The sequence below is a fragment of the Musca domestica genome, unplaced genomic scaffold (assembly GCF_030504385.1).
Source record: "Musca domestica strain aabys unplaced genomic scaffold, Musca_domestica.polishedcontigs.V.1.1 5, whole genome shotgun sequence".
Classification (NCBI taxonomy): domain Eukaryota; kingdom Metazoa; phylum Arthropoda; class Insecta; order Diptera; family Muscidae; genus Musca; species Musca domestica.
This window is the reverse complement of record NW_026712346.1, coordinates 13355011-13427099: the sequence shown is the minus strand read 5'-3', so window position 1 is coordinate 13427099 and position 72089 is coordinate 13355011. Positions and strand designations below refer to the sequence as shown.

Sequence of the window (72089 nt, the reverse complement as noted above, 5' to 3'; positions counted from 1 at the left end):
GGCCATTTTTTGCACAATAATCCGGAAATCGGATTAAGGATATATATATATATATCCAAATCTTAGACGTTCTCGATAAAATTTAGCAAGGGTATTTCCGAGCTTTATAAAATATCTGGTACCAAATATCATTGTTGTCGAATGCATATTACGAATGTGAAGGACTAAAACACCAAATTGGATGAAACATATATATAGGAGTATAGCCATATCTGAACCGATTTTCCCCAAATTTGATGTACTTGCTTCTTGACTGAATTAGTCCGGATGTACCAAAGATTGAAGATGTATATGTGACCTATATCCAAATCTGAACCGATCTTGATAAAATTTGGCAAAGGTATTGCTCTCATGTATCTGATATCTGGTACCAAAGATCATTGTTGTGGAATGCATACTGCGCTTGTGAGGGATTAAAACACCAAATCGGATGAAACATATATATGGGAACTATAGCTAAATCTGAAATTTCACCAAAAATATATTTAAAGAATAGCGTAGTTCAAAAAATGTATGACTTGAGAGTGGCAAGTTTAAAACAATTTTATAAAATATTATATAAAGAAATATATCTATCGTGATACATGGCTTGCGCTCTCTTTAGGCCAATTTTAATGATCTAATGATCAATAACAATCACCGGCAGATTGGAAAATTTCAAATTTACTTTTCGATCACAATGTATCGCATACGATAATTGCAATTGTATAGTGCTTCATGCTATGATTCATCCTGGGGACAGGAGAGAATACTCAGACACTCAAACACCCACAATGGAACCGGAAAAGCAATCCGTGGATCGATCCTTACGTTTATCTACATAGTAATAAACATCGTAATAACTAACAACGTTATGGTGTGACGTCAATCACCCGTATAACTGGTTATATCTGTTTGTAGAACTAATCAACAATTTATTGCAACCATTGTCGAGCACATTTATCTTCTATTCCCTTATTTTTTTTTTCGCACTTTTACAGGATAACGATAAGAAGGTAGGCGGTCTCAATTTGGACCGTTATCAGGAACTCTACGCCGAATTCTTGGGCAACACTGCCGACAACCATCCAGCTGTCTATCTCTTTGGCCCCCTCTAAACAGGCTTAGGCCGTTTGTAGTCAGCGGCGATCGTAGTTCGCCGATGCATCATGGAGAACCAAATAGCAAAAATGTAAAATCAACCAACTATTTTTTTAGAAAATGTAAATGTCTTCGCTGTTGTTTGAATTATAACAACATTATGTAATGCCCCAGATAAGTTATTAATTATTTGATATATACAACTATTTTTAATGAGTTACTTTTACAAAACAACAACAAAAACACAACATATTTGTTTTTTATTATTTTCCGTTTTTTTTTATTTGTTTTTATTTTTAACAAAAACACTTGAAAACCCCAAAAAATGGTATCGGAATGTATCTAATGTGTAAAATCAACAACAACAAATACACCACCACCACTTATAAACAACAACAACAACACAAAACAATCATCTTCATCTCTGTTGTAGAATCGTCTGAAAGAAAGATAAAATCAATAAAATCAAAGAAGCCTAGTTTGTTAACGAAAACATTAACACAACAAAAATAAAGAGAAAGAATCTTAACAGAAACACCAACGAAATCTGCTCTCCCACAAAAATAAAATTGTTTTTTTTTTTAACTCAAAAGTCTCTCTCAAACTCTCTTTTATTTGTAACACTCTTTGTGACAAAAACAACAACATTTAATGTTTTTCAAAAAACGATTTGTAACACCACGAAAGAAAAAAAAAACAATTCTATTTAAAAAGAAAATATAATTACCAATTTATAGTAAATTAAATTTTACTACAGTTTATAATCATTTAATATTTTTATCGTTATTAATATTGTAATGGAAATAATTCTAATTAATTATCCATAATATGTTGCAATTTTCATTTGTTCCGTTTGATTTCATACGAAAAAAAAAACAAAAAAAAATATATATATATTTATACAACAAAATAAAAAGTGTTAATTGTTATATTGAATTCAACAAGTGTTAATGTTTCTTTTTCTTTTTTGTAATTTTATTCACAACAACAACTATTATATTTATATTTATACGAAATACAATACCTACACTATATATACTTACGAATATATACATATATATTTATAAACATATACATATCTATTTATTCTTAAATTAAAAAAATACACTTTACTAAATGTTTGTATCAGTAACGGTAATGAATAAAAAATAAAAAACCAACTTGAAAACAGCCAAAATCGCTTCCAATGTTTTTACTTATTTCTTTCAATTGGGATGGTATTATAGCACGGAAGGGGTCAAATATCCATAGCATCAACACAAGGTGTACAAAATACTTTGTACATACTTTTGAGTGCGCTTGAGACGCTGGGAAAATCTAACAATAGATAGTAAATATTTTAAAATTACACATTTCTCAGCCGCCATAAAATATCACATGTGAACATTTCGGTGATCTTGTGCGCTGACGCATACGATAATGTGTGAGATAATAAAGGTTACAAGACCACTCGAATGAAATGACAAGCAGCCCTGCAATGTTCTCCATTCAATATTAGAATAGATAACAATAATTGTGTGGCTGCTATTAGCATAGACAAATAGAGGTATAGACTAAAAAGTTTCAAAATTTACCCCTTCCGGCAGATGTCACTATGGTTGATCTTGGGCCAGTAAAGTCACTTAAGGCCAGTGAAGTCACTCGACTTTGAAAACAATTTATTCATTTCTTAGCTTTTTAAGTCCTATATTTTTATATTTTACGACATTGTTGTGTAATGTAAATGTAAACAAAGTCACTGTTTAATTTTCAATTGATAAATAATAATAAATCATAAAAATTTTCAATATTTTGTATTTTGAGGAAATTGAGTGAATGGTCTTAAGCTCTCTCACAGCATGAACGCCATCTATTGAAGCACTTTTTTCGAAGATAACAGATGAGACAACTTTTTAGTCTATACATTTATTTGTCTATGCTATTAGGCTAAGTTAGATTAGTTTAAGCAGTAGAACTAGAACTGAAATGACACCCTAACCATAGACAAATGAAAATATAGACAACGAAATGCTCTCACCGTTTATCTTCGAAAAAAATCGAATCAGCAGATGTCGTCTATATCGTTTCAGGGGTTTGAGTGGGAATATTGAAGTCACTCAATTCTAAAACGTTAAAAATAACAAAAACTATAGGATATTTGTCAGTTGGAAATTGTTCCATAATAAAATAAATGTGAAAATTACGAGATGACATCAAAAAATTCCGGAATAATCAAGTGAAATTCTTGAAAAATGATGAAATGTGTTTTCGAAGTCGAGTGGCTTGAACGCGTAAATGAGCATGTTGACTATGCAAAACATGATGAGAGCCACCTGGAAAAAAAGACCAAACTAACTTTTCGTTGTCTATATCTTAATTTGTCTATGCCCTAACCACTGAATTGTGTTTCTCTTCTCATTTACATTGGTCCTTCGAGCCGGATCGAGAATTGAAACTACATCCAAAGAATAAGGTTGTTCTTTCTTTTCTCACATTTTATATTTGGTACTTCGAGCCAAATACAAAGAATAGTATTGGCAATAGAAGAGTGAGGTTGGATTCTCTTCTCATTAACACAAGGTTTGAGTCACTTGAGCTTACTTTTTTGTAAGATGTAATAATAGACTAGCAAGTGTCCGCTACCCAAAAGTAACTTATTATTTCTTGGACAACATTTCCAAACAACACTTCATACATCGTACTAACAGTTTGGTTTAGGGTGAACGGATGAAGCTGGAATTGGGGAAATTTCCCTGTTGGTAGTGGTTTGTTATAAAGAGGTGGTTTTGGAAATGTATGCCACGAGTGTATCGAAAGTACTAAAAAGTACTATATTTGGTACAATTTGCTATTTGGGTGAACATATTGTGTTTGATATCTGAAATTTGGCATTGGGGTCGCTGCTCATGTGTAGCCTGGACATATGGAAGTGGTTTCGGAAGTGAAAATATTAAACGAAAAATACTAAATGGTACTACATTTGGTATTGGATGAAGGTATAGGCCTGGAATCCTCAAATTTGATATTGAGATATGGAGGTGGTTTGGAAATGTGTAATATAATTGTACGAAATTTAGCATACTATAAGAGTAATAGATCACGTCAATATAATGGAAAGGTTAGTATAGACATAATGTTAGAATCACATGTATTGCTACATTTCCCATTTTTATGTTAAGCTTTTTTATAACATACTAGCTGGCCCGGATCGCGTTGCCAGCCCGGGGTTATGGGTTTAATTTGAGAGTTAGAAATTCATATGAGCTGTAATTTGGAATTTGCATTGTTTGCATTGTCCCTTTGTCCGCCAATCGGTAAACATCACTATCGATGGACCTGGGAGGTACTGTTTTATGAAGACTATACCAAAATATGTACATCTATTGAATTTTTTTCTGTAAGATGGTTCTTTACTCCCAAAGTAGTCTAAATACACGTTTTTAGCCAAATCGATTGGGAAATATGGTCGAGACCCTCGAAATAGGTAAAATCAGGAGGTACCTTTATATGGGTGCTACTTGGAAATCTTTCGAAAAATGTTCTGCGCGGAAGCCAAATAAGGGTAAAGTCAATTGAAAAAATGCAACCAAGACCCCGGAAATAACTGAAATCATGGGATACCTTCATATGAGGGTTATATCAAAACGTGGACCCATACTTATAAGTTTTCGAAAAGACGTTTTCTTCTCCTAAAATTAGAAGTTTGAAAAATATGGCTTGGATATAAAAAATACTTGAAATCGTGGTATACCCTTACATGTGGGCTATATCGTAAACCGACATGACCCATATTTTGTACAAATGATTCTACATGTAACTCCTAAGACTGCATCAAATTTAAAACTTTATCGCAAATTTTGCAAAGTTTAGAGTAAAATATTTGAGGCCAATTTGTATGGTTAGGGCTATATATAATGAACTCGAAAAAAGTTTGGCCTGCGAACCCAAAGCCCTTTTGGGTTTTGATCTACTAGCCAAATACTATTCACTTAAAATTTCCCAACCCCCAGAGTGGATGTTACACAATGTCATTATTACTCACTATTGCGCACAGGCCTCCATATAATGGATATGAATTATCTTCTTACTAAATGTTTAATTCGATCTACCATTATGTGTATTCCTTAATACTCCGTTTTTTTACTGATTGATAAAATAAATTACTAAGCAATACATTTGAATTTCGAATTCTTATTGGGCGTATTACAGCCAAATGAAAGGAGTAGATCCGCGTTTTGCTATGACCCCTATACAGCTGTATCGGTAATTTTTTGTTTGCTTGGAAAGATCACAATTTAACATCGTAGTGGGATAATCTCATTTTCTTTATCTTACATTCAGATTTCAAAAAAAAAAAAAAAAAAAAAAAAAAAAAAAAAAAAAAAAAACACAACAACGACTAACAAAGTATTTTGACTTCTGCCATGAATTTTTAAACTCTTGACCCTCTATGGAGTGGGTTTGGAGAGAATGGGTCAATATTGTCCATTTCGTATCGGACCTAAATAAATATGATATAAATCTTCTATTTATATAAAAATCAATTGTTGTTCATTGGTAATGGAATCAGTTGAGAACGGCTGGAACGATTTGCATAATTTTTTGTACAAACGTTCGTCATACCCCGAGTTAGGTTTGAAAATATTGACCACGCCTACCTTTACGCCCATCCATCCTTATATTTGCCAAAATAATGAAGATATAGGTTTGAAAATTATTACACGAGATACTATTGACTTTCCATCCAACCCTAAGTATTAATTTGGGGCTGAGGAACTGACCACGCCTACTTTTTAATCTATATCTATTGACATATATAAAAGAAAGTTGTGCCAGTTACTACGCTTATAACTCAAGAACCGCTGATCTGATTTTAATGATTTGGACAAATTCGGAATTGCCTCTTAGCAGATAAGGATAAAACCCAAAAAATCACGTAAAATCTGAAATTTGAACATTTTCATTTTGACTTTTGAAATGTACAATAGCAATGTTTTATTTTGCATGATTTTTTTCCATTTTGACTTCCTATTTTCGAAGTACATTTATAGTGTTTTTTTTAATTTTTATATGTTGTTTAGTCTGTTTGGAGAGTATAAATCGACAAAGTATAAATATGTTATTTATAGATTTCATGTATTTATTGGGTAAGTGGAACTATACGACTATATATATATATATATATATATATATATATATATATATATATATATATATATATATATATATATATATATATATATATATACATCATTTCAGAAGAGGATATACTATGAACACAAAAATCAATGTTTTACCGTGTACGAACGTTTTTTCAGTTTGATTAACTTTATCGATTTCTTGAGAACTGCAATTGAAGGCTGGTTACATTGAAGTGTAGTACCGATTTATGTGGTGGCGAAACTGAATAGATGATGTCGAAATAATTTAACGCGGTCACACTAAAGTCAAAGGATTATTAATTTTTTAAAATGGCTAAAATTTTACGAGACCTCATTGCAAAAATTCTAAAATCGGAAAAAAATCGAGAAATTTTTTTCAATGAAATCGAATTTTAAAATAATAGTACATTCTATTGAAAAACTTCGTAAGGACCTTTAACATTTGTTGTAAAAAAAACAAGTGAATAAGTTGATTTTTTTTTAATTTGATTTTCATTTATGTCAATTTTAGATAATGTACGATTTATTTTTAATTTGGGTTATCATATACAATCCAATTGTTTTTTGTGAAAAAATAAACAATTATTTCACCATATAAAAGAATGTTATGTCAGTTACTACGCTTATAACTCAAGAACGGCTTGACGGATTTGGTCATACAATTTTGGAATGGAATCGCGTGAATATGAAAATGTGAATGAAAAAATCGTTTTTTTTTTTTTTTTTTTTTTCATTCGACGTACTATATTGATGTGTAATTTTTTATTGCTTTAAATTCTGAATGAAATATATCAAAAATGAAATCAGTGCGCAATACGATATTAAATAGGGATCTTCATATCTAAAATTGGTACCTAGCTTTCAACTAGCGAACACATTAAAATAAACACAAATAAATGTAAAAAGCGTTATGGGCCTCATTTCAAAATGTTGACCTACTTCTTTCACATTATAACAATCCATCCAATGAGAACTCAAAATGCAAAAATCATTGGGACTGCAATGAGTGAAATACCGAAAGGGTTGCTCCCTTTATAGTAGAGCGAATTGGACATTAGGAAACGATTTCTTCTTTAAATTTTAAGATATCTTAAATCGCTTTTCAGGTCACGATATGGGTCATAACCCCCGGATAAGGGTACAACCCGATCTCAAGTATATTTTACATTTTAGCCATATTTTTCATACTAATTTCGGCAAATGTTGGTAATTTAAGATGCAACAATTCCTGCAAAAACTATTCACGTTTTGGTATAACCATCATATGATTTAATCTATTTTCGGAGTCTTGGCCCCTTTTTCATTTATTGGTGATTATTTGGCAACTTTGTTTCTCACGAGGGTACAAAAACTCTTCGCATACAATTTTCAATTTTCGGAGTAAGACTCATCTTGGCTATTCTGGGTAGAGAACCATCTTACAGTTAATTGTCCACATAGGCATTTACTAAGGCATAGTCCCCACATTATGTGTACCCCAAAGTCCACTTTCCTAACCAAACCAATGTGTGGTCAGAAGAGAAAATTTGTATTCTATTGAATTTGTAACCCTCAAGAGAATATTGACTAAGAACGTAGATTTGGGATGTACGTCTATAAGAAAAAACTCCGAAATATTAAATTGGGACTCATTCAGTCCGAAATGGTGGCAGAAACATGAAAAAAAATAACGAATATTAAAAAGTAACACGGGACCGAACATTTAATCGTCATTGAATTATACTATGATGAAAAATATGGTATTTATGGGGTCTTCAACGTAGAATTTAAATGACAACAAATTAATTCAATTTTTTCAGTAGTGGGTGTAAAAGACTTTGACTATTCTGAAATAATTCTGCCCTGAATTATAACGTGGACAAAACTAAATACCACGCAGTACGGTATTCTAAACGTTGGATATAAATATTCAAATTATAGCTCATTTGAATGGAAAATTCTGCTAATGAGCTGAGTTTTCACATGGGGCTATTATAGATGTTGTATATCATATAGGTTTTTAACACTCAAAGTAAAGCATATAGCTGAAAAATAAGACCAGGCTATTCAAAATATCAAAAACCGAGGGTAGGTGAACATCTGTTATAGTTTTTGCCACGAATATTTATTTCCATTTAGAAATTACTATGGAGTCATTACTTACAATGAAAATATGCATTAAAGACTAAAAGTATGGGTATTAGAAATATATAAGAAAATCGAACATTTATATCCAATTTATGGGAAAACATAAATTCCATATTCATCTCAGGATTCTGGATGAGAGACATATATTTAGATATAGCAAGTTGTAAAGAATCGCTCAGTTGTTTCGCAATTTATGACAGATAAAAGTATTGAAAATTTTGTCCCTATGTGGGTGAGGTACCAGAAGGTGTTCGCAGATATATAGCATAGCATATGTTTGTGTGTATGAAATTTGAAGAGAGTTGGATGCTTATTTCGCTTTCTTTGAGCGTTATGTTTTCCAAAATTGTAAACCCTATGTGGGACAGATAGCAAAAGAAATGGTCCGATCTCCACCATCTCTATAACAGATCTTGTGTTGATGGAAATATTGAGATGTACCATTTCTGGAATGGAATCGGATGTTGATTTCGCTTTTTATGAACTTCATGGATATTCGACATTTTGAGCGTTTGTGGGGGAAGTACCAGAAGGATTGGACCGATATACTCCACATTACCACCAGACGTTGGGCTAATAAAATTATTGTGGATGTGTGAAGACAATCGGACTCTTACATCACATTTTATGAGAGTTGTAATTATTCAAAATTTTGGCCATTTGTGGGGGAGGTACCTGGAGTAAACCTGACCTAGCACTGACGCAAATAAAAATTAAAATTTAGAATAATTACAACTCTTATAAAATGTAACGTAAGAGTCCGATTGTCTTCAAATTTCACACATCCCAATATTTTTGTCAACCCAATGTCTGGTGTTAAGATGGAATATATCGGTCCACTCCTTCCCCCCACAAAACGTTGACATTTTCAAAAAAAATCTGCAAAGAAAGAGAAGCAATAATCCGATTTTTCTCCAACTTTGCAAATCCTAATATTTGCGTCAGTGCTATGTCAGATGCAAAAATGGACAATATCGCTCCACTCTTTCTGGTACCTCCCCCACAAAGGCTCAAAATTTTGAGTATCCATGAAGCTCACAAAGCGCTAAATTAACATCGGATTCCTGCTACAAAGATGGTAGAAATCTCACCATTTATTTTGCTACCTGCCCACATAGGGTTCAAGATTTTGAATAACACAACACTCAAAGAAAACCAAAACACTCTCTTTAAATTTCACACATACAGACATTGTTTCTAATACAATATCGGTTGTTGCTAATACAGTATCTGTGATTCCCTTCTGGTACCTCACCCACAAAGGATCACAATTTTCAATACTTTTATCTGTAATAACTTGCGAAATAAGTCAGCGATTCTTCACAACTTGCTCTATCTTTTAATATTTTTCTCAACCAGAAACTTGAGATGAATATGGAATTTATTATTTTGCATAAATTGGATATAAATGCTTGATTTTCTTGTAATTATGGCCATACCAATATTTATATTTAAAGCATTAAAGTGGAATACTTCGGTCGGCTATACCTGATACCTCACGCATATGTTAAAATATCACATGTGTCAGGTAAAGTGAAGGAAGTTACCAATCCCATCAATCCCACGGCAGCCAATCCCATCAATCCCACAACAAGATCCCAGTTTCGGCCAGCGGCTGCCAAACCAGTATGTACATGTTTGTTTTGTTTATTTTTCTGCATTGGGAGCAGCATATCCCGGAATGCTTGCTCCGGATTTTATTGGTCCGTGCCGGGATTATTGAAAACCCCGGACCTTGGTACTGCTCGGTTAGTCAGAACGTCATCCACCACAGATCTGTTTCGGTGCGATGTAATGGATGCAGAGAATGGGTGCACTTTAAGAACTGTTCCGGACTAAGGCGTTTGCGAGACTACAGCGAAAGGGATTATGTTGCGATTTGCTGCAGTAACGTAGTCCCCAGCGAGTCCACTTCTTCGTCGTCCTCATCAGAGACGTCGTCGGAGTATGGCACTCCACCGCAGTCTCCAGAACAGCAACCAACACCGCAGCACCTAACGCCACATGTTGCTGTTCCAACTCCGGATTGTGCATCATTCTTGCAATTCAATTGCAACGGACTTCGAGGCAAAATAGATGAGATAGTGGAATTTATGAGTCGGAGGAATTTTAAGATGGCAGCGGTGCAGGAAACCAAGCTGAATGAAAATTGCAGCCTACAACATTGTTATGGTTACAACGTACTAAGGAAGGATCGCACCAGAGGTGGAGGTATGGGATTAGCGTTCCTGTTACACCACTCTGTTCAGTACAGACCTATCTCGCTTGAGCTAGTCTCTAGTGACCCATACATGGAATGTATGGGGGTAGCAGTCAAGTGTGGAAATGCCGAGGTAGAGGTGCTTAATGTATATATCCCGCCGATTAATAGCTGTGAACCGCGTTATATGCCTGATATTAGCCCATTATTGGTAGGCAATAACCGCCTGGTACTAGGGGATTTTAATGCCCACGATGAGTTGTGGCATTCCGTCCTAGGTAATGACCAGAGGGGATCAGTGCTGGCAAAGCAGATTGACTGCTCCACATTCTGCACGGTTAACGAGGATGCCCCACCCGAATAAGAGGAGAGTGTCACAGTTCGCCAGACTTAACCATAGTGTCACCCGGTCTGATAAATGACGTGACGGGTTGCCATTTCTCTTGGCTCAGACCATCTCCCGATAATCGTCTCCATAAGCAGGTCGCCCGATTTCATAACCTCTGAGCGCCGCACTTTCCTTAACCATGGGAAAGCACACTGGCCAGAGTTCAGAGAATTCACCAACCGCCGCTTCCGAGAACTGCCCAACCCTTCTAATGTTCGGTAGCAGAAAGGATTTTCCGAAACATCATCAAAGCTGCAGCCGCTCGCTATATACCTGCTGGTCGAATACCCGAGATAAGACCAAACTTCCCAGCAGAGGCAGCGGGATTAGCAAACGAGCGTGATGATCTCCGTCGTACTAACCCTACTGATCCTTGAATCAGTGATTTGACAGTGGAAGTCAACCGGTTGGTACAGGAGCATAAGAGGAAAAAGTGGCTAGACCATCTGAAGTGCTGCAACATTGCAACCGATATAAGTAAGCTGTGGGTAACGGTTAAGTCGCTCTCGAACCCTGGGAAAAAAGGATGATAGGACCTCAGTCACTTTTAACGACGTAACGGTGACTGATCCGAAGAGGTGAGCGGAATATTTTAACCGATATTTGTGGAGCACCCCGAGAGCGATAGGGCGAAGAGTACTACGTAGTATCAGATCTCTTCCCGCCGAGGAGGAACCACCACAGTTTACGATGGGTGATGTTGCAAATGTCATCCGTAACGCTAAGTCATCCAAAGCGTTGGGCCCAGACGGAATCTCAATGGTAATGTTGAAGCAGCTGGATACGCCGGGAGTCGAGTACTTAACTAAAGTTCTCAATTTTTCGCTAGCCACCCACATAGTGCCCGAAACCTGGAAAATGGGCCGGGTGGTCCCGCTACTGAAGCCAGGCAAGGATGCCAGTAAAGGCGAATCGTACAGGCCGATTTCGCTTTTGTCACCAGTAGCAAAGACTCTTGAGGCTTTACTTCTCCCCAGCATTATAGGAAGCTATACAGTTGCCAACCACCAGCACGGATTCCGTCCACAACATAGCACCACAACAGCATTACACGCCATTTCCACACATATTAGTAGAGGACTGAACCAGAACAGGCCGTGTGACAGAACAGTGTTGGTAGCCCTTGACCTATCAAAGGCATTTGATACGGTCAATCATGCCACACTGTTTGAGGACGTGCAGAGAACTACCCTCCGGCCAAGCTTGAAACGTTGGATAATCAACTATATGTGTGGACGTCAGTCGTACGTGGAATTCCGGAACAAGAAGTCCATAGCCCGTAGAGTGAAACAGGGAGTTCCGCAAGGTGGGGTGATATCTTCGGAACTGTTTAACCTCTACCTTTCCGGAATTCCTCGCCCTACAAACGGCATTGAGATCGTAATGTATGAGGATGATTGTACGATCATGGCCTCGGGTCCAGTGGTCGATGACATATGCGAAAGGTTGAACCCCTATCTCACGGAGCTTGCCGCATACTTCTACGCGAGGAATATGAAAATATCCGCCACGAAATCAACGGCCACACTCTTTACCACATGGTCTGCGGAGATGAGAACACAGCTGAATGTTCAGGTCGAGGGGAATCTAATAGCGGCCACAAACTACCCCAAGATTCTTGGGGTCACGTTCGACAGCATGTTCAAGTCGTCCGCGCAAGCCACAGCTATCTGCGACAAGATGAAAAGTAGGAACAAGGTCCTCAAGGCGCTAGCCGGCAGCTCTTGGGGTGCGGACAAAGAAACCTTGTTGACCTCTTATAACGCGATAGGTCGATCTGTGGTCAGCTATGCGGCTCCAGTGTGGTCTGCGAATACTAGTGCTACGCAGTGGAAGCATATCCAGACCTGCCTGAACGCTGCCCTGAGAACTGCGACAGGATGCCTCCTCATGACACCAGTGGACCATCTACATGAGGAGGCGAATGTCCTTCCCTTACGTCAGCATAATCATATGCTTTCGTTGCAGTACCTGCTTGGATGTTACCGTGAGAGTCATCCCAACCATTATATGGTGGATAAATCTCCCCCACCCAGGCATGTCAGGAAGAACATACATGATCTAGAGAGGGAGGTCCAGCGCTATAAGAGAGAACCTCTAGATCAAGAAGCCTATCAGGCATGTCTGAGTGGCATTCACACCGATGCAGTCGCGGATGCTATTAGCAGTTATAAAGTGAATGCCGTCCTCGGTGTCCACCCCCGATCCATTGCAGCTGAAGAACGTCACAAACCAGGGTAGTTTTGGCGCAATTACGTTCAGGATGGTATAGTAGTCTCAATTCGTATTGGGCACGAATTGATGAAGATGTGCGTGACGCCTGCCCGGCGGGCGATAAAGGCCCGCACAATACGCTACACCTTTTTAATTGCTCAGCCAAACATACCCAACTCACTCCAGAAGATGGCTACAGCCCGTTAAAGTAGCCGAATTTCTAAACCTGGAGCTGGAACCAGATTAGCAGAACGCAAACACATACATGTACTACTGCTACAACAACAACAACCAATCCCATATTTATATCTATTTATTTAGGTCCGATATGAAATGCCCAATTTTTACCCATTCCATCGGGACCTACTCCATAGAGGGTCAATAATTTCAATAATCATAACAGAAGTCAAAATATATTCAAATAATCGAACAATGGCTGAAGGCATTAGTCTGTCGGCAAAGCCGACTGATACCTTTTAACTTGTTATACCCTACACCACATAGTGGTAAGGGCATTATGTCTTTGAGCATTTGTTTGTAACATGGAGAAGGAAGCGAGATAGACCCATAGTTACTTTTGAGGATCTCCATAGAATCACTTTCTGAGTTGATTTATACATGTCAGTCCGTCTGTCCATGTATTTTTGTGAACAAAATGCAGGTCGCATTTATTATCCGATTGTGATGAAAATTTCCAAACAACATTTGTTTGCCCCAAGGACGAACCCTATTGAAATTGGAGATAGTCGGTAAAAAATTAGATAGATAGCTCCCATATATACATATCTTCTTCCGATTTGCCTTTTATTGTGCACCAAATGTGTAATATCAGCCCGAATTGTATGGAATTTTGCATATATAACCTAATTAGGCCTGAAAATAAGTATGCCAAACTTGATCGAAATCGGTTCAGATATAGCTATAGCTTCCATATATATTGTTCATCCGATTTTTTATATCCTCCGCAGCCGTAATATGCACTCTGTAACAACAATATTTGGGGAAATATATCAAATACAGCTCAGAAATACATTTGCTACATTTTATCGAGATCGGTTCAAATTTGGACATACCTCATATATATAACTTCGTCCGATTTACCTTTTATTGTACACCAAACGTCTAATATTTGCCCAAATGGGATGGAATTTCGCACATGCCACCGAATTGAGTCTAGAAGCTAGTATGCTTAATTTGGTGAAGATCGGTTCAGATATAGCCATAGCTCCCATATATATTGTTCATCTGATTTGTTATATTTGTTAACCACAGCCGTAATACGCACTCCGTAACAACGATATTCAGGGAAATATATCAAATACAGCTCAGAAATATCTTTTGCCAAATTTTATCGAGGTCGGTTCAGATTTGGATATAGCTCCCATATATATATTTTTCTGATTTCAAATTAATTTTGCACCAAATGGACAATATAAGTCCGAATTTCAAAGATACAAATTCTTTGGCATATTTAGTCCTTTGAACTTCAAATTACAGGTTATTCAATTTAAAAAAACTGGGAAATATACACCCTGTACCGGAGTCTTATAGTGTCAGATGGACTTTTAAATATACTAAAATTGGTTTTGTTTATTTTATATTATCAAAATTCTTATATTGGGGAAATTAAAAAAACACGAAAGAAATGGGTTGGGGTTATTGCAAAATCTAAATCTAAAATAGAAGAATAATGCAGTTGTATCCAAAAATAGTACAATTTAACGTCGAAAATATGCATTGCTGTTGCACCTTTACATTTGAAATACTTTCAATTTTTTTTTTTCAAAACAATACACATACACATACAAACTGCATATATGTTCCCAACATACCAAATTGACTTGAGAATAATATTTTAATAAGCTTACAAACATAAGCCTTAATCTTGACAAAATCTTCAAAATTTATTGAGAAATGCTTCTTTAACAATTATAGAATAATCGAAACGGAACACTTATTTTTAAGCTTATTCTTGAAATTGCAGAATAAGCTTACAAAAGTAATATTTTACTAAGCTTGCTAGTGCAATTGTAGAATAAGTCTACAAAATTAATATTTTCGTAAGCTTGCTAGAAGAAGCTTACAAAACTAATATTTTCGTAAGCTTATGTATTTATAAAAAATCGTACAGATTTTTCCAAATTATTTACTCCATTTGTATTAATTTACTTTTGATATTTTTGTTTTTGTAATCGTTACACAGTTTTATACGATTTTTAGCGAATTGAAAGAAAGTGCGTGTGTCTTTAATAAATGTGTCCTCCGTGTAGCCCAATAAAATATGTTAAATAAATATACTTCGTATTGCTTTTGTTGTACTTAAATTGCGAATTTGGTGCCTTGGCAACAAGTTTCAGTTCGCTTTCCTGAAATTAAGGAAAACATAGTGATATTATTATTTTTGCCTTTAAGTGTGAAATATGAACTCATACCTCCATTAAGTTCCTCAACAAATGGTGTTAGGAACGCGTTGACGTCTTTTGGTTTACAGCTTCCAGAAAAAACGCCGATTGTATACACAGGTTTTGTAAAGTTTACGTTTACCAATATAGGCCAAACTTGCGCCAATGAATATTTTGAAATTGGAAGACCATCAATATTAAAATTTAATTTAAAGGTCGCCATCGTATTTAGCGTTTGAAAAATTTAATATTAATTTTACAATTGTATAAATAATGGGAGCCTCGTCGCTTTCATTTTCACAGTGCACAGGAACTGGACCGCTATTTATTACACTGGCTTCCAAACGTTCTTTTAATACAATTCTTTTGTATTGATCATCATTAAAAAGAAGTTAAACATCAAAACATCTGTTGCTTCTCTTCTAACACTATTAATTTTTACAAAACAATTAATCAATAAAAACTGTTGCGTACCACCGGATACGGCGCTATGGTGGGGTTCCATCTAGCTCAGTCGGGGCACCGCTTTAGGGGTGAATTTCAACCCTACCACCATCAGCCGTAGGGGTCGAACAATCAAAAAGGAACATTAAAACATTAAAGGAAATAACACCACGGCATTTTTCTTCAATTTAGACGAAAAAAGATCTCGTGTTAAGAGAAATTGCACAATACAGTCAATGACACACATGGTCAAAGCAGATATTGCACTTTCCCATATGTCATCCTTAATCATAAAATACAGGTCATGAAAACAATACATTCATTGTTACAAGTAACGAACAAGAGCTATTGCACTAGACCCTAACTTATGGAAAATAATATCCTAATTTTCTAATTACTTAACTAAATATTGCACTTTTATCACAAATTTTATAAAAATATGTGGATGCAATTTCCGTAAGCACTTTAAAAATGTAATATTATCTTTTGAAATATTTCACCCTATGGTCTATTATTCTGTGCGTAGGTATTATTGCACAACGTATCTATTTATTCATTGTCCGCGTCATATTAATGTTTTTGGCGCCTTTGTTTTTGCACCGAAGAAATGGCTGATGTTTTGTTAAAAATTAAAAATTTTGGACGATCGGACAAAATTTTTGGAATTGGGCGCCATATTGTTGCGTACCACCTGATACGGCGCTATGGTGGGGTTCCACCTAGCTCATTTGGGGCACCGCTTTAAGGGTGAATTCCCAACCCTGCTACCATCAGCCATAGGGGTCGAACAATCAATGAACAACATGAAATTATAACAAACAAATCAAAATAAAACGGCCAAATACGACCATAACACGAGAAATTTATGTTAACAATTCCCGCACTTAGCCCACCCAACCTTGACCCTTAGATCCTCATCAAAGAATTCAATTTAATCTATAAAGGCCCCATTTATTTTACATTTACCTCACTACAACATCATCATATTTCCTACCCCCTTAACAGAAACACCAGCAATTCATATTAATCTAAACACTTAGACATTAAAACAATTTATTGGTTTCATAATTTTCCTTGTTGTCAGAATTCTAAATTTTTAACACCTGACACATCGATAAGACAATACCTCGGACTACCACCTTATCCTATTGAATTTTTGTCAACTTGGGCCGCTTTTTTAAATTATTTCCTCACCTAAAAGAGCTCTCTTATGTGGTTCTAGGGGACATTAACATTTAGTCCCACAATAAATTAATTTCTAGTAGGATTTTCTGGCGTAACCATACACTATTCGCATTCTATCTGGTGTTAAAAACTTTTACAAACACAAATAAAATCTTTAAACTAATCCCTAACTACTAACATATACTTAAACTAACATATAAATATTTTAGCAGATAAATTCCTTATTTATGAGTTCGGTGTTATTTTTCAGATTTTCTAATCTTTCATTTCTATTTCTCCCTTTTAGATGTTAGTAAGCACTCAGGCTTTGGGCATAGATACTACAAACAAAAATGTTGCTTAAGGCCGGTAAGTAGATTCTTTTCGTTTAAATATTGTTACCTAGTCAGCATATACTTAGACTGTTTTTTTTATTCCAGGTTTTTGGACATAACGGACTTAGGCACAATGTATTCTTCAATGGTGGTTGGTGCTGGACGGACACATCAGAGACAGGGCTAAATTTGCTGCCATTCCAGCTTACTTGGCTTGGATCAAACCCGGCCTTGGGGACAATTAATTCCACCAAGGAATTCAACATAAATTTTTGACTGACCTCCTCCGTTTATAGAATCGTAGGGGTCAGAGGTAGTTTTAACGGTTGGTGTAAATGTTGTCTTTGCCTAAACAATATACAAAAGGACACACAAACATTTAAACACCATTAATATAATACAATACAACACAATATTCACTTTAATTTATTCGCACAAACGCATTCACACACAACAACAAAACACAAGTGTTAATTAAACACAAAAACAAATTGTCCTTTAATTATTTTAATTTAATTTTTTGGGGAGGTTTTTTAGGTATATTTTAATTAGCAAATAAAATGTCTTTTTTGCAAATACACCAAAAAAACTGCCTCGAAACTGTTTTCCCCCAAATCTCCTCAAATTTGATTCAATTTCCTCAAAAAAAAAGAAATTCGCAAGCATTTAACAAAAAACGAACAGAGTAAATTTATTTAAAAAAATATTTGTACATAGAATTCAATTCATAGACTATTTCAAAAATGGTATTACGGAAATGCATAGAAGCGACATCGACAGTTTAAAATAAATGTTGGAAACAATTAAAAAAAACGTTGGCGACACTCCTTGTTATTGACAAAAAAAGATAAAAAATTGTTTGCATTTTGAATTCGTAAAAAATAAAAAATAAAGTGAAAAAATGAATATCATAAATGCGTTACATATCTTAAGTTCAAGTGAGGATGAAGATGATAATGTATTAGTAGTGCAGCGGCGTGTGCCAAGGCAGCAAACAATCATATTTGCATTGCCTGACTCTTGATTGTGCTGTTCCAAAAGTTTATACTGCACTTTCAAGAGTTCAATAGTTTCTTCTTTCCTTGATGACTTTTTACCATTATTTTTTCTGGGCGATCGAGAAGCGTCAATAGTAGTTACATCAGTCTTGTCATCGGCATTGTCGTTTACTCTTTTTCATGAACTATATCGTCTGTTACACTTTTTTCCGTATTTTCTATTTCTGGTGGATTCAGTAACTTTGCATTACATTCGCGACAAGGCGACAGGTCATTTGGTTAAAAATGCCACCTTCAGTTCTGCTGGTTTCACCTTTATTGTGCACATTTTTTTAGTTTTCAATTTTAAATCATTCCGAACTTAAAAGAATTTTAGAAAACTAAATAATAAAAACATACAAAAATAATTTTAATTTTAACATACTTTTTGCCAGCCATCGGAGTCTCTATTCAGAGGCCCGTTTACATTTAATTGTGTAGCAATGGATTCCCAATCTGATTTAAAATTAGCTGGAACGTGACCTTTGGTAAACCCTTTTGCCAAACATGGGTTTTTTCCAACTCGGAAACCAACATTTCAAATTGTTTTGCTGTTGTTAGTTTCATGGTCGACTAAATAAATACAATGTCGTCACAATTTTTTACGGCGACAGATATTCTCAAAAATCGACTTCACGTCGACTGTTATATCGACAATGATAATAGCAGTCATTTGTTGCTATCGACAAAAAACGACAACCCTAATATCATTATTGTCGGCTCGTCTTCATTTTGCGACGACGACGACGACGACGACAACCGTAATAGGGCCGAATAACAAATAAGTAGAACATTTTAATTTCGTAGACAATGTTGCAATGCAACCACGTCGAAAACTTCAAATTCCAAATCGTCATCATTTTCAGTCTCATTTGGTTTATATAAATTCTTATAATTAAAAAGCTTTAACATTTCTTTTGTAGGCTCAACATTTTTGCAGCAAATGGAATTATTTGAAAATTGAGTATTTATTCTCAAAAGAGCTTCCAACAAATCAAACTGCATTTTATTTCTAAGTTTGGTTTTTACTGAGTTCATAACTGAAAAAACTCGTTCTACACATGCATTGCTGGTTAGCACCTTCTATGTAAAACAATCATGCAACTTTTAGCACTTTCAATGTAAATATCAATGTAACTGTTCTACAAATATACTTTTTTGACATCACTGCAACCGAGACTCTTTTTCCAAATCGCAATGTGTAAAAGTGTTATAGGCAAATGTGTAAAAGTGTTATAGGCAAACACAGAGTATGAAAAGAGATAAATAGATAGCAAATCCATTTCTTATATCTGGTATAAATTATAACAACTTTGTCAGGTTAGTGGGGAACGTATTTTATTGATGCATTACGCATGTGTAACATAAAGGTAAATATCAAAATAAGTAAGGATGTTAGAATATTTTTTGTAAAAATGAAAATCGTCACAAATTCCGCATTTTTTTTAAAAAGATCCCAACTAAATCCTTAAGTCCCTAAATTGAATTTTTCGTCCCAATTTGAAAAAAATATCCCCTTTTTGGGGAAATTCCTCAATACTGGCAACACTGTATCCGATTCATTTTTTCCTGGCCGGCAGCAAGCAAACACCCCACATCGGGGACTTGCTGCTAATTAATTTTTTAAATTAAAATAAAAAAACCCACATGCAACAAAGCAAAAAAAACGGAAAAATCGAGAAAGTTTGCACATTTTCTATACATGCTGTTATATGTTTGCCATACCCAAATTTTCCATTTTGATTAGATATGGAAATAATTCATCCAATGAGAATTTAAAATGCTCCGCAGACAACCTTGGGGTTAGGAATTTTTTCGGTTGGTAAATAAAAATCCCAAAAGAGGGGTTCCCAGATCAAACTTTTTAAGAGTCCATTTTATATAGCTTAACCATACACAAGGGCCGCAAATATTTTGCCCTATACTCCGCAAAAGTTACGATAAAGTTTTAAATTTGATACAGTCCTAGGGGTAACATGAGGAATCATTTGTATAAAATATGTGTCAGGTTGGTCTACATTGTGATATAGCCCCTTTCAAATTCCTCAAATATTGGTAATTTGAGATTTTAGAAAAAAAAAAAAAACAAATTCTTTCAAATAATTATAAGTATAGAACCATGTTTCGTTATAACCCTTATGTGAAGGTATCCGGTGATTTTAGCTATTACCAGGGTCTTGGTCACATTCTTCAATTGATTTTGTCCTTATGTGGCATCTAGCTTCTGATAGAAGACCTTTTTGTGGAAAATTTTCAATGTGAATGTTTAGGAGTAGCACTCATATAAAAGTACATCCTGATTTTACCTATTTCGAGGTTTTGATTAAATTTTCTAATCGGTTTGATTTAAAATGTGTGTTTAGGCTCAAAATAAAACCTCTTACTGAAAAATAGGATCAGGTTTTTTGAAAGACGTATTTATTTCTATTTAATCGAGTCATCATTTATACAAAAAATTGTGCCACTTATGTGAGTCAGATTTGTGAATTATTATGCTTTCAAAACAATGCTTTAAAGACTAAAACAACGGGGCGGCAACGCGGACTGGGCCAGCTAGTTTTATGTAATGTTCGACTTTTTTTTTCAATTTGACTTATTTTATATATACAGATGGTAAAAATAATACTTTATTTTGTTCACAAAAGCGTCTGAGTTCAATATTTCAGTCGCTTTTTTTGTGAACAAAATAAAGTATTATTTTTACCATCTGTGTATATAAAATAAGGTTATGTTAGTTAAACTACGCTTATAACCCAGAACGGCTGGCCTGATTTTGACAATACCATTTCGGAATGGTCTCTTGGCAGAAAAGTAAAAAATCCAAAAAATCGCTTAAAAATACGCCAATAAAAATGTGAGTTAAAATATTATTGTAATGTGTATTCTTTTTAGTTTTTCCTATTTCTTCAATTTGACATGTTTTATTGAAGTTTACATTTTATATACCATCAGCCATATGGCTACAGAGGGTATATACAATTTGATACGGCCAAAACGTGCCTAGTCGAAATAACGTTTTTTTTCTCTTTGGACCAAATCCGTTTGAGAATATTTGGAGTCGATCTAGCGATGTCTGCCCGTCCGTCTGTCTGTCTGGCTGGCTGGTGCGCACGATAACCCTCGAAGGGAGTATCCGATTTGGTCCAAATAAATAATATTTTTGTCAAACTTAGATCGAGTTCCGAGATGGGCAATATCGGTCCACTCCTTCTGGTACCTCCCCCACAAAAGGTCGAATTTTTCAAAAGAAAAATCCGATTTTGCTCCAACTTTGCAAATCCTAATATATTCGTCAGTGTTAGGTATAGTGCGAAAATGGTCAATATCGGCCCAATCCTTCTGGTAACTCCCCCGCAAAGGGTCAAAATTTTAAATAATTACAACTCTCATAAAATGTGATGTAGGAGTCCGATTGTCTTCAAATTCTACACATTCCAATATTTATATTAAATCAAGGTCTGGTGTTAAGATGGACAATATTGGTCCACCCCTTCTGGTACCACCCCCATAAAAAGTCGAAATTTGCAAAAATATATGTTTTTGCACAAAAAGAGAGAGATAATCCGATTTTGCTCCAGCTTTGCAAATTCTAATATTTGCTATGTCAGGTGTGCAAATGGACAATATCGGTCCACTCCATCAAGTAGCTCCCCCACAAATGGTCAAAATTTTGAATAATTACAACTCTCATAAAATGTGATGTAAGTGTCCGATTGTCTTCAAATTTCACACATCCCAATATTTTTGTCAACCCAAGGTGTGGTGTTAAGGTGGAACATATCGGTCCACTCCTTCTGGTAACTCCCCCACAAATGGTCGAAATTTTCAAAATTATATGTTTTGTTTTGTTTTTATGTTAAAAAGAGAAAAGATAATCCGATGTTGCTCGGGTCTTGCAAATCCTGATATTTCCGCCGCAGAGCCGCATCCTTACTAATAACGGGTGCCTTTAGGAGCACGCCTCAAGCTGCGCTAGATACTCTACTTGGTTTAAGCCCGCTGGCCATACATGTAGAGGAACTGGCATTCAGGTGTGCTCTTCGGCTCAGGGAATTAGGTGAATGGAGTAGTCAACCATTTGGTCACTCTACGATTCTAAGGCGTGTAAGGACTGTGGGAGAGATAGCCTATGCAAGTGATTATATTTCACCACGATTAAGCTTCTGCCCACCTGAAATACACATACCTGACAGAGAAGCCTGGTCCCAAAACAGCCCACCTTTCCGCGGCATATCTGTATATACCGACGGCTCAAAGATGGAATGCGGTACGGGAGCAGGTGTCTTCTGTGACACCCTTAATATCCGTGAATCCTACAAGCTCAGAAACAAGTCTAGGGCTGTTTTAAGCTGCAGGGAAGCCTTGGAACACTCTAGGTTGTCAATCAAGCTTTGTTGGGTTCCCGGCCATTACAATATCACAGGTAACGAAACTGCAGATGAATTGGCCAGGCTAGGATCCGAATCAACTACAATAGAAATAGATAATTCGGTCAAACCACCACTGTGCCACTTCCTACAGATCGTTCGCAAACACTACCAGGAAAAGACACAACAAAAATGGCTGGATGAAACGGGATGTACCATCTCCAAAAGAATCTGGCCTGTGCTCTCAGAGAAGAGAACAAGATCGCTGATGTCATTGTCTAAACCAGATTTAAAACTTGTGGTGGGCATCATCACAGGTCACTGTAAGGTGAGGGCTATGACCTCAAAATGGGACAGCGATGATATTGATTACTGCAGGATCTGTCAAGATGAAGAAGAAATTGAGACAATCGAACACTTGCTCTGCCACTGCCCAGCGCTCATTAACGTGAGACATAAACTAGTGGGAGAACTAGTGTCACGTGATTTGTCCTCTTTTTCTACCACGGACCCAGCAGTGATCCTTCAGTTAGCCAGAAGGTTCAAGTGGCTAAAGACGACACGGCAAACTCAGCCGTAGACTACGTACTATCTATTTCCTACTGTCAATTCTTATACTTTCTCTATCTTTCGCTCTAACTCTTTCCTAGGATGAACACAATGGACCTATAGGTCTCCGAGTGGAGCAGTTGCTAAATGCAGCTGCGCGTCCTTTAACCTAACCTAACCTGATATTTCCGCCAGTGCTAGGTCTGGTGCGAAAATGGACAACATCGGTTTACTCTATCAAGTACTTCCCCACAATGGATCATAATTTTGAATATTTACAACTCTTATAAAATGTGGTGTAAGAGTCCGATTGTCTTCACACATCCACAACAAACGCTCAAAATGTTGAATATCCATGAAGTTCATATTTCAATATTTCCATCAACACAAGATCTGTTATAGAGATGGTGGAGATCGGACCATTTCTTTTGGTATCTGCCCCACATAGGGTTTTAAATTTTGAAAAACATAACGCTCAAAGAAAGAGAAATAAGCATCCAACTCTCTTCAAATTTCACACATACAAACATTTTTGCTAACACAAGATCTGTTGTGATGATGCTATATATCTGCGAACACCTTCTGGTACCTCACCCACATAGGGTAAGGTCATAAATTATTATAAATTGCGAAACAACTGAGCGATTCTTTATAACTTGCTATATTTAAATATATGTCTCTCATCCAGAATCCTGAGATGAATATAGAGTTTGTGTTTCCCATAAATTGGATATTAATGTTCGATTTTCTTATATATTTATAATATTTATATCATATTTATTTAGATCCGATACGAAAAAAAAATATACAAAAAATTGTGCCACTTATGTGAGTCAGATTTGTGAATTATTATGCTTTCAAAACAATGCTTTAAAGACTAAAACAACGGGGCGGCAACGCGGACTGGGCCAGCTAGTTTTATGTAATGTTCGACTTTTTTTTTCAATTTGACTTATTTTATATATACAGATGGTAAAAATAATACTTTATTTTGTTCACAAAAGCGTCTGAGTTCAATATTTCAGTCGCTTTTTTTGTGAACAAAATAAAGTATTATTTTTACCATCTGTGTATATAAAATAAGGTTATGTTAGTTAAACTACGCTTATAACCCAGAACGGCTGGCCTGATTTTGACAATACCATTTCGGAATGGTCTCTTGGCAGAAAAGTAAAAAATCCAAAAAATCGCTTAAAAATACGCCAATAAAAATGTGAGTTAAAATATTATTGTAATGTGTATTCTTTTTAGTTTTTCCTATTTCTTCAATTTGACATGTTTTATTGAAGTTTACATTTTATATACCATCAGCCATATGGCTACAGAGGGTATATACAATTTGATACGGCCAAAACGTGCCTAGTCGAAATAACGTTTTTTTTCTCTTTGGACCAAATCCGTTTGAGAATATTTGGAGTCGATCTAGCGATGTCTGCCCGTCCGTCTGTCTGTCTGGCTGGCTGGTGCGCACGATAACCCTCGAAGGGAGTATCCGATTTGGTCCAAATAAATAATATTTTTGTCAAACTTAGATCGAGTTCCGAGATGGGCAATATCGGTCCACTCCTTCTGGTACCTCCCCCACAAAAGGTCGAATTTTTCAAAAGAAAAATCCGATTTTGCTCCAACTTTGCAAATCCTAATATATTCGTCAGTGTTAGGTATAGTGCGAAAATGGTCAATATCGGCCCAATCCTTCTGGTAACTCCCCCGCAAAGGGTCAAAATTTTAAATAATTACAACTCTCATAAAATGTGATGTAGGAGTCCGATTGTCTTCAAATTCTACACATTCCAATATTTATATTAAATCAAGGTCTGGTGTTAAGATGGACAATATTGGTCCACCCCTTCTGGTACCACCCCCATAAAAAGTCGAAATTTGCAAAAATATATGTTTTTGCACAAAAAGAGAGAGATAATCCGATTTTGCTCCAGCTTTGCAAATTCTAATATTTGCTATGTCAGGTGTGCAAATGGACAATATCGGTCCACTCCATCAAGTAGCTCCCCCACAAATGGTCAAAATTTTGAATAATTACAACTCTCATAAAATGTGATGTAAGTGTCCGATTGTCTTCAAATTTCACACATCCCAATATTTTTGTCAACCCAAGGTGTGGTGTTAAGGTGGAACATATCGGTCCACTCCTTCTGGTAACTCCCCCACAAATGGTCGAAATTTTCAAAATTATATGTTTTGTTTTGTTTTTATGTTAAAAAGAGAAAAGATAATCCGATGTTGCTCGGGTCTTGCAAATCCTGATATTTCCGCCGCAGAGCCGCATCCTTACTAATAACGGGTGCCTTTAGGAGCACGCCTCAAGCTGCGCTAGATACTCTACTTGGTTTAAGCCCGCTGGCCATACATGTAGAGGAACTGGCATTCAGGTGTGCTCTTCGGCTCAGGGAATTAGGTGAATGGAGTAGTCAACCATTTGGTCACTCTACGATTCTAAGGCGTGTAAGGACTGTGGGAGAGATAGCCTATGCAAGTGATTATATTTCACCACGATTAAGCTTCTGCCCACCTGAAATACACATACCTGACAGAGAAGCCTGGTCCCAAAACAGCCCACCTTTCCGCGGCATATCTGTATATACCGACGGCTCAAAGATGGAATGCGGTACGGGAGCAGGTGTCTTCTGTGACACCCTTAATATCCGTGAATCCTACAAGCTCAGAAACAAGTCTAGGGCTGTTTTAAGCTGCAGGGAAGCCTTGGAACACTCTAGGTTGTCAATCAAGCTTTGTTGGGTTCCCGGCCATTACAATATCACAGGTAACGAAACTGCAGATGAATTGGCCAGGCTAGGATCCGAATCAACTACAATAGAAATAGATAATTCGGTCAAACCACCACTGTGCCACTTCCTACAGATCGTTCGCAAACACTACCAGGAAAAGACACAACAAAAATGGCTGGATGAAACGGGATGTACCATCTCCAAAAGAATCTGGCCTGTGCTCTCAGAGAAGAGAACAAGATCGCTGATGTCATTGTCTAAACCAGATTTAAAACTTGTGGTGGGCATCATCACAGGTCACTGTAAGGTGAGGGCTATGACCTCAAAATGGGACAGCGATGATATTGATTACTGCAGGATCTGTCAAGATGAAGAAGAAATTGAGACAATCGAACACTTGCTCTGCCACTGCCCAGCGCTCATTAACGTGAGACATAAACTAGTGGGAGAACTAGTGTCACGTGATTTGTCCTCTTTTTCTACCACGGACCCAGCAGTGATCCTTCAGTTAGCCAGAAGGTTCAAGTGGCTAAAGACGACACGGCAAACTCAGCCGTAGACTACGTACTATCTATTTCCTACTGTCAATTCTTATACTTTCTCTATCTTTCGCTCTAACTCTTTCCTAGGATGAACACAATGGACCTATAGGTCTCCGAGTGGAGCAGTTGCTAAATGCAGCTGCGCGTCCTTTAACCTAACCTAACCTGATATTTCCGCCAGTGCTAGGTCTGGTGCGAAAATGGACAACATCGGTTTACTCTATCAAGTACTTCCCCACAATGGATCATAATTTTGAATATTTACAACTCTTATAAAATGTGGTGTAAGAGTCCGATTGTCTTCACACATCCACAACAAACGCTCAAAATGTTGAATATCCATGAAGTTCATATTTCAATATTTCCATCAACACAAGATCTGTTATAGAGATGGTGGAGATCGGACCATTTCTTTTGGTATCTGCCCCACATAGGGTTTTAAATTTTGAAAAACATAACGCTCAAAGAAAGAGAAATAAGCATCCAACTCTCTTCAAATTTCACACATACAAACATTTTTGCTAACACAAGATCTGTTGTGATGATGCTATATATCTGCGAACACCTTCTGGTACCTCACCCACATAGGGTAAGGTCATAAATTATTATAAATTGCGAAACAACTGAGCGATTCTTTATAACTTGCTATATTTAAATATATGTCTCTCATCCAGAATCCTGAGATGAATATAGAGTTTGTGTTTCCCATAAATTGGATATTAATGTTCGATTTTCTTATATATTTATAATATTTATATCATATTTATTTAGATCCGATACGAAATGGACAATATTGACCCATTCTTTCCAAACCCAAGAAAGAATGGGTCAAGAGTTTAAAAATTCATAGCAGAAGTCAAATTATTTCAAAATAATCGAACATTGGCTGAGGGTATACATCTGTCGGCAAAACCGACCGATACTTTTTTATTTGTTTTCAATTAAAATAATGTGTTTTGACAGTAAATAAAGATAGCAGCGGTGCTTACCGTGTCACCTTGTACATATACCTTGGTTGTCATGATCTTCACAACCAAGGTTCATTTACCAAAGACCTTAAATGGTAAAGACTAGACAAAATGCATTCTGAGCAAATGGTTTGTGTCTATACTGTCTAGATAACAGCTCAAGACATGACCATGTTAATATAAAAAACACATTTATTGAAAAAAAATGACAAACAAAACTTTGAAAACTCCAAACATTTGGTTTCGAAATTCTATTCCATAGACTTTCCCAATTAATTGCATATTGCATAAGCGGTTTAAATCGCTTAACATTGCTAACTATGTTGTTACGATATCATAACAACAGAGGTATTTTCACAGGGTTGCCACATCTTGACTATGTCTTGTCCCATCTTTATACCAAAGACATAGAAGTGTAAAGATAGGACAAGACAGAATCATAATACGGTAACCCTATGAAAATACCTCTGTTGTTACAATATCATAACAACATAGTTACCAATGTTAACTGTTTTCAACCGCTAAGGCAATATGCAAATTTTCGGAAAGACCCATGGAATAGAATTTTGAAACCGAAACTTTGGATTTTTCAAATTTTTATTTGTTATCCGTCTCTGTGACTGTGGTTTTTTTATTAACATGTCTTTGCCATGAGCTGTTAATCTATGTATTGTAGACACAAACCATTTGCTCAAAATGCATTTTGTCTCTATGTATTGTAGACACAAACCATTTGCTCAAAATGCATTTTGTCTAGTCTTTACCATTTTAGGTCTTTGCATTTACTGTCAGCAGGTCACACAAGAGACGATTTAATGAAAATTATGTCAAAATTTGTTTTCGTAGCGAATAAAATATTTCGCCTAAAATCAAATAAAGTTCCTCAATTTTGTATTTCTTTTTTATTTTTTTTCGGACAAGCAAACCAATAATAAATACGAGTAAGAATGTATGAGCATGCACAGGACAATTAAAAACAAAAAATATATATATTCAGGGTGGTAGGTTTAAAATTATAAACTTACCTTCTGTAATTCTTAACCAAGCCATAGGTTTGTTAATGACGCAGCTCCCAGCCATCGAAAATCAAAGAAAATATGTGATATACTTGACCTACCATTACATGACGTTAAAAGAAGACATATTGCCTTGAATGAGAGTTCAAAGAATAGAGAAAATCGGTAGAGAAAGGTCAAAAGACAGAAGCGGCTGACTTTGTTATACCCCACAGAAGTATACATATTTGGTGGTTTCCAGACACAATAATTCAACGGATTGGTATCCGGAGATTTTGGTGGCCATTGTGTGCTGGAAATGAAGTGAGGAACCTCATTTTATAACCATTCTTGGGTGGCGCGTGTTGAGTGCGATGGTGCTGAGACCTGTTGGAAGTTCAAGGTCTGCGGCCAAAATGTTTGCGTGCCCAAGGCTTTAATACACCCTCCAGAACATTTTCACGATAGTATTCGGCATTTATTAATACGAGCGGAGAGCGACCATCGGCTGTAATGGCGGCCCACACCATCACCATGGACGGCGGTTGAGTTCTGGTGGTCAACCGAAGGTGCACATTTTCAGCTGACCCCTTTGGCAAGTAAACACGATCGTTTTGTTTGTTTACAAACTGATGGACAACGAATGTTTTCTCATCGGAGAAAACCAAATTCGGCAGTTCACCACTTTCGGCCAAGCGAAGCAACTCTTTAGCTCTTTTGAATCTATTTTCTCTCTCTTGCGGTGTAAGTTGTTGCCCTTTTTGGTATACCAATGGCTTTACCCTGAGCTCATTTTTCAATATTTTCCGAGTGGAATATTGCGATATGTTCAGCTCACGAGCCTTTTTTCGGCCACTGCGATGCGGGTTTCGATCAAGTCGCTTTTTTACTTTTCGAACCATTTCAGCTGATGTTGCTGTTTTCTTCCCTCTACTTCCATGACGTCACGGTAACGAGCGATTCTCAACAAAATGCTTTTGTACGATTGTAAACATATGATGAGCTGTCAATGGAATAATTTTAACAGCTGTCGGACGAGTGGGTTAGAAATGACAGCAGTCTGAAGTTGGTTGCAGTTTTTTCATCTCAGCCTGTATATATATATCAATTTCGATAAAGGCTCTATAGGATATTTGGTACCAAATATAGAATGTGAGGGGCTTAAACACCATTTAAACCATATATATAATATCCACAGCTATATCTGAAACAATTTTCACCAAACTTGAAGTACTTGTTGTTAGGCTGAATTCGGTTGGATATGCCATAATGACGAATATTACACACTTGGCGCACAATAAAACTTAAATCGGACCAAGATGTATGTATATATGGAAACTATGTTAAAATTTGGGCCGATTATCACTAATGTCGGTATTTTGATGATTTTTGTCACATTTTATCACGGATTTGTCTAAAAATTAGAATTTGTTGGTCATAATAGGATCTAGCTCCGTTGGCGAAATATTGTATGTATGGGTCCACGTTTTTGTATAGCCCTATATAGCGGTACCTCCTGATATTCGGTATTTTGATGATTTTTGCCACATTTTCTCACAAATAGACATATTTGTGAGAAAATGTGGCAAAAAAAATTGGTATTTGTGGGTCATAATAGATTACCCTACCAATGAGATTACCTTGTTATTTCTGTCATGGTGTATTATTTAAAAGCTTCGCTTCATTTTGATAGTCAGTATTTAATGGAGATTCAAAAAGATATATAAAATTATTGATTTCTTTATTTAAATCTGTACTTAATAATTACAATTATATACAACTAACAAATGAAATCTTAACATTTACTAAACTACAACTAAAAATAACTTAACTTATTAAAAACATTGAAGACACCAACGATATATAAAAGGAGGGGGAACTGCAAATTTATCTCAACAACTCGATCGCCTTTAATCCATTTAGAGTCGCAACTGAGCTTTCAAAGTTGTAGATCGTCTGGAGTCACTCATTCGATGTCACCGCACAATGACTTCTTACTTTAAATATTTACACAAATTTATAAATAATATGTACAAGGGGGGTGGTCACACTGATCAAACCTAGCTTAGAAGGTGTTTGTTAGAGTAGCGTATCTATAAATACGTAGATTCACCTGTAAGGACACAGCAAAAACAAAGAAAAACATTATGAAAACTATTTCTACGTTTCTACTCGAATGCATAACCCTTTCCCAAAAATGTTAGAATTGTGTTAGTGGTTAGAGGATCAAGTTAATTGTTATAGATAAAAGACAGTCAAAAAAGTTTTACCGGTTTTCATACCCTCCAACATACATAGTATGGAGAGTATATTATTTTCGTCATTCCGTCAAAGTATCTAAATTCTTGATCAGCGTAAAATTCTAAGACGATTTAGTCCTGTACGTCTGTTGTAATCACGCTGGAGCCAAAACGAAGGAAGATAGGAAGCTGAAATTTTGCACAATTTTGATCAGTCTTTTGTCTGCCGGCAGGTCAAATTCGAAGATGGGCTATATCGGTCCACGATATCTTATAGCCCCCATATAACGGTGCCCCCGATACCGGTATTTTGATGATTGTAGCCAAATTTTTCAATGAAATTGTCTGAAAATTCATACTAGAAATCCTTTCTAAGCACTTTAGCCCTTGAAAGGGAAATGTCTATATAGGTCCACGATATCGTATAGTCCACATACTCGATATTCGATATTTAGACGATTTTAGGGACATTATTCACCGGAGTTGTTTCACATTTCGTATTTGGAATTTGTACTGGGTACTACAGCCTATGACAAAATATTGCATATGCAGGCCCAGGTCTTCGTGTAGCATCCATATAACGGTACCTCCCAATATTCGGTATTTTAATGATTTTAGAGAAATTATTCACCGGAGTTGTCTCAAATTGCGTATTAAGAATTAGTAATCGGAACTTCAGTCTATGACAGAAAAATGTCTATGCAGGTCTAGGTCTTCGCATAGGCCCCATATATCAGTACCTCCCTATATTCGCCGAAATTGTTTGAAATTTCGTATTTGAAGTTCCTAATTGGTACTATGTCGCTGTTTCTATACCTGGCGCTTCATAAAGCTTTACAACGTTTTTGTTTCTATTATTCCACATTGCACTGCAGCGAAAAATGCAATGTATAAGCAATGAAGTTATATTCGAATTTGACACTAGTTTACTATAGAGTCAAATCTGCCAAGTTGTACTACTACCTACTTATGCCACGTGCGTAGAAGGCAAATTTTAGATATATTTTTAGAACCACAACAGGTTGCCTCCTCGTTAGACCTGTCGATCGCATACATGAGATAGCAAAAACTTGAGGGCTAAACTGAAAGCGCGCGTGGTGGTCGTACGCGTTAAATACTACCGATTGAATAGCCACAGCTAGAGGTTCACCCGTCTCATTTGGTTTCTTTTATTAATAATACTTAATGCGCAAAATGGTTGAACGCGTCCATTCTGCAAAAAAGGCAAAAGCTTTATGCCTCGCATAAGCACAATGGAATGCTGTCGATGCTATACTTGTGTAACAAGCAGAATACAAGTCGACATGGCACGCTGCACCTCTTTAATTTCATAGCCTAACCTACTCAACAATCGTCTCCATCCATGTTGGTCGCTTCCTTTTTGAACTTAGAGTTAGAAACAGAGCCAGAACTGTTACAACAACAAGCTGCTTAGTACAATGTATTTTGATAAAACCTTCACATTTGATAAAACCTCTTTTCTATGCAGTGAAATTTGACAAGGTAAATAACAGAAAATGCAGAGAGGGGAATATTTATTTTGAAATGACTTTACCACGCTCGAAGAAAGCGAAATAAGCATGCAACTCTCTTTAAATTTCACGCACACAAACGTTTTTGCTAATACAGGGTCTTTTGCGGAGATGATTTATATCTGCGAACTCCTTCTGGTACCTCACCACAAAGGGTTACAATTTTCAATACATTATCTGTCATTACTTGCGAAACAAGTCAGCGATTCTTTACAACTAGCTATGTATAAATATTTCTCTCAATCGGAAACCTGAGATGACTATGGAATTTTTGACTTCGCATAAAATTGCACATGAATGTTCGATTTTCTTGTAATTTTGTCCATATATTTTTATTCAAATATATCCAAATATTTTTATCTGTATTAGATGAAGTATGAAAATGGAATACTTCGGTCGACTTTATCCATTCCTTTGGAACGTACTCCATAGAGGTTCAACAATTTAAATAATTATAACACAAGTCAAAATATATTTAAATAATCGAACATTGGCTGGGGGTATACATCTGTCGGCAAAACCGACTGATACTTTTCAACTTGCTTAAAATGTCGATGTCGCTTCTATGCATTACCCTAATACCCTTTTTGAATCGAAGCGACGGCGATGGCGACTATAGAAACGACAGCCGTAATTGGGCCGAATGAACTTACGACCCACACACAGAGCTATCGATAGGTTGTGTGTCTCTTCTCATCTTAACATATGGCCTTGCGAGTTGTTGGTTTCCCTATACATTAGTCCTTCGAGCCAGACATATTAGAAATTACATCTGAGTCGGAAGGTTATACGTCTATTCTTATCACAACACTCGTGGTAATAATTTAGAACGTATCAGTCGTAATTTAGAACGTCCCTTAGCCCCCTTAGCCCCCTTTAGGAGATCAATTTAGACATTATGTCTGTGTGTCGGAAGGAATGTTCTGTTCGGGAACCTGCAAGAATCAAGATAGTAAGTGGTAACATTTTTACATTTATGTGGATTCTGGAACAGAGCAGAAATAAATATGTAAGAAACACATCAATCCTTTTTGCTCGATTAAAATGGGCTTGGGATTGTGATCGGAGCATATTTTTCTTGAATGGGCGACTGAAATTGTAAAAATCGAAAATCCCGAAAACTTTCATTTCACTGCATTTGATTTTTTAATTAAAAAAATACATATTTTAAAAATACACATAGCTGGTTATCTGAAAGTGGTACCAATACTTACCATCTTAATATGTTATTTAATGATGGTATCAATACTAAAAACAAAAAAATCATTGACGAATTTTCTAATTTTATGAGAATTTTAATCAATCAAAATTTTGAAAGACTGGAAACATTTAGAGGTTTGGACTGATATTGACTAAATGTATTAGAAAATCATAGGCAACGCTCCGTTTACGTGTTAAATAATTTTTCAAAATATTGACCTTTTATGGGGGTGATTCATTACGATCTTTATGAGGGTGAAGATTGTTTTGGCCCCTAACCGAATCCATAAATGCTCAGGCAAGCTTAACGACTTTTTGTAATAGGACCAATAAGACCAGTGACTATATGTGTCGATAGTCTGGCGGTTCATCTTTTCTTGAGCAAGAAAATTCTCTTCGAAATGTATATCTTCATTAAGGTTTCATGGATTCCAGGACATAGTGGGGGATGAAGTGGCATAGACTGATATGCACAGCTCTACTTCTCTCTACAGCCTCTTTCCTCTCTTTCTTGTTTGGGTAATAACGGTCCACTCCTTGTGATAAACCCCCACCACCCCACAAAAGGTCGAAATTAAAATAAAAAATATATCAATATGGACAATATCGGTAAACTCCATCAAATATCTCCCCCCACAAAGGGTCAACATTTTGAACAATTATAACTCTAAAAAAATGTCAGATTTTCCTCAAATTACACACATCACAATACTTTTGTTATCCCAAGGTCTGTAGTGGGATTCTCTAAGTCATTATTTGAGTTACCGACAATAATCGGTAACTTTAAAATCAAAATTTTTTATATGAAAAAGAAGTTAAAGTTCACAACATTGGTATCTATCGGCAGGTCTTAACGACTACTTTGATTTCGTCGCTAGCTTACAGAAAAATTTCGTTTATTACCGAAGTTATATGCATTTTAAGTTCAACGACTTTTGTCGGTAACTCAAACAAGTAAAAAAGCTGTAAGTTCGGCCGGGCCGAACTTTTAATACCCTCCACCATTTGGTACAAATTTGGCATTTTCTAATAAATAAAATCCGTTAAAAATTCTGTTAAAATCTTAAGAATACCGAATGCTTATACGACGACGTGGGCCAGCATAGGCAACTTTTGTCATAAGTTATTACACTATTTAAATGCGAAACTTGAAGAAAAATCTGTTTATAATCTAGCTAATATCATTAAAATACGCAATATGGGGGGTACCGTTATATGGGGGCTATACGAAGACATGGACCTGCACAGACAATTTTCTGGCATGGGCTGAAGTATCCATTCCGAAATTCACATGCGAAATTTGAAACAATCCCGGTAAATAATGTCGCTAAAATCATCAAAATACCGAATATCGGGGGGTACGGTATATGGGGGCTATATGAAGACGTGGACCTATATGGCCCATTTTCTGTTTTATGCTGCAGTATCTATTACGAACTTCAAACACCAAATTTGGAACGATTTCGCTGAATAATTTCGCTAAAATCATCAAAATACCGAATATCGGGGGGTACCGTTATATGGGGGCTATATGAAGAAGTGGACCTACATGGCTCATTTTTTGACTTAGGATGTAGTATCCATTACGAAGTTCAAATACCAAATTTGAAACGATTCCGGTAAACAATGTCGCAAAAATCATAAAAATACCGAATATCGGGGGGTACCGTTATATGGGGGCTACACGAAGACATGGACCTGCACAGATAATTTTCTGTTTTAGGCTGTAGTATTCATTACGAACTTCAAATGCCAAATTTGAAACAATTCCGGCGAATAATGTCGCTAAAATCATAAAAATACTGAATATCGGGAGGTACAGTTATATGGGGGCTATATGATAACTTGGACCTAGGCAAAATATACATGTGTGCAAAATTTTAGCCTTCTATCTCAATTTGTTCGAAAGATAGCGTGATTACAACAGACAGACAGACAGACAGACGGACAGACAGACACACAGACAGACAGACGGACATGGCTAAATCGTCTTAGAATTTTACGCTGATCAAGAATATACTTTGTTGGGTCTGACATGAGTATTTCGAGGAGTTACAAACGGAATGACAAAACTAATATACCCTCCATAGTATGGTGGAGGGTATAAAAATGACTTAGAGAATTCCACTACTGGTGTGAAGATGGAATGTATCGATTCACTCCATCTAGACCTGTCCACAAACGTTCAAAATTTTGAATATCCATGAAGCTCATAAAATGTGAAATTAAAATTAGACTTGGCATATTTCAATATTTCTATCAACACAAGATCTGTTATAAATATGGTAGAGAACGGATCATTCCTTCTAGTTCCTCCCCCAAAGGGTCAAAGTTTTGAATAAACAAAACGATTATAAACTCCGAACTAAGCATCCGGTTCTCTTCATATTTCACACATCCCATTATTTCTACTAAACCCAAGATCTGCTGTGAAGATTGGATATATCGCTTCACTCCTTCTGCTATCTCCCATGAAGCTCAAAAAATGCGAAATTCAGACTAGGCATATCTCAATATTTCTATCAACACAAGATCTGTTATAAAGATGATAGAGATCGGACCATTTCTTCTGGTGCGTCCCACACATAGGATTCAAGATTTTTAAAAACAAAACACTCACTGTATTAGATGAAGTATGCAAATGGAATACTTCGGTCGACTATCTATATCTGGTACCCAACGCACATTTTTACATTTTCTAAAAATTCTCGCATATCTCATATAAAGTGTAGGAAGTAGTCGATATAGTCCAAACATGGCACGCCGTAATATTTATACCATTTTTTAGGCCCGATACGAAATGGTCAATATTGGCCCAATCCTTCGGAACCTACTCCATAGAGTGTCAACAATTTGAAGCGAACATTGGGAGAGGCTATACATCTGTCGGCAAAACCGACTGATACATTAACTTGTATTTTTTTTCTTCAAATTTTATAACGCGCAATATTTTTTCTGTAATAGTAAGTATTTCTGATGAAATAAACAAATGTTTTCATATAACTTCCGAAGATATTTCATGGATCAGTGTGCAAACAGTGCCTTTTCCGTATCAAGTAACATATTAACATAAAAGCTTAATCATATTGATTAAAAAAGGTCAATAAATACTTTGTTTCTATTTTATAGTTTAATACAAGTAAAACCTGAATAACACCGTTTTCGCCTTTTCCAATTCAAATAAATGATATTGAATAACGAGTTTGTAACAGCATTTTCCAAAGTATGGGTGGCGAACCTGTGATGGATTAGAACTTTATTAAGCTTCACACAACCGCAAAGTCAAACACTGTCCATGTTTTTTGAAAAATCTATCCCAAACCTTCCAAACAGGTTAAATTCTTAGTGCGCAACAGTAATCCGTTTATGTTATGGCGATGTAGTGACCAAAGAACCTCCGGAGTACACTTGGATGTTTTCTGGACCAACTTCGAACTAAAAGTACGTTTACACAAAAGTTTCTACCCGGATTAACACTGTTAATTTAATAATCACAATATATTTGGGGTAAGTTTTATATACGAGGGCGGTTCGGAAACTTCTTAGCCTATCAATGAAAGAGTATAGGTAGATTTTCAAAAATATTTTTATTTTTCAATATAATCTCCTGAAACTTCAATACACTTAGTCCAACGCTTTTCCAGCAATTTTAATCCTTGATTAAAATAGTTTTCCTCAAGGTTTACAACTGCAATTGCATCTTCATTTAAGGTAAAACGTTACCAGCAGGGAATTTTCATTATGAATTTCTTGTCCCGATAAACCTTTTTTATGTAAATATTTAATGACAGCCGCATTTCTCATTTTCCCATTATAAAAAAAAATTGGGGATGCGTCTTTTTTTGAACACCTGCTACTATAAAAAGGAGTTGCCACATCGGAACAAAATTTAACATGTGTTCATAACAGAGATGGAAGTTTCCAAAAAACTTAACTTTTTTCTGTTTATACCGGGCTTTTTGTGCTGGGCTAAGAAGTTCCGAACTACCCTCGTAGTTATATTTACTGTGATTGGTCAAATGACTGGGTTAACCCGGTTAGAGCATTTGTATGTAACGTACTTTAATATGCCGACAAAAACAAGTGAAGAGCTCATTGATTTATTGAAAGATACATCATTGCAAATTAATTTCAATCGCAAACAATTAACAAAATTCTGGCTGTCGGTTGCTGCGAAGTATACTTGCCCAATTGATAAAGCTTTACTCATAACTATGTGAGGCCGGATTTTCGCCTATGGTCAATATAAAACCTAAATACCAAAATAAATTTGATGCATTAGCCTCACTGCAAATGAAAGTTACTAACATTGAAATAAGCTGTTGGTACGCTAATTTAGTATTAAATAAAACCATATATATATATGATTTTTTTTTGTCTCTATTGCAAACTGGCATTAAATTTTAGCTAGGAAGATGGGTTGCAATTAAGTAGATTTTGGGAGCCATTAGTCTAAAGCATTATTTTCTAGGGTTGAAATATGTTTAAGTATTTTGATTCGGTTTCCTTCGGATAACATATTTCTTTTGTTTTCGAATTTTCTAAGTTATATAGATTATTTTATATATGAATGTGAAAGCTCATTGCTTTGCAAATATTACGATATTTGTGGCCACTCATGTGGATTTGTGATCGGGATTTAGTTTGATGAAGAAAGCAGCTGGTCCTAGTATGACCTTATAGATAGGCCTTGGTATATATCATCAGAAATGCCCAAAGTCATGACCCACAAAACCATAACTTTACATTATAAACTGAAAATCGATTTATAAAATAACGTAACGTTTTAGCATTTTAAGAAATATACGAAATACATTTTTGGAGATGAAATTGATTTTTTTTTGTTTTGTGGGTTACGTCGTTTGGCATGTTTTTTTTTTCTGAAATGCCAAAAGGAGTGACCCACATATTTGTAAGGTATACATTTAAAGAATGTAATTTACGACTGAGGTATTGGCCCACCTAATAAAGCGAACTTTAAGCTAGTTATCTGAAGGTGTTAGTTTCAATTTCCAGTCTTGACAGTAATATTTCAACTACCACTTTTTATATTTATATATTTTAATTGTATTATACAACATTTCAAAGATCTGATGTCAAATGCTCTATTTATTGTTATATTTAAATCTAGACTTAATTTGTCTTGCATTGTCTTTCGAATAAATGGTTTTGTCCGTTTATCGTTTTTTTTTTCATACACGCGTTTTATTTTGATTTCATCTTCTTGTTGTTCTAGGGAGGTTTATTTAAGTCTTTAAAATTCATCTTCAATCACTTTTTTATTAAAACTTTAGAAATTTTCCAAACGTTGGCATGTTGACCAAATGAAATCCTAATACGGAGTAATTTATCCCGATATGGATGATGTATTCATCACCACTAAAGACCAGTCAAAATAGAAAAAAGGCTTGAAATTGTACATAAGCCCATAAAGTTGAATTTTGACATGGAGCTCGAAAATCTCCATAAATCCCATTTCTGAAAAAAGTTCATGAGGGTCAAAGATCGCCATTTTTAGTTTCGCATAAGTTGTAGATACTAAAATTTTATAAAAAAAATTGTCATAATGAAATTTTATTGCACAAAATTGCCCGCCACCTGTGAAGTAAAGCATCTGGAGTGTTTTTAGGAGGATCTTTTGGCATACTACACCTATTGTTTTGACAATTTCACCATAATGTAATGGAGGTAACTATTCTATTGTCTTCCTGAAATATTTTAATCAGACTCATACTAATGAACGTCGTATTCAGCAGGCGGGTTTTCTTCGATTTTGTTTTCTCCACTGAATGGCTTCGTCTTCATTTAGATCACATGAATCTTCTTCTATTGTCCTAATTTGAACATTTGAGCATGACTATGCCAGAAATTAAAACAACTTAATCCAACTTTTATACATCCGCAACTTACAATTGTCAAGTTAGTATTGAACAGATTTTCTGTGTTTTTGATCCAAATCAGAAGACAGCTTTGTATGAATTTTTGCACTTTCTGGACTTTTAACTGGACTTCTATGAGTTAACTTTAAAATAATGTGGGTTACGCCTTTTGTGTTTTATGAAAATGACAATATGTTGTTAGGCCTTTTGGCGTTTCTTAAATAGGATCGCTATATTTGAACGTAGAGTTCGAAAACTTAGAGGAGCTTTATGTATTAGAATCAATTAAATTTTTCTGTGGGTTACGCCCTTCGACATTTCTGGTCAAACGGTTTTCTGTTCTAAACCTCCAATATTTTTTTTAGTTTTTTTGCATATGAACGGTCACTGTTATGACATTAAGTTGTAGAATTGTTAGAACATATTCTTCAGTTTAGTAACATGCCAATAACTAACATAAGCTAAGCTACCATCACCGAGCACCAGATTTTTTAATGACAAATTACTTCTGCAAATTATTCTTTTCATATATTTATTATTTATTTATTTAAAATATTTTTTGTTGGTTTCTTTGTTTTAGCATTTCTTTTCACTTCACCTTTGGAGAGATCTAAATATAAATTATTAATAAAAAACTATAAATATTTTACAATTTATACAAATCATGATTAGCCGTCCTGGTTTTGTGTCAATGGTATTACATTTAAAATAACGCACATGACCGCACGGTGTTAATGCTTAAGTTAAGAAGGAAGGTATGTTTGTAAGTAGTTAAAAAGCAAGTCGTAAACCAAAGCCAAAAGAACAGTAGGGAAACAATACAAAAATATGGTAATAAAAAAGTGATGTGATGATGATTTGTTATGGGAATGAATACATTGATGTGCATGACAAGATTAAAACAAAATTTTGATTACAAAATTGTCGGACATTTTGATGAGACGGCTATGCAGCGTGTGTTGTTAACGGCATACGGGGTTGTTGTTAACGTTTTCGATTAAAACTCTCTAAGAAATCACATTCTGTAAAGCAATCGACAAATAAAACACCGGACAATTCAATTGGCTTGCCGTTCTTAATACATATATAAAAAGTGTATTCACATAAGGAGCTAGTAATGAATTTGATGTTATTATTGTTGTTGTATGTTTTCGATATAAAAAGATAGACAAGATTGATTACATGTTTGTGTTTGTTTTATTCTCACTTTTACAAATTTGGGGGGAGGGGATGTTTTTATGTTTTGTTTTGTTTTGTTTAATTCATATATATTTTATATTCTTTTTGAAATTAACTTCTAAAATACTTTCGTTTTTTCTTTTTGTGTTTACAAATACAAAATTGCATCGTTTTTTCACCTTTGAGTTATTTTCGTTTTATCGATCATTTTGTTAAATTTTATTCAATCCTTTGTATATATTTGAATGATGACTATGTTTGGGTGTAGCAGCATATTAATAATAAATTAAATCTGTGTTTTTATTTTGGTTATGAATATAAATTTGTCTGACGTGTCGATGTCGTTTGTATTTTCACAAATAGCAAAAACATACAATCGACGCATCTGCATTCTTGACTATTTTTCTTTTTGTAACTTGGGGATATTTTGTGAAAATACTGTTGGGGGGAAAGGTTTACTTTCTTTTTTTTTCCTACACAAATTCACATGAACAGATAAAAGACAATGATACTGTTTCGTTAAGTAAAAACTGATAACACGCTTGCAAATTGTCGAAAGCAAGTAATAGGACATTGTGAGATTCCTAATAGCTTTGATAAACATAAGTGCTTGCAATAAAAGCATGAAGATCGAAGGAGCAGAAAAATTTGAGAGTTAATTCTCCATTAAATCCCCACTTTCTAAATTCTGTAGTTTGAATATAAAAAACTATACCAAATTTTACGATTAGGATGTGAATATAAGTTCACCTTCCCAACTTCCCGTTTCAATCTTTAAGATATTGCAACTAATTTTAGTGTTGAGCTGCAGGGAAATTTTGTAGCCTTAAAAGCTAATAAGAAGATTACAGAGACCTAACAACCGGTATGCAATGCTTCAATACTTCTTTCTACCCAAAATTAGAACATTTCGAACATTTCAAAATTGAAAATTCACAAAATGCTTCGCTCATTTTCTGCCTAATGAAACAGTATGGTTTTCTTGGCATTTTTAATAATATCTACTTATGATAAACATATAATATATATTTATATTATATGTATAATAATATTAATAATAAATATCTATAATAACACCTACATACACATCTTTACAAATACAATAGTAAACGGACCCAGATTTGTAATAAATTGGAACTTTACTGGGGAGGGGGGAGGTTGGATTTTTAAATGTCTTGTTTCTTTGAGTTGAGAGAAAGACTTGTTGTTTTCATTTTTTATCCTTGTTTGAAGGTTTGCTTCATTTAAACACTAATACCAACTACAAAAATTATTTAGTATCATTTCGTAATCCATTTTAATTTTTTTATTTTATTTTTTGTTTATTACTTAATTTTTATTTTCAATGTAGTAGAAAAAGACGGTTGCGTTACAACATTTAACAAATTTCCTCTGTTTCATTCATTCATTCAATCAATCACCGCCATTCGTATTGCGAATGACAATAATATACATGATATCTAGTATTTTATAATAGATCCATAATTTGTTGTGATGTGTGTGAGTTTTCATTTTTTTTTGTTTCTAGTATTATTTTGTATTTAATATCATATCATTTTCTGTTTGTTTTTGTTTCTTGTTCAAAATTGAATGTGGGTACTAACGTCCAAAGATGTAATAATCATAATAATAGTTATAAATTGTTCATTTCATTTTGGTTTCTTAGGTAAAAACTAACAACACATACAAATACATTTAATAATAATAATTAGTATATAATATAGGCGCGTACAGTACAGTCACAGACAGAGAAGTTTTCTTTATTATTTTTTTTTTGTTTTGTTTCAATAATAAATGTCTTACTTTTGTTATACAATTTTGTATTGTTCCTTTTCGTATTTCTAAATGAAAAACAAAACAATAAATATTTATGTATGTATCTACTAATTTAATCTCAAAATCAGTTTATCCACTAGAGTGAGTAGGGGATCTCTCTTTATGTCTATGATTACCGGTAGGTATATTGATGGCAACGATCTAACAGCACTTGAGCTCTGACGATAGATCACTCGTTCGTAAGCAGATGTGACACAGTTGCCGGGTGGTCGTTGTCTTACTATTGGAGCTGGTGGGTGTCGAGGTCTTCATGCTGTTCGAAGAAGTATTAGACTGTGTCTGGGGGGCTAGAACAATATCATCGTTATCGCCTATAGGCTCAATGCTATCCCTAATTCCATTGTATTTTGGATGAGCTGCGGAGCCAGAGCCACCGCGTGACTGATTGTATTTGGACTTGGAGTTAGCTGTACGACCAATTTTGAATTTGTTCCCCGAATAGGATGGCTTTTGAAGCCGTGGCGGTGGCGAGGGGGGTTGTCGCTGTTGTATCACATCTTTTGAACAGTTTACTAAAGAACTGCTAGTATCTTTTGTTGTTGGAGCGCTTAACATTCTTTCATTTGCTAGAATACAAATTTCAATTCATACAAGTTACACAAATATCAGCACATTGGACAAACGAAAAAATTAACAACTCAAAATTAATCTTCAGGCAATTGGGTTGTAAAGTCACCACTGTGCAATTGTTTGAATGACCGAGTGTATCAACAATAATCAATAAAGCAATTAAATCATTTTTTTTTTGTCAATAAAGGAGACGTATTTACAGGCAAACTGAGGTGTGATATGAGAGTCTAAGGCTTCACGAATGCAAAAGTTTTAATGTATGTTTTTATGTATGCTGTATGAATATGTTCCACAAGTAATAGGCAATATTGATTTGTGTTATGAATGAATAATAAATGAATGAATGAACAAAAAAAACATCATATGTACTTATGTATATTATTGGGTTTTGGCTCTTGTGAAAATAAAAACATAATACTTATTTTTTTAAGAAAAACATGAAGATTTTATTTAAACGAAACAGAAGCAGTTCTTGTTGATTTTGCTGTAATTGTCTCACAGATAATTTCATCAACTATTTACACAATCATAAAATATTACATTACTACATACAGCAAATGACGATGAAAACTTGCAGGAAGAACTCTGGTTCTGGTATATTCTTTATATAAATCAATATGGTTTGTATTAACAGTATTACAAAGTTATTATTAACAAAACATAGAATAATAAAAAAAACAATTATGTGCTATTAGAAAAAAAAATAAAAATAAAATAAAACAGTCGTACAGCATTTAAAATCATATATTCATAATCCAACGGTACATTTAATCAAATGAGGAGAATTAAGAATTAATTTAAAATTAAAGAAAATAATTTGTATAATATTTATTATAATTATTATTGACGATATACAAAATCATATCGTCTAAAGATCATGTTTTGGATTTAATTACAAAAATTTTATTTGTATTTACATACATATTTGTATAGGTTAAACATAATGTTGATTGATTAATTGATTGATTTCATGTATTCATGTCTACAGAAACCAAGGCCTATCGACATACATTCGAAACAGTTAGCATTCTACTACTAATACATTTCTGTGCAGAAACATTTGCAACATAATACCGGAATGTTTTTGTACCAAACCGAAAATATTCTCATTCGAATGAATTATTGCAAAATACTTCTTCACAGTAGCGTCGTCGATAACCTGCTGGAATATTGGTGTGGTATGTATCTAATTCTTATACAAAACAACAAATCACAAGGCATGTGGAAGATGGAAGATGGAAGCTTCGGAGATAACGAAACGAATAGTTCCCAATTTATAGACTGATGAGACAAACAATTTATTAGACATAGAAATTCACTTTTGTGACACAAACTGCTGTTCCATTACCACAGAGACAAATATTTCAACAATTATAGTTGTTGAAGAATATTATAAGATTTTGACTTTACGAACAAGATTTACTTTTATTTTTTAACACGAAACTTCCACATTCATATAGAAAATAAATAATATTAACAGAGATTCATTTATCCCAAAAACGTGTTCGTTTAAATTAGAGAGTCAACGGGTATTAACTCTGCGTTTAATCGATAAAAAAACTGTACAAATATTTTCTGAGAGTTGGAAGGGAAGTTGGTTGGATATTTTTGAACGTATTGTATCATAGACAAATGCAATTTAGAATTTTTTTTTTGTGATTCCACTTCATCTATCTTCCCAGATATGCCTTGGATGTATCAAAATGTTTCAAACGTACAAAGATTGCTGCAATGGTTCCTACAGATATACAAATATATTATTATAATTAAAAAGAATTTTCGCATTTTTTTGTTTAAAGAAAAACATTATGTTTGTTTGTTTGTTTCTATTATGTAGTTTCTTTTTTTTTTTTTTTTTTGTTTTTAGTTGTAGATTAATGTTAACATTTTAAGTAATAAATCATCATCGAAATAAGAAAGAAAACAATAATATTTTTGTTTGTAGTACTAAGAGTAATAAAAAGCATAGAATAAGTTTTAATTAATATTTTTTTGTGATAAATCCTTACAATCGTCGTAGTATACGTAAGTAATTTAATTACTTTCTATTGAGAACATTACCGAATTTTCAATTGTTAGAAATTTTTAATTTTGTTATATATGTTATCATCTATCCTAAATAATAAAAGAGGGGAGGGGGCGGGCGGGGTGGTGTTTGGAAGTGTGTTTTGATTGATCTGATGTGGGGGTAGGATAAGGGAGTGCTCGAAGAACGTAATATTAAAACTTATTTATATATAAAAATAACTAAACAAAAAATATTAATAAATAAAGAACAAGACGAGAAATTATATTAAATATATGTATCTATGTATATACGTTGCATGTTTTTATTTTATGTTTAGAAGAAGAAGAATTATTTATGTTGTGGATAATATTACTGCGTTGTGTTTGTGTGTGTGTGTTTTTGTATATATGTATGTGTTTTCTTTTCTTTTTTGCCTTTGCGTTAATAGTTTTTTTCTTTGTTTGTTTGTTTGTTGCAAATTTAGAATGAGTTTCTATTTTCATTACATATTGCATTTCGACTATTGTTGATTTGCTTTCTTTTGCGAACACTGATGATTTTGATGGAAGAAGTAGAAGAACAACAGTTAACTATTTGCGTGGTTAAGAGCTCACGAATGTGATAGTATTGAAATATAATTCTGAATTCTTCAAAAGCTTAGCGAACATTGTGGCTTACACGCGAACTTTTTGAATACCTTTGTGAATCAATCTACCATAAAATATTCACTTTCCGAAGACATCTTTGCACTGTCATACTACTAATTTCGATCGATATCGACTAAACAAGCAATGCTCAATAAGATATAAATTCGAATTCACGGCATGATGAATGGTTATAATGGTGGAAAAGAATTTGTGAGAAAATGTATATTCGACAATTTTTGTTTGAGAACGATTGACTATATGTTCAGTGCATAAATGTCGATTACTTGCAAACGTCCTTGCCATTTTAAAATCTCGCTGAACGCAATCAGACAATTCATGTATTCGTATTTTACGTTACTTGTAGTCTTAGTTTACTTGTATTCGTATTTTACGTAACTATAGCCACCCGAAAATATCAACCGGGAACGCCAAAGCTAGGGCCAACGTGTGATCCACAGCCACAGTCCCTCAATAAATTGCATTTTTTTAATCACATTTATGCTCGTTGGACTCAGGCTTTATATGAGAAGCCTCATCTGCGGGATTGCCAGGAGGCATGGAAGGGTCAGTGGTGAGTGCAGTGTCATTGTGCTCCACCTCAACTTCCAGAATGATGTCCTGCTTCGGATCCGCCTGCTTCGCGGTGTTGAGGGCAGCTAAGGCGACATGCCTTTCTAAACCTAATGCAAAGGGGTTACAATTACAGCTACTGCTACTACTGTTTGTAGTACAACATTCGCTTGTACAAAAGCCACTGCTGCTACTGTTACTGCATATGGATGCACTGGTAGTTGCAGTGGTCTTTGTCTCAAACAAATCGTCTATGGCGGTGGATGTTGCATTTGGTCCCGAAATGTCACCCTCGTTGGAGGTATGCATGATGGTGAATTCGTTTCGATCTTGTTCACAAGAAAAGTCCGAATATGGATCATGGCATATTTCGCCATCTCGCCGAGATGTTTTCGATATGTTACCGGGTGCGGTGGCAGCACACTCATCAGAAGGACATTCTTTGACAATAACCAAGTTTAGAGAATACTTTGTTTGCGTCTTTGTAGGTGATTCTTTAGACGGGCTGTCACCACTTGAATTTTCTGGCGCTTTGTTGGGAACATTTACTGGAAATACGAAGGGTATGTTTTTGGTTTCCTTCTGGCTATCTGCAACACACTCGTCAGTTAGTGGCGGCGAACAACTAGCAGTGTTATATACACTGGCCGGCGAGGCATTAAAATCTGGTGAATCCTGTCTCACTGCTTGAGATTGCTGATCGTCACAGGTCGCTGTGTGTATGTTAAAGCCAATAGCGTTCGTACGTACAGGCTTAGCGGCAACAATGACAACATTGTTGCGACGAGCACTGTGTGAACTGAGGCCCGGCAAGGTTTCCTGCCGCTCTCGAAAGTACTGTTGATGGAAACTACCTGCACTGTGGGCAAAACTGCTGCCAAAACTTCCACCATGTCCACCACCACTGCCGCTAATACTACCAACAATGTCCGCCATGGATCGGGGACTTTTGCACGGAGAATTACTAAAGCTTAATTGATTGTCGCAAATGTGTGAATAGTAGTCTTCACAATGATCGCCAGTTGCTATGCTGGCGTTCGATGTAGACCCTGAAACACTACCGGGACCTCGGTCGTTCAACTGTTCACACGACGAAGAGCCGTCAATATTCGCTCCAGCTAGAGGAGGGGGCGGCGGCGTTATTGAAGGCGGAGTTGTTGTCGATAATTTGTGCGTCCGACTAGCCATACTGCAGATACTGTTGCGCCGTATTGATGTGGTCTGCTGCACAAAGTTTTCACAGAAATCTACAGGGTCACTGCGAAAATAGCTTCGAAACCATTGAAATTTTTGTGAAAATTTGAGTTTGTTTTTTTTAAGCTTGATTTTTAGTTTCTGCTTGGATGTCGTGGCTACACCACCCATGTTCCCCAGCACAGTATCAGGTGTCACAGAAGCCGATTCCAATGATGTAGTATCAGCAGTGGAACTCCTGCAACCATCATTGGAAGCATTAAGCCCTGTGGTATTCGACACATTTTTTGTCAACTTATAAGACGATTTACGCTTGAAAATTGGTTTATGCGTCGACTGATGTGAATTGTTGTTTTTTGGGAGCATCAATAGATGCATAAACTTGGGCCGACTACTAGGAGTTTGAGCCGGTGTCGACAACGTCAATGCATTACTATTCCGATCACAACATTCTGGCATTCTAGCCGTGTTGGTTTTTTTAACGTCCCTAACACCTGACTCTAATGATACCCCTGTAGCTCCAATGGCGCTTCCTAATTGTTGCTCTTGTTCTTGTGTGGCCACAATGTTCGAGTCAGATATCTTAAATTTAGGTTTACTTTCATCGACGTTTTCATTATCATCATCATCATCACCACCAGCAACTCTATTTATACAACTACTACTGCTAGTGTTACATTTGTTGTAGGGGCATTGGGAAGAGGATTTGGAGGATATAGATGATTGGGATGCAGAGGTACAGGTAGAGCTAGAGGCGGATGTAGAGGATGAGGAGGAGGTGGAGGAAGAGGGCTGAAGACCGACATTAATCTTTTGCTTACTTCTCGAGGAATCATTGGGAGATAAATTGGTATTTGTATTGTTATTTGGAAGTATTTGTTTCGGAGCAGGAGAAGATGTTACAGAAGAAGTAGAAAGTAATAAAGTAATGTGATCAAGCTGTTTAGCACTGGACTCACCGGATTCCCAGTCCTCCTCGTTGTCTCCGACTACAGAAGACGATTGGCTGCTGACGCTGCTGGTTTTGCTACTGTTATGGGTACTGTGGTTGTAATTGGCGCTACTGCTGATGCCACTGGCATTTAAATTTGCCGACGTTGGACACGATATATCCGTGCCACCTCTATGGATATCCAGTATCCCACTTCCGTCAGCATTGCTGCCAGCAACGGTGCCAGCATTTTGTCTTTGTATATGCCTCTGGTTTGGCGTTGAAGTGGCAGTCACTGACGGCACATGTTTTTGCTGCAAGTGGTGCATGTTATTTTTCTGTATGCAGTGCTGATTTTTCGCCTGTAGACGTTCATGTTCTACAACATAGCCGGGTGGTGCTCCAATTGTTGCAACCGGCTGTGGTGGTGGCGATGCATACGAAACACTGTTTTCATCGTGCATAGCCACATAAGGATGAGAATGATGAATATTACCGAAGTTTTGAACGCCACTTCTATGCTGCGTGTTCCGCTTCGAATTCGATTCATAACCATTGCTGTTGTCGGTGGTGGCACCACCTAAGCTGCTGCTCACCGACGTAGAGGATGATGATTGCTGATCACATATAAAGTTCATTTCACTGCCGCTGCTGTTATTCTGTGGTAATGAGTAATTATTTGATTGTATTGTCGGCAAACAGGTGTTTGCCGGTCCACTCTGCACAGACTGACGATGATTTGCGAAGCTCTGTCCGCTCGAAGATTTTTCCCCATCTCGCACAGCATTACTTCCGTCGACGTAGAAAACAAGTACCACCTGAAAAATACAATATTTTATGTAATTGTGAAAATAGTTAGAGGTCGATTGTTTTAATTGCTGAAACTGGGAGACGATAAATTGGAAAGACAAAGTTATGGAAAACTTTGCCTAAAATGCAACATGAGCTGTATAAAACTAATTCTGCCCAACACCTGCATGCAGGATAGTATTTGCAAAAGTATTTGTAAACTTCAGAACACAAAATAAAACAGCCAAACCATTTTCAGGATCACAAAAAAATTGTAAGGACTAGTCATAATGGATAATAGAATTTCCTATCTGTTCACGTCTATGACTGAGATGAATACATGGTATAAGGATTTGCAGAATGCTAAAAAACTCCGTTGAAAAACTTAATAATTCTGACTATAAGGTGTTACAGTTATACGTGGCTACACAAAAACGGTCAATTATCTAAATAAACTATTACTTAAAATAAATAGTGGAAGTGCAACTTTTTATTCCACTACCACTAAAGCTTTAGTTAGTGGTAGCGAAAAATTAAATTTCACTACCACTAACCATTTGTGGTAGTGCAATTTTTTTTTAAATATCAGTAAATGGTTAATGGTAGTGAAATTTAATTTTTCGCTACCACTAAACCTTTAGTGGTAGTGGAATAAAAAGTTGCAATGTTCATTTTCCAGCTAATTTTAAATTAGATTCGAATCCATTGCTACAAAATTAAATGTAAACGGGTAACCGATAAGAGACTGGCAAAAAGTATGTTAAAATTTAAATTATTTATATAAATTTTTTTTAAATATCACTAAATGGTTAGTGGTAGTGAAATTTAATTTTTCGCTACCACTAAACCTTTAGTGGTAGTGGAATAAAAAGTTGCACTTCCACTATTTATTTAATTCTTAAAAATTTAGTGCAATATGCCCAACCTTGATTCCAATAGATGGGTTTAGGAAATCTGAAGATATATTACCATTTAATATTTTTAGTACAAACAGGAGTTCAACATAATACGCCTACTTTAAGGTGTAGGCAATCTAATTAATTTTAGCATGCTAGTATAAGAAGACAAACCAAAATTACTATTCCAATGTAAACCTCCCTCGTAAGGCAAATAGCAGAAATTGTTTTTGCGCGGATTCTATTTTATCTGAGTATATTGCATATTGAGGATCACATACAACAGAACCGTATTCTAATATAGGTCTAACAAGAGGTGTAAATAACTGTTTTGTTACAAATGCAAATGCTTTGCTGATTCTGATTGATTGAATTCCATTTGCTTTATTTACCATTGTTATTACATGACTATTAAAATTTAATTTTGGATCCATCAAGAAACCAAGATCGACAAATGAATCTACACCGTCAATATTATATTGCAATATCAGAGAAGATCTGGAAAATCACATATGCATTTGCTTAAATTTAAATCCATACAATTTAACCTGCACCATTTAAAATGGCTGTCTAAATCGTTTTAAAGTAAATAAGCTTGTTTACCGAATAATTCGAAATGGCACCTAATATGGCAATTCCTCCATAATTTGACACATTTGTAAGACTACCAGACCTATGTAAGGCCGATTATACCCTATTATGGTTGTCGTCGGCGTCGCAAAATGAAGTCGTCGCCTCGACTTCATTTGGTGTCGTTTTTTGTCAATAGCGACAAATGATTGCAATTATAATTGTCAATACAACAGTCGACGTGAAGTCGATTTTTAAGAAAATCTGTCGCCGTAAAAAATTGTGGCGACATTGTATTTTTCAGTCGACGTTGATATTGTAACTTTTTTGTATTTGATATTTGACCATGAAAATAACAACAGCAAAGCAATTTGAAATGTTCGTTTCCGAATTGGAAAAAAAACATGTTTGGCTATAGGGTTTACCAATGTTTATTTTCCAGCTAATTTTAAATTAGATTCGAATCCATTGCTACAAAATTAAATGTAAACGGGTAACCAATAAGAGACTGGCAAAAAGTATGTTAAAATTTAAATTATTTTTGGATGTTTTTATTAGTTATTTTTCTAAATTTCTTCTAGGTTTGGAAAGATTTAAAATGTAACACTAAAAAACAATTGTGCACAATGAGGGTGAAGCCAGCAGCACTGGAGGTGGTATTTTTAAGCAAATGACATTGTCGCTTTTGGAGTAGTCCTTCGCGAATGTAATGCAGTTTCAAAAGTTACTGAATCCACCAGGTCGTGCACTTGGAGTAAAAAATACGGAAAACATAATTGTAACAGACGTTACAGATTTAAAATGTATCACTAAAAAACAATTGTGCACAATGAGGGTGAAGCCAACAGCACTGGAGGTGGTATTTTTAAGAAAATGACTTTGTCGCTTTTGGAGGAGTCCTTTGCGAATGTAATGCAGTTTCAAAAGTTACTGAATCCACCAGGTCGTGCACTTGGTGTAAAAAATGCGGAAAACATAATTGTAAGAGACGTTACAGATCATGAAAATGAGCCAGTGGACAATGATGATGACGAGACTGATGTAACTACTATTTAAGCTTCTCGATCGCCCAGAAAAAAACAATGATAAAAAGTCATCAAGGAAAGAAGAAACTATTGAATTCTTGAAAGAGCAGTATAAACTTTTGGAACAACATAATCAAGAATCAGGCAATGCAAATATGTTTATTTACTGCCTTAGCACTCGCCGCTGCACTACTAATATATACTCCACTTCATCCTCACTTGAACTTAAGATATATAATGCATTTATAATATCCATTTTTTAACAATATTTTTTATTTTTCCGAAAGAGACGAAATTAGAATTCAAAATACAAACAAATTTTTATCTTATTTTGTCAATAACAAGGGAGTGTTGCCAACGCTTTTTAATTGTTGCCAACTATTATTTTAAACTGTCGATGTCGCTTCCATGCCTTACCGTTATACCATTTTTGAATCGAAGCGACGGTGAGGGCGACTTGCACATAAAATCGACGACGACTATAGAAACGACAACCATAATTGGGCCGAATATAAGATTTTTTCGAGAAAGTAGGAAAGTGACCAAATTTAAGTGAATTTTTAAACAATAAATTTGAAGGGAGTGCTAATGTGTCTGAACAATACTTAAGAATTATATTAGGCATGCCTTCCAGGCCTGGAAATTTAATCGATTTTAAACAACGCAAACTATTGGATACCTCTTGATATTGTAGCAAAGGCATACAAATTTAGTCAATATGTGACAGCTTTTAAGGATATGAATCATTGATTAGGCAATATGTACTGGAATAGGTTGTGGCAAAAAAAAATGTACAAAACATTTACCAATATCTGTGTCTGTGACAAATTTACATTTTACTTTGTTATCCATGCATATTTATTTGAATTTTTAACTCTAACAGTTGGAACACTTTCAAGCTTAAATCTATTTAAACTAACATAAAATCTATCAATTACATATTCCAGATCTTTATGGATATTATATAGACGGACGGAGGCCCAATTTACGGAGGGAATAAGGGTATTGTGTTTTCGGAAATTAGTTTTTTGTATAATTAAGGCCAGTTTTAAATGATTTGGACAGAGTTTCATCAATTACATTTTGTGAGTCATGGAGATAATGTTGGATGGTACATATTTTCAGGAGTGCATATTGGAGGAATTCTGAATATTTCAAAATGCTGTGTTATATTTACAACGCCAAATCAAGAATTTTGCCGTTGGAATTTTGCACACTGTTTATTTGATGAAGACTTATATCAAAAACGATTTATAACTTCAAATGTATACTGGTTACTGTTCATTTCGGATGGCAAAGGAATCAAACCTTCAGAATTTGACATTGGAAGCCACCTAATGGAAGGCATACTAAAATCGCCAAGAATCAGGATGCGATCAGAATCTTTCATTTTTTCAGCGATTAAGCGATCAGTTGGTACATGCCTTAATAATACCTCACTTTTTATATTGTATTGAGATTTTTTGGGGTAGCTGCGGTTTTATTTGTCGTAAGTTAAAACTATTGTTTCATAGGGTAATGCGATATGTTATTTGTGTCAAACGTGGTGATCATATATCTCCTGTGAAGGAGTTTCTCGGTTGTTCGTTTGAGTGTTTTGTGAATTTAAGGTCAATGTTGTTCTTCTACAAACATTTTAAATTGAGAACATCTTCTACTATTATGGATCTTTTTAAGTTTTCGAGATGTGTAAGGAACCTGCAAATTGTTATACCACGCTTGACTCCTCTGTTGAAAAAATCCTTCTATGTAAGAATTGCTTGCATTTTCAACAATCTGCCAGCTAATCTTAAGATATTTAATTCTTCCCTAAAATGGTTCCCTTGCATAGTTGATTTATCTAATTCTTCAATGAATTGTGATTTTTGATCATCTTTTTTTATTTTTTGTTAATTTTTAAATGTTAATTTTTTAATAAGATTTTTAAGATTAAGGATGTTATGAATAGTTTAAAGTAGTCATGTATAGGAGTTCTTGGAACCGTCAATCCATTTTTAATTTTGTTCATTTTTTGTTAATTTGTTTTAGTGTTTAATTTTATATTATATTATTATAATTAATTTAGAGTAGTCATGTATAGACGTTTTTGGAACCGTCCATGGCCCTATTGGCTAGGTTTCTGTACACATTGAAAAGAAATAAATAAATTTATTGCTGATTAAAAGAAATAAATAAATTTATTGATGATTATAAATGTCAAGTGAAGTTGAAAGTGGAATATAAGAACAAGTTACAAACAACTTAAATTTGCCTAATTCAATGGAAACACCAACAAACTTCATATCAAGAAAACCATTTAGATCTGTTAAATTAGTGGTATAATTGGCATCAACTGCAATAGGGACGCCACCACCTTTTTTACAAACACGATCTTTTCTGTATATTTGATATTTTGAACATAAAATTGCACTATTTAATATCGATGTTTTTAACCAAGTTTCGGAGAAAACCAATACATTATAATAATAAAAACCAGTGCTATCAGTATATAAAGCGGTTAATTTTGTGTTAAGCCCCCCCTATCAGAATGCAAATAGAATATGAATTATTTAGTTGTTTGGCACTGAATCTGAGGCAAATGAGCTAAATTATCGGACCTCTCCAAAAATTCTTTAATGAATGCCCTAGCAGGACAAAATTCTTTTAAAATCAACTGTACAAAAATATTTTAAGGCACAACGATTTCGAAAGAAGATCTACTTTCAGAAAATGCAGATCGGAGCTTATAACATATCAAAAAGTAATCTCCCCCAATTTTTTGTTTCGAAGAACTATAAACATTCACATCTTCTTCAAATCCGTCAAATCTCCTGATGCAGATGGCCTCATATCAAATATTGTCTCATCCCGGTCAACACAATTCTGCAGATGAGGGACTTGTATTACTGAGTTACTATGGGGCAATTTGGTGTCTTTCTTTCTTCCTATTGATGGAAAGATACTTGGACCCAGAAAAAAAAAAACAATCACACCACGCGAACTTTAAGATGACGTGGGTGGGTTCTGCTCTCCACGAGGTGCTTGCATTTTTGAAGAAGGTAATGGGAAATTCCAAATTGTTTCTCTATTAAAGGAATTTTCAGGCAATGTAAAGTCGAAGTTGATCTATAAAGTGTACACTATGAGATTTCTTACATTCTTACTGAATGTATTGATGAAATGTTTATAAGTAGACTCATCAACTCAAGCATTGGACATTTCCATAAGGCAAACTAGTAGAAGATCACATCGAAAGGAGATATACTCGCATATACTATGGCTTCCGTTGATAAAAAATTAAATACATATGATTTTCCACGGCACAAACTACATTTGCTTTGCTCCATGTCTTAAATGGCAAGAAATTCTTACCAAAGCAGAAGATTAAACCCGTGTTAATAGTCTTGGTAACCTAACTATTTAAAAGGAAACGAGAGATTTGCAACTATTCGCTATGAGTGCTGGATAAAGTAAAATGGAATCTTAAACCATAATAGGTTTTAGAATGCGGGAACATTATTATGGTGTTCATTCATCGAAAGTGACTGATAGAATGTAGATGAACTTTCTCTGGAAGCAAAATACCTTGGTGCGTTCCTGCACCGATGTCAGAGCTGTCAAAGGAACATCGAGATGCGGACAACAGCAAGAATCCCATAGCAAAAAATGAAGGAAGATTTATGATAATTTATAATATATTAAAAAATTATTAATCTCACATAAAGTGTAATGATTAATGTGTACATCACGCCGTCAAATAGCTATGCTCCGCCTAGTATACCCAATATTGGGTCACTTCTAGCTGACAATAACAGTCTAATGCTTGGGTATTTCCATGCCCTTAATGAATTATGGCATGGTGGCTAATGAGGTGGCTAGAACATCCGAAGCATTGCAACATCAGTACTAGATCGAATAAATTCTGGGCAATGGTTAACTCGTTCACGAACCTGGAAAAAAGGATGTTCAGACGTCTGCCTCATTTAACGGCGTAGAAGTGACAGACTCAAAGAGGTACGCGAGTTATTTTAACCGACATTTCATAGAGCACCCCGAGAGTGACAGGGCTAAAGAAAGATTCTACGCCGCGGAAATATCTCCCAGCCGAGGAGGAACCACCATAATTTACGATGGAAAACCATGCGAAGGCCGCCCTTATAAAGCAACATCAACATGATGGGGTCTTAAAGTCTTATGGGTGCGACAGCGTAATAAAACCTATCCCAATCACCAGGCAACCTCCAACCAGGAAAGACTTTCATGATTTAGACATACAGGGTTGCCCATATTCGACGGACCTTTGGGCCCATTCCAATTGACGAGGCTTCAATTGAATTTTATACGGGAACAAATGCAAATCAATGCGAATAATCCGTTGTAAAGAGGACCGAGCCATGCCCAACTGCTGAGAACGGCGTTTTTGGGATATTCTTGGGGACCTCTCAACACTGGCTCGTACGGCAGCGATATTCTCGGCCGATCGCCTTGGTCGACTTTTATATGGCCTCTTCGGATTAGAAAGAGCCTTACCAGTCGAAAATTTTTCGTATAAACGCTTAATGGTGTTCTTAGAAGGCTCACTTCTCACATTTTTAATGTTTTAAAAGCACGTTGAGTTTTCACAATTGACTTCTTCTGTTGAATGTAAATTTCAACTATTTCGTATGTCATTAAGCGATGTGACATCTCTGTCAAAAGTTATGGCGCTGCCAGATGGGTCCGTCGAATATGGGCAACCCTGTATAAGAGATAGCATCTAGATCAACAGACCTATCAAGCAGGACTGAATGTAGTGAATACCATATTCGGAGTTTATCCGCCTTTCACCGCAGCTGAAGAACGAGATTTGCCTCTACGAACCAGAGCAATTTTGGCACAGCTGAGATCTAAGTGCTGCAGCCGACTCAATTTGTATTGGGTTCGAATTGCCAGCAGTGCACAAAACACCTTCGCATCGTGTGGCACACACCCACATGACACGCTGCACCTTTTATAATGTGCAACCAAACGTACCCCGCATCGCTATGGACGACCCAATCAATACAGGTCGCTTCATTTTTGAACTTAGACTAAGAATCAGACAAGAAACAATCAGAACGAACATAGCAGTTCGAGACGCTACAACAACAACGATTATGTTTGAAATACCCCAATACAGTCAAAAATGTTGTTTAGGTTTCATTTTTTCATGCGCTGTACGTTTGACAATACGGGAGAGATCAGCTGGATTTTTCGCATGACACTTTACCCACTTTTATTTACTGTATTATAACAAAATGCCAATAATTATCCAAGTCCTTTGACCCCTCTACATGCTGGTAATTTGTAATTAATGTCCATCTATGTATATTTTCGAGTTGCAGTCTGTCTTTAAAATTAAATTGTCACATCCATAGTTCATCCAATACATAAATATTTAATAATGCTGCTAAAATTTTACTCGCAATTAGTAATTTGACTTACCTTGAAATCTTCGGAGAAACATTTATGCTCTTTATCCTTGTGCGCATCATCGATTTCACACTTGTTTAGAGTGTATATGTATTTCTCATCATTGCCGTCTCCTTCAATAACTGTAATTATAAAGTATATACATGAGTGTGGTTGGCCAGTAAAAATATTGTGAAGTTCCAACTTGCCTGAATCTGTTACAAAGAACGTATTAAACCAGAAATGAAATAATTTTTTGGTGTTTTTCGTTAATTCGACTTTTATATCGCCGGAAACTGTTATTTTCACATCGAGTACACTCTGTTTACGAAAATCTACGACATAATATGCCAATGGCTACAAAATAATGGAATTTGTGATATTTACGGCGATATATGTGACTCAATATTTCATTATTTACCTTTACTTTATCCTCTAAAACAGAAATTGTGCAATGTACAGAGCCTTGACTTTGTAATGCATTGGCCCCCAAAAATCGAATTTCACAGAACTGTCAAAAACAAAGTGCGATCATAAAACAACATATTATTTAATAATCATACGTGTTAATTAGTAGGATACATACTTGCAGTGAACGACGGCAATATGATAATCCCATGCGTATCAGTTTGGAGAAATACTGCACATAGCGTCTCTGCGATGGTATCGTAACTCCCTTACGATCCTTTGTTCGTTTTTCGTCATAGCAGGCCAAAGCATCGTCCGCGGTACGTTGTTGTCCACTATAGAGTAAATAGCAGCAGATCATAGTTCCTTCAAATAGAAATTAATCAATACAAACTATTGAAAACGTCTGTTAATGCTAATATACATACCCGTACGACCTTTGCCAGCTTTACAGTGTACAGCAGCCACATTAAGAGGATCTGCCTTAAGCCAAGAGTCAACATCTTCACAAAATTGTTGTATCAGTTCGATTGTGGGTGGGTTATGGTCCTCAAATGGATAAACTGAAACTCGCTGTAAACAAAATAATGAAATTGTCTATTAGTTTAATAAGAACAAACGATTGTTTCACAGTGGTACACAAACTTAAAAAATCCCAACAGAATAACACGTGTGTTTATGGAACGAATCTATAAGATTAATCTAAATTATATACCCATCTTCAACATTTTAAAACTTTTCCATTTCTTGTCTTTTAACAATGTTTTCAAACAGCTGCTTCAAGCTGTACTTATATCTTGATCTTCAAAATAATATGAATCTAAGTGCAAAAAACATTATCTTGTTATTTGATACAACTTTTGAGATGGTCGTTAGAATTTAACAGAAACAAAACAGAGAAAAAAATCCATTTTAATGTGTTATACCTTTGAATGTCTACCACCTGTGATTAGGTTATAAATGCAAAATATGTTATTTCTTATGTAGCACAATAGGATATATTACCCCGTGAAATTTGCTAATATCATAGCTGCGTTCCAGACATAGATTGTAGATTTTATAGTGATCTCGATGATTTTCCTCTAGAAACTTTTGAACATCTTCTAACCGGTTTCGATACATGCTTTCGTATTTTTCCGCCGGGTATCCCATTGCAATAATGTTATCACATACATCTATCATAAAGGAAACAGAATATTTAATAGCATTCATACTTGTGCCATATCCGATGACGAGTACTTACAGGCCAAATCCAAATTGAAACCTTTCTCCTTGTAGCGAATACGCTGCTTGCTGACCACATTTCTCAATACGTTTGTCATGACGGAAAGAGTATTGGCCATCTTCTGCTTAAACTTATATATATCGATGCCGGTATTGGAACCGGCCTCGTAGATAGAGCGTTCTTTGACGCTTCTAAAGTATAGGCCCCTTGCGTTTTTATGACCCGTTTTATGGCTGCTCCTTCCAAATCTTAATATGTTAAAAAAAAAGAAATATATTAGATCTAGTTTTAAACTTTTAAAAACAAAACAAACAAAGTTGTGATCTCAAAATTTGTTTATTTTATTTTATTTATTTATTTATTTATTTTTTTTTTTTTTTTTTGGTAAATCTTATATTTTTGTATGAAAGTGATTTTTGGTTTTATTGTTGTTTTTGCTATTCTGTTTTGCTCTATGAGTTCTGAAACTTTATATACCCCTCATTACAAATAGAAAATAAACACCCATGTAAACAAATATTTGGGAAAAATCTTGGAACAATTTCTTGTAAGACATCCTCAGTTAAATTGGTTTCCTACTTTTAGATCTTTTTAGCTCCAAATATTCACAAAAACTGATTCACAAAAACTGATTCCTACTATTGAAATAATATTGTCACAATAAAAAAAAAAGAAAATATTAGATTTTGAATGGTGTTTACCAATGGACTTGGGATTTGCCACTTGGCCTTTGAATAATTTAAGACAGGCTTCGAATCTCACGATATAGTATTTAACAAATAGTAAACCCTATTGAACGATTTTTTTGACGCACATTTTTTTTTTTTTTTTTTTTTTTTTTTTTGTTTTGTAAAATTAATTCTTTTAATTTTATGCACTTGGGCCTGATGATGCGGCTGATATGCAAAGAACGTTTTTGGGTAAAAACCGCGGTCCACATAACTTATTTCCATGATAAAGCACCAATACTATGGTTGTCCTACCCAATATATGAAAACTAAGTCATTTCTTAATACATATCAAACATAAATATCAAGTTGCTATGGATTGGGGGATCCTCTTACATTGTACTCTTCTATTCGGTATCAACTGCTGACCGCTTGCGTTTGCTTTTGTCACTATATACACTCCTTCTCTACGTCTCTGTTTCAGTTTATATTTCATCTGAGTTCTTTACTCGTATTCGGATTTGTATGTGCAAGTGCACTACACTATACACGAACCAAACCATACCATCATACACACATTCAACCAACCAACCATCCAATAATCAACTCGCTACTATAGAACAGAAAAAAAACTATGAGAATTTTTCTTATACCCCAACTCAAGTGGCAGCAACAGTAGCAACAACAACAATTTACCTGTTCAGCACTCAGCCAATCGTTCCCGTCTTCAATTTTGGGCACTTCGACGCTTCCAGGATATGTCCAAATCACGGCGAAGCACACAAAATCAGTAGAAAACAATCACTGTAAGGCTATTTCGAACAGACGGACATTTACTCGTCTTTTGAAGGTACGTACATACGTGATTCGTATGAAACCGGACAACTTCGGGCTTTAACATGCGTTCCTTCTTCTCTTTCTTTTTATTTCTTTTTTTGTAAAAAGCATCCGATTTCTTTGGGTTTTAATGCTCACAGCATTTGCAACAGATATACCAGATATTCTTTAATATTCACATTTGTCTTTGCGTACTTTTCAAAAGATGTAGATGTATTTCTTTTTTCTCAATTTCAATAAAAAAGAAGACAATCAAATGAAAAAAATGAAATATAATTTTTTCTTTCAATAGAGATGGCACCATTAACGAATCTCAGCGGATGAAGGGAACAAATGAATGTTATCGGATATCGGAAAAATAAGAGAAAACGAAACACCAACCACGATAAGTATCGCAACTTAGAGAACAGCCATATACTCAATTTGTTGGTTTACAAATTACCACGTTTGTTGTGCTTTTCTTGTGAGCTTTGGACTTATTCACAATTATTTTTGGCGAATAAAAAATCAGAACGTAATGTTGGTGGTTCAGTAGCACAGATTTAAATTATTTTACGAAAAGTCGTCCATCTTTAGTCGCTTTGTTTCCCGTCTATCTTAAAAGGTTGAATCGATTGGTTACTTTAATAGGGGTGGATCACACGCTGTGTTTTAATTAGCGTGATTGTGTATCGATAGCGACGGTATCGACCATAAAAGTTATGCTCGATGTCATCGACTTGTTTACTGAACGTACCCACTTAAGGAGGAGCAGTCGTTTTTCCTTGCTCTGTTCCAGAACCAGCAAGAATCTGTTATGGTCTGTTCCAGAACTGTAAGAATGTAAAAGTTTTTACTACGATAGCCGATGTTTCCTTTATGATATCGAAGAAAATTGCAAAACTAGTAGATTCTTGTAGGTTCTGGAACAGAGCGTTAGTTTTGCAATGTTTTCGACACCATAACGGGAAATCGGTTATCGAAGTAAAAAGTTTTACATTCCTGCAGTTCTGGACTTGAGCACCTTTCTTTTTCAATAGGAAAACTCTAAAAACACCTTTTATTTTAAAACGACAATACTATTCAAAATGTTTGCTTGTTTAATTGCAAATCGTTCAATTTTTTTGTTTTTACTTTCAACGTACCAAAACCCATGGTACAATAAGGAGGTAGAACAGCTTCATAAAACTGCAGAAATACAGCCCTGAGGCTATGCCCGCTTCCTGTCAGAATTATTCAAAATTATAGGCAACAAGTTGTTTTAATTTTGTTGTTGTTTTGATATTTTTTTGTCCATTTCTAAAACGAGTCAAATAACGCGAAAAATGAATGAAATACCTGGATGTTCTCCCAAAAATATGATCCTAAGTGTTCAGTATGGATTGAACATGCATGGATTTGAACCATGCTAAATCTCGTTAATATTATTAATGCGTGTCCCGTAATTTAAGTTTCTTCCAATCATTGATTTTAAAAATATTTTGTTTTTATTTTTCAAAACAGCAAATACATACACAAAAGTTGTGTTCCAGTACTTTTTTAGTAGTAATACATCAGTTGCTCCATATTTTCTCTTTTTGTTTTTTGCACGACAAATATTAGTTTTTCCTTTAGTTTTCAAGTTGATCATTTTCTTTATTGAAATGTATCAATACATTTTTCAACCTTGTTAGCCCTGCAAATTAAATGTCAAATTTAGTATATGCACATTTCTGCTCGGCCAAATTCATGTAGCTAAAACAATCAGAAATGTCCACCACTCAGCGCCATTTTTTTCTCGAGAGAGCTGCAAGTTTTGCTAGTTTTTGGAGTACGGGAACGCGTTGTAGCAGAATTAGTGCTAATTAGTACTAATTTGCAGGTTCTGGAACACAACTAAAATTGGCAGAAGTAGGGCACACTTAAAAAAAATTGTAATCAGCTGGGAGCTCTACCTTACCTTTTTATTGTACCATGCCAAAAACCAAAGTATATCTAAAATTTTAAAGTTAAAACTGTTCTAGAACCTGCAAAAGTATACTATTTTTGCAATAAAATTTGTGGTAAAAATAGTCGAATTTGTCAGTCAGGTGTTAGACAGGGGTGTAATCATGGTAGAAGAATACATGTATATGCATCAACGCTTGGGATCTTTGATATGTAAAAAAATTTGAAATCTTCTTTCAAATATAAGTAGATTTTTATACGTTTTCTTATACGACGTCATTCGGAGGTTATTATAATACGCATTTTTCAAAAATTTTTACAAATTTAAATAATTTTTCATTCAACAATTTCAATTCCAAAATTGGTTTGACAGTTCATTGTCCCAGCAGCTGGGTCGATTCGTCTACCTATATTCTTCTAATGCTAGGAACACAATTGGAGCGAACGACGAATTTCGCCCTACGCGGCGACAAAATGTGCCGCGTAAATTCGTCGTATGGAACACAATACCGACGAAATTATAAAACAGCTGATGAAGTTGTTTACTTTTTGCTCATTTGTTGACTACAATGAATCAGAGAATTGTAAAGTTTATTAAAATTGTTAAAATAATTAACATAATGTACATTATAGTAAAAGCTTATCTGCTTCTTCACTCAGGCGCAAGTACACAAATAAATAAACAAATTGATTACGTTTTTTTATACCAGTAACAGATAGTAGAGTGACCATGACAAATTTTAAAGTAAAAAGTAACTTTATTTACTAAAACACATAAAATTCGTACAAGTATGGCCACCTTGTACTGTTTTGTTCGCCGGCGTATGAAATAGAAATAAAGCTAATTGAGTTGGCGGCGTCCGACGAAATTTTCGCCGGCGCCGTGATTGTGTGAATTTCCATATACACATGTTTTTTATTTTTGACGACGAACATTCGCCGCGAAAAATTCGTCGTTCGCTCCAATTGTGTTCCTAGCATAACATGGCTGTAAAGCTACTTATCGTGCGTTTACACAAGACTAATGCTCTGTTCCAAATCTGCAAGGATGCAAAACTTTTTACATTTTTAGTAGATTCTTGCAGGTTCTGGAACAGAGCAAAGTTATCCTCAACTAAAGTTGATTTTTACTATCATATTCACATTAAACGCCTTACATACCGACAACCATAGTACAATGAAAAGGTAAGGTAGAGCTACCAGCTGATTACAATTTTTTTGAAGGTGAGTGTACATAAAAGGCTTTTCTGACTGGCTTAAGGCTTTTTCCATCGGAAAAGAGCTTAGGGCAAAAAACTATTTCAACCTAAAACTCCTTTCTTCCGAAGAAGCCAGCCGATGACTTAAGCCAGTCAAAGAAGAGTTTTATGTATTTTCACATTAAGTGTGCCCGACTTCTGCCAGTTATGTGTATGTATTTATTATTTTGAAAAATGAAAACAACGTATTTTCAAAACCAATGATTGGAACACACGTACATTGCGGTTCGCGCATTAAAGCTATCAACCAGTTTAGCCATGAAATTGGACAGCTTGGATTAGAGAAAAATTAAGAAAATATAAAAAATGAAATCAACTTGTACCTGCATTCTTCTGTCATGCCCTTGAGCATGGGCCATCGCCCTTTTATAAGGTCGACCAGAAAGTGAATTCCCTAAAAATACAACTCTTACATCTACATGTATTGTCAAAATTTGTTATTAAGAAAAAATTTCCCTGTTGCAGTTATATAACCAAGTCCAAGCTTTAACAGAGGGCAGCAATGATAAAATCCAATGTTTATCACGGAATACAATGAAAAGAAATGTCATACACTTTATTGGTACATCCTGGAATCACACAATAGGTTTGAAAAACATTTCGTCCAAACAGCCGTGGGTTTGAAACAATATAAAGGAGGTATCAGACGGACCTGTGACACAACTTATGCAATGTTAAAAAATGTTACCCACTGAGAGACACCCTTTGTCTTAGAAGAGATTCAAGATTGTATAAAATTGACGTCAAGGAGATATGAGAATTCGGATGCATGTACCAGAAATGATGAGCCGACATTGACCATCTACCAACCACATTAAAAGGAAATCTCTTGGCTTTCTTCTTGCGTTTATTTTGTTTACTACAAAAAACAAAAGGATATCAATACACAACACTTTTCTAATTGAGGAGTTTAAAAAAGAAAAATTAGATTTAAGTATATGTTGATAGCTGTCAAGGCAGCTGGTCTTACTTGTCGACCTTATATTCCGTTGAAAAATTAGGAAAATTTTTTCAAATACAAAATATCGGAAGATAAAGTTATATGAAGGCCTACCAAAATTTTCAATCGGAAGAGGCAGTATCCGCTGCCATTCAATTCAAATTTCAGTCATTCCCGCTGAAGATGTGACTAAAATCAAAGTATCGAATATCTTAAGGTACCATAAATGTGGGCTACAACAAGGCAACGTGGCCAGCTGCAAGCATAGTAGAATTAGGAATGTAAAGTCATGCAATCATATGATTACATTTTCTTTCAAAATTATTTATTTGCCAACTTCTTATTGTCAAAATTTATATTTACAAATACATTGTATACAAACAAATCAGATAAAGTTACAGAAAATGCAGGGATGGGGATACTATTTTGAAATGGCTGTACCTTCTTAATTTTACCATGGCTGCAAGAGTATTACCAATTACGAACATCAATTCTCAAAAATGTGGCAACCACCGTCAAAAAGACGAACATCTGGAGACATCGATGTATGAGGGCTGTAAGAAATCGTAGACCGATACAGTCCATGTTCCAACTTAGCTTGATTTGTTGTTGCAAACATGATAGAAGAATATAGGTAGAAAGAAGAATACAAGTAGATGAATCAACGCTTGGAAATTTGTATATGTCAAAATTTTTAAAATGTTTTTTTTTTTCAAAATTAGTAGATATTTATATGTTTTCTCATACGAAGCCAATCGTAGGTTGTTGTAACATGCCTTTTTCTTACCATTTTTAGAAATTTTAATATTTTTCATTCATAATTTTCGATTCCAAAATTGGTGTGACCGTTCATTGTCCTAGCGACTGCATGTATTCTTCTACCATGGCTGAAAACACGGTAGATAATCTACCATAGATTTTTGTGTAAATTATGGGTAGTTACTCCGATTACCTCTATGTTGTGAACCATGGTATAATTATTACAGGCATCTGCAAGCCCCAGCTGACTTGACTCTATAGTAATACTAGTATCAAATTCGATATGACATTAGGTAAACACTTTTTTGATAAAAAATATCACTACAGGAAAATGAGAACATATGTTTTGCCTAATAATAGAATAATTCGCTGTTATACCTAACAAAACGCCAACGGTGATGGTGCGAAAACTTTTTTCGCGATTAAGGGGCAGCGATACCACATTGGGTAGTATAGTAGTAGTGGTAGTATATTTCACTTTTTCTAAATTTTCTAAAATGTAGAATACTTTATGTATATATCATGGCAAAAGAATACAGGTAGATGCATCAACGCTTGGGAGCATTGACTCGTCAATTTTTTTTTTAATTATAAGTAGAGTTATATATGTTTTCTTATACGACGTCATTCGAAGGTTATTATAATTCGTGTTTTTCAAAAATTTTTTCAAATTTAAATAATTTTTCATTCAAAATTTTCAATTCCAAAATTGGTTTGACAGTTCATTGTCTCAGCAGCTGTCTCGATACGTCTACCTATATTCTTCTACCTGGTATATATGCAGTTTGGTTTCAGTTTGAAAGGGATGTTGCTTTTTCCACGATCTTCTCTCGATTGTTGAGAGAGTGTTGAGAGATTTGGACCTACAACTAACAACTATACAATTAGGGGAATGATATGAATGTATTAAAATTAAATATTTCAATAATCATTGGTCTGTTCCAGAACTGCAAGAATGTAAAAGTTTCTACTACTCGCAGATACTGAATAGAGCCTATTTTCCTGCATTTTGAATTTAATAATCTAAATATCAAGAATGTACATTTTTTAAATTAAAATAATTTATTGAAAATTATTTGTTTTGTTTAAAGTTTTAAACACTTAACTCTGACACTTGTATTACATACAAAAACAAATTTGTATGTGGCTGTTGTTATGTTTCATGGTAGAAGAATACAGGTAGTCGCATCGACTCAGCTGCTGGGACAATGAACTGTCAAACTAAATTTGAAATTGAAAATTTTGAATGAAAAGTTATTCAGATTCGTAAAAAAAGTTGAAAAACGAACATCATAACAATCTCCGGTTGGCGTCGTATAAGAAAACATATAAAAATCTTTTCATTTAAAAAAAAACATTTCAAAAATTTTGACATATCAATGTTCCCAAACATTGATGCATCTACCTGTATTTGTCTACCATGTTACGTTTGTAGTACAACAACACTTGCTGTCACCTGTATTATTCTACCATGCAGTTCCTTTAACAGATCAAAAATGTTCTGTGTAAACAATACAGAAATCGATAAAATAGATTTCATAATCGATTAACCAAACATCGACTGCGGATCCCAACTGCACGTGGGTCTCTTAAGCTAAACAATAAGCGTTTTTGTGCATACAATGGGGAAAACAAGAAGAAATAAAACGAGATTTGCTTTAAAAGTTAATCCAATTGGTCTGGAGGCCAACGAAGTGGATGATTTTCTGAATGCTTGCGACGAGTATGAGACTTCCGGCGTTGGACCTATAGAATCCATTAGGGATCAGCTACAAAATGTCAATATCGAGGAGAAGCTAAACGGGCTGCAATCTCTTGCAGTTTTAACAGCAAGCAAAGATAAGGTGACGGCTATTTGTCAAAGCGACGTCGTGCGTATAGCTGCTCCCCTATTATGCGAGAAGGACGACTCTGTACGTAACGCCTGTGCTGGGGCTTTAAGAAATCTTTCGGTGAATGGAACCGAAGTGTGTGACTTCCTTGTTGAGCAGGACGTTCTCACACCCCTACTTGCTTTACTGTCCGAATATGCTCAGAATAATGATTGGAAGCCCAGCTTTGATGCAAATATGTGCAATCAGATGGACCTGCAGTCGGATGTATTTCTGCAAGCCATAAATTTGCTATGGAATTTGTGTGAAAGCACCTCAATTGCTGTGGAAACGTTCAACCAAAGCAAACTTCTGGAAAGTTTCATTAGATGTTTAGACTTCAACGTCTATGGTATTGAAATAGCAATTTCAGTTGCTCAATGTCTGTTAGTTGTAACTGAAAATAATCCGAAAACATGGCACATTCTTAACCAATATGTGGCCAATTTTTTGTGTCTGCTTTCTCTAAGTGGTGACTTCGGTCATGCTTATCTACGTACAATGGCTGCGGGTATTATAAGTAATGCTCCTGCATTAGCTGCATCGTATGCTGGGACAATACTTCAAGCTTTGAATGAGGTTTTGGACACAAATCATAAGATAGCTCTTTCTGGAATAAGTGGTTTGTGTAACGAGAACTCTGAAAAGGACACGCCCGAGTTGGAAATAAAAATGGATACACAGGATGGTGAGTAAAATACGGGGCTAAGACATATGGATCTCCAAAGTTTAGAGAAATTTGCTTCTACGTTTTCTACATAATTTTAAATGTAGTGCTGAAATTATTTTTAAAATACAAAGGTTGCATTTGCCGGACTTTTTATTCTTTAAGCTTTTGGCATGTAACACTTTAAAAATGTATTCTAAATGGTTACCTTAAAATATGTGTGTTGTTTGTTGTGTGCTTTAGCTCAGTTGGTGATCTCAGTATATTGAAAGGTCATCTAAAATCTGATTGACTAATTCTGAACTTTAAATCGAATCTGTTAATTCCAAATTTATTTCCATTTAAACTAATATCTTCTGTGTTACAGTTGGAGGTGAGTAATAATGAATCAAAATATTCTTTTTTAAAGATGAAACTGAAGAGGCCGCAGCAAACCGCCGAAGACGCCAAGAACTGCCAACCGAGGCAGACATTGCTGTACGAAATGTTGGATACTTGTTGGATGCGCAACGTGTGGCTGCCGAGATCATAACGAATTTGTGCTCTCCGGATGATGAAGGTAATATTCTCATATAGGCAGATTCTAAAATCGTCGAAAAAAAAACTTGAACTTTTCACATCTATGTCCCCTGACATGTTTCAGAATGGTCTGACATGGAGGATGACGATGCTTCTGAAAATGAAAGCATTGTTGATTACGAATCAAAACAGAGCAATGGCAGTAGCACCAACCTCCATGAAGGTGATAAATTGCCGACCGAAGTTACAGAAGCTATTAAGTCGCTTGCATTGGTGGAAAAGGTGAGAATTGGATCTACATATTCGAATGTACTAATAATGAAACCAATTTCAGATGTGGCAACGATCACAGCCTTTGGAAAACACACTGGCCCAACAATTAATGGAGTCAAATATTGGCCTCCTTATGAAGTAAATACGTTAATTACACATTGAGACCAACAATAATGTACTTTACTCCACCTTAGGGCTAAGAATTTGCGTATTTCATCCCTTTTATGCCTGCAGAATTTATGCAACTGTCTAAGTGCTGAAGATTTGGGAGGTCACAATGCCATTTATAATGTTTGGGTAGAATTAGGCCAGCAAGTGTTTAAAGGACCCAAGGATCCAGCAGTTATGGAACCATCGACTTCACTGATGCGAGCATCTTTAGAGCATTTGAAAACGAAAAAAGAACTGTTTAGTCAAATGACTCAAAATGATTTAGAAGTATGATCTGTTCGAAACATCTCGCCTCAAACTATATGTTTTCTTTATTTTTTAAATTGCAGCTAATTCTTAATGGTGTTAAAAATTGCAGTATGCCAGAGATCCGTGCAAACTGGCTACGCATGTTGGGTACTTTAGGATGTTTGCTGAACGAGGCACTCGTGCGTGTTATTATCTCCTTTATTGTGGAAACGTGTTCTAATGTTGGTTTTAATAGCCCGCGTGATTAATGTTGAAATACTTTTACAGTCAAGTTTTTTCTGTTTTATTAAAGGAAGAGGATGTATGGACAATTTCTGAAGCTCTTGACGCCCTAATGGATATGTTCTCCGACAATGATTGGCATCAAATTTTGTTAGATCTCAGCTTGCCTATTGTTATTAAGGACTTGGAGAAAAGATTCAAAACCAAAGTGCGCTCTCAACGAAAGGAACTAAAGGATCGTTATCCCGCTGTGCAGACCGTTGTTACCAATTTATCCCGTTTTACAAAGTATATTGAAAAGGAAGCTGTAAAATATGCGAATGGCTCAAGATGTACCTAATAAAAATATGTCAGGCATATACGTATGTCCATGTATAAGCTAAGTCATTATCCCTACAAACACAAACTTTATACATACATAATATTTGATAATCTTGATACGAAACGTATTAATAAATTTTATGTTTGTAAAACTGTAAATATTTGTTTAATTTTTACGTTTTAATAGAAAAGAAGAAGTAACTCCTTGTTGTTGTAGGAGTAATAGAAAAGAAGAATAAGAATCAGTCTTAAAAAAAACTAAAAATTGATAGATATGATATCAACTGTGTAGAACCGGATATAAATGATCCGAGCATAGCCCCTAAACTCAACTTGCTCCAACATTTTTCTTTTCCTTTCAAATGAAGTGGTTGATAAAATTTTGCCTACAGATTTAACCCAAATTTGCAGTAAATTGGCAACATATGTTCCCATTATGTAAGAAACTTCCTTGCGTATACCTGTCAATTTAGGTTTAAGTTTTGATATATTATTGAAATTGTCAATTTGGCCTGACCGCATACGATATCGTGTACATTTTATCGAAAATTTCACAGGAAGAAATTCCGAACGGAAGTGGCTTTAATTCCGCATTTAGTTTTTTCAGAAACGAAATACAATTTTTCGATTTCAAACCACATTGGATTTTGCAAGTGAAATTGTATTGTTATGAGATCTTCTAACTTGTAAGCATTTTCAGGTAATAACAAATACACATTAAATTTGCATTTTGTTATCTTTTTATTGAAATAATACAAATACTTAGCAAATTTTAATTGCTCCTCAATTGACAAAGCATATTACTAACAGTGTTTCTACAAAGTTGAAACCCAGTTTTTCCCTTAACAACAATTATTCATTTGTAAAAACTAAACAATCTACCCTTACGAATGACAAATTGAAGCAAAGATAAAAAAAACTTAGAAAAGTATATTGTATTTAATGTATTTTGGGATGTTAATTAACGATTTAATCATTTAAGGGCAACCATAGGAATTTATTTATAAGCTAAAATTAAACATGTTATTAAAATGTTAACACTGCATCTCTGTAATTCCTCCGGAGTATATTTTTACACCCTAAGCCATATGACTACAGAGAGTATATATCATTTGATACAAACGTGCGCCAAAAGTACCTGATCGAAAGTAGATATCCTCCCCCACAAAAGGTCATCATTTTCACAGAATATAATTTTCCGTATAAAACAAGAATGGATCATCCATGGTACAATAAAGAGGTAGAACAGCTTCGTGAAATTACAGAAATACAGCCATGAGGCTATACCCGCTTCCTGCCAGAATTATTCAAAATTACAGGCAACAAGAGGTTTTCATTTATTTGATATTTTTGTTCGCTTCTAAAATGAGTCAAATAGCGCGAAAGATGAATGAAATGCCTGTATGTTATCTCAAGAATATGTTCCTAAGTGTTCAATCTTTCAATTCCATGGCAAACCTGGTTAATATTATAAATGCGCGCCCCGCAATTTAATTTTCATCCAATCATTGATTCTGAAAATATTTTGTTTTTATTTTTCAAAATAACAAATACATACACAAAATTGGAAGAAGACGGGCACACTTAGAAAAAAATTGTAATCAGCTGGGAGCTCTGCCTTACATTTTTATTGTACCATGGGATCATCCAATTTTCTCCAAACTTTACAAATCTTAATATTTGTATCAGTGCTACATCAGATCTGAAAATGGATAATATCGGTCCATTCCGTCACGTAACTCCCACACAAAAAGTCTACATTTTGGATAAGAAGACGCCCATAAAATGCTAAATAAACATCCGATTCTATTCAATATCGGTTGACTTCTACTGGTACCTCCCCCACAAAGGGGTCATATTTTGATTATGATCTTCGTTCATAAAACGCTTAATGCGCATTCGCTTCTTAACTTAGTACACCCCCATATTTCTATCAACACAAGATATGTTAGACCACTCCATAGAGTACCTCTGCCACAAAGGTTCAAAATTTATTCATAAAATGCGAAATAAGCATCAGATTCTCTTCAAATTTCACACATCCTAATATTTTTGATAACACAAGATCTGGTGTCCATATGGTCCAACCTTCTGGTCATCCCCCACAAAAGGGGTCAGAATTTTAAATTAGAAGACACCCAAGTGCGAAATAAGTATCCGATTTTGTTCAAATTTTACACATCTCAATAATTTTTTTAACACAAGATATGCTGTGAATATGATAGGTACCCCTTCTGGTACATCCCCAATAAAGGATCACAATTTTTAATATTTATATCTCTCATAACTTGCGAAACAAGTAAATTATTCTTTTTAAATGATGTGAATATGGAGTTTAAAATTGGATATAAATGTTCGATATTCTTTACATTTTGCACATTCCAATATTTTAATTTTATTATATGAAGTGGAATGCTTCGCCATACTACATCTGGTACCTCACAAACATCACAAACATGTAAAAATGATCAAATTTCTCATATAAAGTGAAGAAAGTAGTAAATATAGTCCAAAAGTGGCAAATTAGATTAAAAGAATTACATACTGTGTTCATTGATCCATCTGTGGAATTCATGTAAAATTTCAGAAGATATACATTCTATACATATATTACTAAAAT

The 72089-nt window shown here is 35.2% G+C and overlaps 3 protein-coding genes across 9 annotated transcripts in view; 2 read left to right on the top strand and 1 right to left on the bottom strand.

The window, feature by feature from the left end:
• LOC101891927 (sarcoplasmic calcium-binding protein, alpha chain) overlaps positions 1-1708 on the top strand; it is a 10600-nt gene extending 8892 nt beyond the window's left edge. The window contains exon 6 of the mRNA XM_005183395.4: positions 981-1708. Within this exon, the coding sequence (XP_005183452.1) occupies positions 981-1097 (117 nt within the window). The 3' untranslated portion in view covers positions 1098-1708. The remainder of the gene's footprint in view (positions 1-980) is intronic.
• Positions 1709-43862: 42154 nt separating this feature from the next.
• Positions 43863-60938, bottom strand: LOC101892103 (serine-rich adhesin for platelets). 7 transcript variants are annotated; one of them, XM_011294183.3, is made up of 9 exons: positions 60695-60938; positions 58827-59056; positions 58589-58758; positions 58012-58156; positions 57762-57949; positions 57597-57686; positions 57385-57532; positions 57209-57318; positions 43863-49304 (listed from the first exon to the last, which is right to left on the bottom strand). In XM_011294183.3, the coding sequence occupies exons 2-9, from the start codon at positions 58924-58926 to the stop codon at positions 46278-46280; spliced, it is 3978 nt and encodes a 1325-aa protein (XP_011292485.1). In that variant the 5' UTR covers positions 58927-59056; positions 60695-60938; the 3' UTR covers positions 43863-46277. The 7 variants fall into 7 exon arrangements, with proteins under 7 accessions (XP_011292485.1, XP_005183455.1, XP_011292487.1 ...); XM_005183398.4 differs by having other exon boundaries at positions 60756-60938; XM_011294185.3 differs by lacking the exon at positions 60695-60938 and adding an exon at positions 60509-60664.
• A 5789-nt stretch (positions 60939-66727) lies between these two features.
• LOC101892619 (HEAT repeat-containing protein 3) lies at positions 66728-69628 on the top strand. Its single transcript, XM_005183400.4, has 7 exons — positions 66728-67735; positions 68124-68273; positions 68358-68515; positions 68568-68644; positions 68701-68944; positions 69007-69147; positions 69219-69628. The coding sequence occupies exons 1-7, from the start codon at positions 66799-66801 to the stop codon at positions 69486-69488; spliced, it is 1977 nt and encodes a 658-aa protein (XP_005183457.1). The 5' UTR covers positions 66728-66798; the 3' UTR covers positions 69489-69628.
• Positions 69629-72089: the final 2461 nt, after the last annotated feature.

Bases quoted from the DNA above. Each gene is read 5' to 3' on its own strand.
- LOC101892103 (XM_011294183.3), bottom strand. From the start codon at position 58,926: ATGGCCAATACTCTTTCCGTCATGACAAACGTATTGAGAAATGTGGTC. The intron at 57,950-58,011 runs GTATGTATATTA...TTCTATTTGAAG, and splicing joins AGCTGGCAAAGGTCGTACGG to GAACTATGATCTGCTGCTAT. The intron at 57,687-57,761 runs GTATGTATCCTA...TGTTTTTGACAG, and splicing joins ATTGCCGTCGTTCACTGCAA to TTCTGTGAAATTCGATTTTT.
- LOC101892619 (XM_005183400.4), top strand. From the start codon at position 66,799: ATGGGGAAAACAAGAAGAAATAAAACGAGATTTGCTTTAAAAGTTAAT. The intron at 68,516-68,567 runs GTGAGAATTGGA...AACCAATTTCAG, and splicing joins CGCTTGCATTGGTGGAAAAG to ATGTGGCAACGATCACAGCC. The intron at 68,945-69,006 runs GTATGATCTGTT...TTTAAATTGCAG, and splicing joins TGACTCAAAATGATTTAGAA to CTAATTCTTAATGGTGTTAA.